This window comes from Lithobates pipiens, unplaced genomic scaffold (genome assembly GCF_037356315.1).
Source record: "Lithobates pipiens isolate NorthernLeopardFrog02 unplaced genomic scaffold, aLitPip1_a1.2 Scaffold_10, whole genome shotgun sequence".
Taxonomy (NCBI): domain Eukaryota; kingdom Metazoa; phylum Chordata; class Amphibia; order Anura; family Ranidae; genus Lithobates; species Lithobates pipiens.
In genome coordinates this window covers 3,099,279-3,171,367 of record NW_027507686.1, presented here as the reverse complement: position 1 = coordinate 3,171,367, position 72,089 = coordinate 3,099,279, and the positions used below count along the sequence as shown (strand labels likewise).

Sequence of the window (72,089 nt, the reverse complement as noted above, 5' to 3'; positions counted from 1 at the left end):
TAACTGTAGAGACCGACACTCGAATTCCTTGTTAGGATTTTTATTTTGCATAAAACGATTGAACAAACTCAGTCTCTAAGTTGGGAATAGAGGGTATCAGGGTAAAGTTTAGCCCAGGTGCTCGGAACTGCTGACTTCAATTAAAGTCTCTTTCTATGTACACAGTCCAGGGAACAGCGGCTCGCAACTGGATTCTTTAACTGTTGGATAACTCCTTACGTTTTGGGTTTAGCAGCCAACAGGTAATTCTAGCTTTTCAAAGTCTCTCACACAGACTTGGTTGGAAACTTAGTTACAACTGGAAGGATAGAAGTAGGAACCTTTCTTACTGTACCAGAATCTTTCAGCCGGTCCGGCGATACTGTAAGAAATGTGGATTCAATCAATGTCCATGGCAGCTCAGCTTCCAGGCTCTTACCAAGCAGCCAGCCTTGTGCCTGGCTCTCTTACCCAAGAGTCGTCCCCTGGTCGTGTGTGGAGTTGCTGGGCCTCTCCAAAACCGAGACGGCACAGGAACACCTTAGAACCCTCCTTCCAGTTACTGCGCCACGGACTAGCCAGTTCCAAGGCTTGGAAACGGATGGATCCGCACCCCAGGCCATGAGGGCCCCCAGGGGCTGGCCAGGAGGACCAGGACCATGGAGTCAGCAACAACTTCTGGACCGGAACCCCGAACTTCAGCACCTTAAGTACCCTTTCCCGGTTGACGCAGTGAGACAAACGCGCCCACTGATTGGTTCCAAGATAGAGATTGGTACCCAATGCGTCCAACCAGACTGCGTTCTAAAGCCTCCCACAGGTGTACAACCCCACCTATGACCAGGCAGAACTTCTATACAGCCCAGCCAAACTGATGCCAAAGTACAATTTAGCACAATTAGTCCCAAAACGCACTACAGTTTTGAGCAAAAACTAAAATTTAAACACATAGCTCATACTCATTAGGAGTACCGGCGCTACACAGGATTGACAGCGCTCGCCATAGAAGTCTATGGGATTGCTTGGCTTTAGTTCTCTCCCTGCTGGCTGGAGGAGAATGGTACAACATAACATCAGCATCTACAGTAATGTCCCATACACACGATCAGAAATTCCATCAGAAAAAAACGTGGATGTTTTTTCTAATGGAATTTCTGATCGTGTATATGGGGCATTACTGTAGATCAGTGATGGCGAACCTCGGCACCCCAGATGTTTTGGAACTACATTTCCCATGATGCTCATGCACTCTGCAGTGTAGATGAGAATCATGGGAAATGTAGTTCCAAAACATCTGGGGTGCCAAGGTTCGCCACCGCTGCTGTAGATGCTGATGTTATGTTGTACCATTCTCCTCCAGCCAGCAGGGAGAGAACTAAAGCCAAGCAGGCCCATAGAACTCCGCTCAAGCTTGCCTTGCATACACAGTCACACTAAAGTTCTCTGAACTTTCGACCGTCGAGAACGCGGTGATGTACAACACTACGATGAGCCGAGAAAATGAAGTTCAATGCTTCCAAGCATGCGTCAAATTGTTTCCGAGCATGCGTGATTTTTTTGCACATACGAATTGCATACAGACTAACGCATTTTCCGATAGGAACTTTTTCCGACCGAAAAATAGAGAACCTGCTCTCAATATTTTGCTGGCTGGAATTCTGCCAGAAAAAAGTCTGATGGACCGTAAACACGGTCGGAATTTCTGACCAAAAGCTCACATTTTGATTGTGTGTACGGGGCATAAGTAGAGGGAGAGAGGAATAAAAGGCAATGTCTCCTTCTTCATATTGTTGTAGCCCAACATACTACATACTGTACATCTAGTGACCGGGCTGGACAAACCCCTAAAATCTTACAACTGCACTCTAACTTTGTTTTTTTTAACCTTTTATATGGTCAGTACCTCTTTGTCAGCAAAATCTCACTATCCCTGACGCCATAGAATTTTATATCACTTCCCAAACCGGACTGACTGGCATCTGAATTCTGCATTGATTTGTATACCCCTGCATTGTTCAGGAAGCAGGTCTAGCAATTAATTTTTCAACACAGCAGCAATTAATATCAATAATAAATACAATTAAATAATTAATAGCAAATAAAAATAGCTAATATTTACACATTACACATACCGGTAGCATGCAGAATTACGTTTTCTTTTCTCTGCCGACACATCATCTGAAATACAGGTGAATACAATTTCAGTCATCTCCATAGTAAGTAATTAGTGAGTATTGCTACAATTAACCACTTCAGCCCCGGACCATTTTGCTGGTCAAAGACCAGACCACTTTTTGCGATTCGGCGCTGCGTCGCTTTAACTGACAATTGCGCAGTCGCGTGACGTGGCTCCCAAACAAAATTGACGTCCTTTTTTTCCCACAAATAGAGCTTTCTTTTGGTGGTATTTGATCACCCCTGCGGTTTTTATTTTTTGCGCTATAAACAAAAATAGAGCGACAATTTTGAAAAAAAGCATTATTTTTTTACTTTTTGTTATAACAAATATCCCCCAAAAATATATAAAAAAACATTTTTTTCCCTCAGTTTAGGCCGATACGTATTCTACATATTTTTGGTAAAAAAAAATCACAATAAGCGATTATTGATTGGTTTGCGCAAAAGTTATAGCGTTTACAAAATAGGGGATAGTTTTATAGCATTTTTATTAATAATTTTTTATTATTTTTTTTTACTAGTAATGGCGGCGATCAGCGATTTTTATTGTGACTGCGACATTGTGGGGGACCCATCGGACATTTTTGACACATTTTTGGGACCATTGTCATTTATACAGTAATCACTGCTATATAAAGGCAGTGATTCCTGTGTAAATGACACTGGCAGTGAAGGGGTTAACCAGTGGGTGGCAGTGTAGGGGTTAAGTGTTCCTAGGGGTGTGTTACTAACTGTGGGGGGGGGTTGGGCTTTCATTTAGTGAACACTGATCTCTGCTCCAATCACATGGAGCAGAGATCAGCGTCACTAGTTGCTAGGCAGAATGGAGAAAAGCTGTTTACACAGCATTTCCTCCATTCAGCCGTCCCGTGAGACAATCGCGGGGATGCCCGCGGCGATCGAGTCCGCGGGTCCCGCGACCAGACCCACGGGGGTCCCGACCAGCGCGGGAGTGCGCCGCCGGTGGCGTGCTCCCGATGGCAGGGCGGCATTGAAGATTGGACATACATGTACGCCAATATGCCTGCCCGTGCCATTCTGTCGACGTACATCGTCGTGCGCTGGTCGGGAAGTGGTTAAAGTTCCAGCTTGGACCAATGTCAGTATGTATGTTCCATACCTGTGGGATCCCAATGGAAGCTGGAAATCACTGTAGCAGGCACCATGGATCTCCACTAGCTTCCAAGTTCTGTGCCAAATGACTGCCCGGCTGCATTGTGAACACAGGAGGTCATTTGCTTGCCACGGGCACCATTCAGGGTACATAACACTTTGCATTTTCCCAATGAAATCAAAGGGGTTGATTAGTAAAAATGGATAGTGCGAAATCTGGTGTAGCTATGCATGGTAGCCTTTAGGCTGTGACAAAAAAAAAAAAAACCCGGAAGCTGATTGGTTTCTATGCAGAGCTGCACAGGATTTTGCACTCTCCAGTTTTAGTAAATCAACCCCAAAGTGTTCTCCGATTGGACGAGGTAGAGATTGTGACATCACCACCCCGCCTCTCCACCTTGAACGTTTTGCACCTATTGAATGTTTTGCATTCATTTTCATCTCACTGCGGTCATCAATTCCGATGTTCCCAAAATGAACATTTTTCTAAAGAAATTCCACAAGTGTATGGCCATCTTAAGCTCTGACTCTTATGCCGCGTACACACGGTAGGAATTTCGGCTAGCAAAAGACGGATGAGAGCTTTTTCGACGGAAAAGGCGTCCGTGTGTACGCTCCATCGGAATTTTGCTGTCCCCGAAATTTCCGCCAGCAAAAGACTGAGAGCAGGTTCTCAGTTTTTCCAAACGGAAAAGGTTTCTATCGGAAATTCCAATCGTGTGTATGCAATTCCGACGCGCAAAAACTCACGCATGCTCAGATTCAACTACGAAATGGAAGCTACTGGTTACTAGGTATTGAAGTTCCTTTTTCTAGTCCCGTCGTACGTATTGTACTTCACCGCGTTCTTGGCGGTCGGAATTTGGTGTGACTGCATGTAGGCAAGACAGCTTGAGGGAAATCCCGTCTGGAAAACCATCAGAGCTTTTTCCGACCAAAATTCCGATCGTGCGTACGTGGCATTAGGCCCAAGATTAATTTATTGATCTTAATGATCATATCATAATGATTTACATTTTTATCAATTATCTTAAAGTGGTTGCAAACCCTCCCCCACAACTTTGTCCCATGTAAATTTGCATAAAAAAACCCTAATGAACACGGCTTGTAGATATCTCCTTACTTGCTTAGTATTGTTGTAATCCTTGTTGTTCTTTAGAATGAAGTCACTGAGCATGCCCAGATCTCCCCTGATTTAAGGCACACTCTCTATGTCTTATCTATCTGTTATCAGGACTTCCTAAGGCACAACACTGAACTCTGCTAATCACTCAGAGCTTCCTCCTACACACCATGTGACCTCACATACAGTCTAAACTTGGCCATTACTGCAGTCTTATCAGCTGAAGCTGATAAGTCTGACAAAGGGAAACATTAGACATCGGCACAAGTAAATACTATGAAATAAACAAGTCAGCTATGAACAGGGAAGCAGGGTTGCCATAGAAACGTTGGATTGAGAAGGAGGCTTGGTTAACAGTACAGGAAGTGCTTAATGTAAGGGCGGAAATACACTCCACCGTGGACTCAAAAAACAATACTTAAGATGGAGCTGCCTAACCCCTGGAAACAAGTTTTTTTAAAGTTTCTTTAAACAGTAAGTAATATGCGATTTGGGCTGATTACAGTGGCTATAGTCTGATATTGACTTATTATAATGGTCTAAATGAAAAGAAGCATCAGAGTGGGGGAGTTTACTTCCTCTTTAACTACTTATAATATCAATACTATCGATATTTATTTGCTGCTAAGCTATTCCAACTGTTCCTATACCATACTGAAGAAGTTGTATGTTATTCATCGCTAGTGATGGCCGAACGGTTCGCCCGGCGGTCGTTTCGCGGCGAATTTCCGACTTTCGCCGTCCGCGGGTTCGAACGCCTTTTTCCGTCGTTCGCCCCGGCGGACTTACGTGTTTAATGTATACAAGAACTTTAACCTTTCGTGACACGTTTATCATGTGTTACAGGACAACCAATTGAGACATGACAGCTCATGGACACTTGGACATTCCCCCTAACCTATAAATACACCCGATCCGGTGGCCATTTTACATTCTTTCTTCTGTCACTGTAGGGAAAGGATCCTGTGTGGAGTAGGGACAGAGAAAACGCTAGCTATTTGGTACACAAAAGTTCTTTTCAGGACTGGTATAGGTGTTAGGTCAGCAGCCTGAGTTTCTTTTGTCAGTTTAGATAAAGGGACAGAGCGCTGTATGCTGCTATTTTAGGGACAGCTCAGCCAGATTAGTCTTTCTTCATCATCATCATCATCATCATCATTAGCTGTTACTATCAGGTCCACAAAAGAGCTGTTCCAGCTAATCGTTCCAGCCTACTCTTTTTTGCCAATTTGTATAGGGACAGGCAGGAAGCAGTGTGTCAGGCAGTGAGGATAATTTTAAAGACTTGCTGTTACTATTAGTTCCACAAAGGTTCTTTTCAGGACTGGTATCAGTGGTACGGTAATAGGCTTGTACACGTATAATATTCTTTCTTCCAAATATAGAAAGAATATTATACTTGACTGCTGCCCTTCTGCTGCAGTCTGCTAATCATTCACAACTCACTTGTTCCACAAAGCTCTTTATCAGGACTGGTAACTTGGTCTGTCTAGGGTGCTACGGTACATAGGCTTGGGTGCGGTACAGTCTGCTGTTCTGTAAGGACCGCTATCGGTCCACAATACATAGGGTTGCCGTGCACTACTGCTGACCGCTGCCCTATACTGCAGCAGTCCTTCAGCGGTATAGGGACTGACGCACAGTCTGCTAAACACTAATACACAACCTGCTTGGTCCACAAAAGTTCTTATAAGGACTGGTAACTTGGTATAGGGTGCTACGGTACATAGGCCTGAGTGCAGTACAGTCTGCTGTTCTGTAAGGACCGCTATCGGTCCACAATACATAGGGTTGCCGTGCACTACTGCTGACCGCTGCCCTATACTGCAGCAGTCCTTCATTGGTATAGGGACTGACGTACAGTCTGCTAATCACTAACACACAACCTGCTTGGTCCACAAAAGTTCTTATAAGGACTGGTAACTTGGTATAGGGTGCTACGGTACATAGGCCTGAGTGCAGTACAGTCTGCTGTTCTGTAAGGACCGCTATCGGTCCACAATACATAGGGTTGCCGTGCACTACTGCTGACCGCTGCCCTATACTGCAGCAGTCCTTCATTGGTATAGGGACTGACGTACAGTCTGCTAATCACTAACACACAACCTGCTTGGTCCACAAAAGTTCTTATAAGGACTGGTAACTTGGTATAGGGTGCTACGGTACATAGGCCTGAGTGCGTTACAGTCTGCTGTTCTGTAAGGACCGCTATCGGTCCACAATACATAGGGTTGCCGTGCACTACTGCTGACCGCTGCCCTATACTGCAGCAGTCCTTCAGCGGTATAGGGACTGACGCACAGTCTGCTAAACACTAACACACAACCTGCTTGGTCCACAAAAGTTTTTATAAGGACTGGTAACTTGGTATAGGGTGCTACGGTACATAGGCCTGAGTGCAGTACAGTCTGCTGTTCTGTAAGGACCGCTATCGGTCCACAATACATAGGGTTGCCGTGCACTACTGCTGACCGCTGCCCTATACTGCAGCAGTCCTTCATTGGTATAGGGACTGACGTACAGTCTGCTAATCACTAACACACAACCTGCTTGGTCCACAAAAGTTCTTATAAGGACTGGTAACTTGGTATAGGGTGCTACGGTACATAGGCCTGAGTGCGTTACAGTCTGCTGTTCTGTAAGGACCGCTATCGGTCCACAATACATAGGGTTGCCGTGCACTACTGCTGACCGCTGCCCTATACTGCAGCAGTCCTTCATTGGTATAGGGACTGACGTACAGTCTGCTAATCACTAACACACAACCTGCTTGTTCCACAAAAGTTCTTATAAGGACTGGTAACTTGGTATAGGGTGCTACGGTACATAGGCTTGAGTGCGGTACAGTCTGCTGTTCTGTAAGGACCGCTATCGGTCCACAATAGATAGGGTTGACGTGCACCACTGCTGACCGCTGCCCTATACTGCAGCAGTCCTTCAGCGGTATAGGGACTGACGTACAGTCTGCTAAACACTAATACACAACCTGCTTGGTCCACAAAAGTTCTTATAAGGACTGGTAACTTGGTATAGGGTGCTACGGTACATAGGCTTGAGTGCGGTACAGTCTGCTGTTCTGTAAGGACCGCTATCGGTCCACAATAGATAGGGTTGACGTGCACCACTGCTGACCGCTGCCCTATACTGCAGCAGTCCTTCAGCGGTATAGGGACTGACGTACAGTCTGCTAAACACTAATACACAACCTGCTTGGTCCACAAAAGTTCTTATAAGGACTGGTAACTTGGTATAGGGTGCTACGGTACATAGGCTTGAGTGCGGTACAGTCTGCTGTTCTGTAAGGACCGCTATCGGTCCACAATAGATAGGGTTGACGTGCACCACTGCTGACCGCTGCCCTATACTGCAGCAGTCCTTCAGCGGTATAGGGACTGACGTACAGTCTGCTAAACACTAATACACAACCTGCTTGGTCCACAAAAGTTCTTATAAGGACTGGTAACTTGGTATAGGGTGCTACGGTACATAGGCTTGAGTGCGGTACAGTCTGCTGTTCTGTAAGGACCGCTATCGGTCCACAATAGATAGGGTTGACGTGCACCACTGCTGACCGCTCACCTATACTGCAGCAGTCCTTCAGCGGTATAGGGACTGACGTACAGTCTGCTAATCACTAACACACAACCTGCTTGTTCCACAAAAGTTCTTATAAGGACTGGTAACTTGGTATAGGGTGCTACGGTACATAGGCTTGAGTGCGGTACAGTCTGCTGTTCTGTAAGGACCGCTATCGGTCCACAATAGATAGGGTTGACGTGCACCACTGCTGACCGCTGCCCTATACTGCAGCAGTCCTTCAGCGGTATAGGGACTGACGTACAGTCTGCTAAACACTAATACACAACCTGCTTGGTCCACAAAAGTTCTTATAAGGACTGGTAACTTGGTATAGGGTGCTACGGTACATAGGCTTGAGTGCGGTACAGTCTGCTGTTCTGTAAGGACCGCTATCGGTCCACAATAGATAGGGTTGACGTGCACCACTGCTGACCGCTGCCCTATACTGCAGCAGTCCTTCAGCGGTATAGGGACTGACGTACAGTCTGCTAAACACTAATACACAACCTGCTTGGTCCACAAAAGTTCTTATAAGGACTGGTAACTTGGTATAGGGTGCTACGGTACATAGGCTTGAGTGCGGTACAGTCTGCTGTTCTGTAAGGACCGCTATCGGTCCACAATAGATAGGGTTGACGTGCACCACTGCTGACCGCTCACCTATACTGCAGCAGTCCTTCAGCGGTATAGGGACTAAGAGTTTTGTCACAGGGTCATTTAAAAAATGACATGCAGAGGAAGAGGCAGGCCCTTCCGCAGGGGTGGTAGGGGTAGGGCAGGAGCAACAGGCTTGAGCCAAAGTGGGAAGTTGCAGAAGGTGCGTTCAATTACTTTAAAGGATGCACCAGACTTGGTTGAGTGGCTCGCTCAGCCTTACTCTTCTGCACCCTCCTCATCCTCTCGATCTGCACCCTCTTCTTCACTCTCTGCTATGTGCACCCCCAAAGACACTACCACCAACAACACGACCACCACCACCACCACCACATACCTTCCGCTTGAGTCACTGGAATTATTTTCCGATCCATATCAAGAGGACATTTCTGATGCGCAGCCACTCTTGGTATTGGATCAGGAAGAGGAGGTAGCAACAAGCGCTACTCAGCAGTCTGACGCCAGTACCCAGATCAGCCCAAGGAGGAGGTTGGTCCCCGGTGTTGCTGCCTACTCTACTTATAGCGGTGGGGAAGGTGACGTTGATGATGACGTGTCTAGTGATGTCACGTGGGTGCCCACAAGAGAGGAAGAGGAGGGGAGTTCAGAGGGAGATATGGACCAGCAGATAGGGAGGAGAAGCAGCAATGACTTACATTGCACAGCAGGGACAAAGCAGACTGCAAATGTATCAGGAGCGAGTCATCGACCATGTACGGTCACATCTGGCGCTCCCAGGACACCGGCACATGGCTCCGCAGTGTGGGCTTTTTTTAACGTGTCCGCTGCTGACAATAGCGTTGCCATCTGCAATCTTTGCAGTCAACGCGTTAGTCGCGGTAAGCCCAATACTCACCTAGGGACGACCGCCTTAAGAAGGCACATGAGCAGCCATCACCGAGCCCAGTGGGAGCAACGGAACACACAAAGCCACACTGCAGGCTCTCACCGTCCAGCCTCGTCTTCTACTTCTCCTTCTCCTCTCTCCTCACAATTGTCCTCCACTCCACCTTCCATCACGCCAAGCTCACATTTTTCTGCAAAAAGGCAGGCTTCCGTGGGCCTAATGTTTGAGCGTAAAAAAATGATGACGCCGGATAACCCTCTTGCCCAACGGTTGGCGGCTGGCTTGTCAGAACTCATAGCCCGCCAACTACTGCCATATAAACTGGTGGACTCGGAGGCCTTTCGCAAATTTGTGGCCATTGGAACACCACAATGGAAGGTCCCAGGAAGGAAGTATTTCTCAGAGAAGGGCATCCCAGAGCTATATGGCCATGTTCAGCGGCAAGTGAATGTATCTCTGGCACACAGTGTCGGTGCCAAGATACATCTGACCACAGACACGTGGTCTAGCAAACACGGGCAGGGAAGGTATATCAGTTTTACTGCCCACTGGGTGAACCTTCTGACGGCCGTCAAGCATGTAACCCGTGGCACCCGTGTAGATTTGGTTTTACCGCCACGGATTGCATGCAGGCCTGACTCTTCTTCTCCTCCTCCTACTCCATCCTCCTCCCTCTCCTCCTCAGCTGCCTCCTCCTTTTCCGCTGCTAGCGTCTCTTCCACTGCACCGCCCAAGCTCCCCAGAACCTATTCCACATGCCAGGTGAGACGTTGCCATGCCGTGCTGCGTCTGTTGTGCCTGGAAGCAAAGAGCCACACTGGCCCGGCACTCCTTTCAGCTTTGCGTTCACAGGCAGATGAGTGGCTAACACCGCTCAATTTGACAGTTGGTAAAGTGGTGTGTGACAACGGTGCCAATCTGCTTAGCGCATTGAAACAGGGCAAAATCACGCACGTGCCGTGCATGGCACACGTCTTAAACTTGGTCGTGCAGCGATTCCTTGTCAAATACCCTGGGGTCCAGGACATCTTGCGGCAGGCAAGGAAAATCTCGGCCCATTTCAGAAGATCTTACACGGCCATGGCTCGCCTTGCTGACATTCAGCGGCGACACCATCTGCCGGTCAGACGTCTTATTTGCGATTGCCCGACGCGATGGAACTCAACCTTCTATATGCTTGATAGGCTGCTCCAGCAGAAACGTGCAGTTAACGTCTACCTGTATGAACTCTGCGAAAGAAACGGTTCTGGGGAGCTGGGTTTTTTTTCACCGCGCCAGTGGCTGCTCATGCGCGACACATGCAGACTTCTGCGGCCATTTGAGGAGATCACCAAACTGGTCAGTCGCAGCCATGGCGCCATCAGTGACATGGTACCTTATGCCTTCTTTCTGGAGCGTGCATTGCGTCGTGTCATTGATCAGGCTGTGGAGGAGCAGGAGCGGGAAGATGAGGAAGTCGCAATGCTGGATGAATTCCCAGGGGGGGCTACTCTATCTGAGACAAGTCAACAACAGGAGTCTGATGAGGAGTCAGAGGAGGATGGTGCCGGGGCGGATGAGCAGGAGCAAGAAGAGCATGCTTTAAACCTTTCTGGGATCCCTGTTGTGCGAGGATGGGGAGAGGAGAATGAAGAGGACGACATTATCCTGGATGATGAGCAGGAGCCAGGCCACCACACCGCTTCCACTTTAGTGCAAATGGGGGCCTTCATGCTCCAGTGTTTTAATAGGGACCCCCGTATAAAAAGCATGAGGGTCAAGGACCAGTACTGGGTGGCAACGTACTTAGACCCCCGGTACAAACACAAAATGGCGGAAATGTTACCGCCGTCGCAGAGGGCTGTCAGAATGCAGCACTTCCAGGCCTTGCTTCGAGAAATGCTGCATTCTGCTTTTGCGTGCGCTGGCAGAGGAGCAATTCCCACTCCCAGAGAAGGATTTGCGGGTACCAATCCAACAGCGCCTGCAAGAAGAGGCCGGTTTGAAGATGTGTTGGTGACTTCGGATATGAGGTCATTCTTTCAGCCGACCCATCGACAGGTGTCATCCGGATCCAGCATCAGGGAACGCCTAGACCGTCAGGTGTCCGACTACATTGGGTTAACGGCCGATGTGGACGCTCTGAGGAGTGATGAACCCCTAGACTACTGGGTGGGCAGGCTTGACCTCTGGCCAGAGCTTGCCCAATTTGCAATCGAACTGTTGGCTTGCCCCTCATCCAGTGTCCTGTCCGAAAGGACGTTCAGCGCAGCAGGGGGGATTGTGACCGATAAGCGTACTCGCCTAGCTCACCACAGTGTTAACTACCTCACATTTCTAAAAATGAATGAGGCATGGATCTCGGAGGAATTCAACACATGTGATCAGTAGACCATGTATATGTCTATAAACAATTTTTGGAATCAAGCACACAGACCTTCTTAATTCATTTGGCTCACTTCCCTGACCCAAAAAAGCACACCGTACTATATGCCCCTACCCTCCTCTTTGAAGAGGTTGAGCGGTGTCATATTTCTACTGGGGCTGCTTATTATGAGGGGTTCCCACCATCCCTGTGCTGTGCTGACTTCCTCCTGGGTGTTCTTATTATGAGGGGCTCCCACCATCCCTGTGCTGTGCTGACTTCCTCCTGGGGGTTCTTATTATGAGGGGATCACACCATCCCTGTGCTGTGCTGACTTCCTCCTGGGGCTGCTTACGGTGCTGCTGTCAGCGCTGTATGTCACGGAGCTGCTGTCAGCGCTGTATGTCACGGAGCTGCTGTCAGCGCTGTATGTCACGGAGCTGCTGTCAGCGCTGTATGTCACGGAGCTGCTGTCAGCGCTGTATGTCACGGAGCTGCTGTCAGCGCTGTATGTCACGGAGCTGCTGTCAGCGCTGTATGTCACGGAGCTGCTGTCAGCGCTGTATGTCACGGAGCTGCTGTCAGCGCTGTATGTCACGGAGCTGCTGTCAGCGCTGTATGTCACGGAGCTGCTGTCAGCGCTGTATGTCACGGTGCTGCTGTCAGCGCTGTATGTCACGGAGCTGCTGTCAGCGCTGTATGTCACGGAGCTGCTGTCAGTGCTGTATGTCACGGAGCTGCTGTCAGCGCTGTATGTCACGGAGCTGCTGTCAGCGCTGTATGTCACGGAGCTGCTGTCAGCGCTGTATGTCACGGTGCTGCTGTCAGCGCTGTATGTCACGGAGCTGCTGTCAGCGCTGTATGTCACGGAGCTGCTGTCAGCGCTGTATGTCACGGAGCTGCTGTCAGCGCTGTATGTCACGGAGCTGCTGTCAGCGCTGTATGTCACGGAGCTGCTGTCAGCGCTGTATGTCACGGTGCTGATGTCAGTGCTCTGTATTACGGTGCTGCTGTCAGTGCTCTGTATCTCCTGCACCCTCTTGTTTGCCTACCCTGGTCCCTGACCTTCCCTCTCCTCCATTGCCTTCATTAGCTCCATAGTCCTGAATTGTCAGAACAATTTCCCAAATAAAAAAAAAATGCTTGTAGTTATCGATCCCAAATTCACCTCATACATGTATTATGCTATTGTCCAGGTGGTGGGACTACGTGCTACCCCCTAATAATTACCCCGTGGCCGCAAATTCGACCTAAAGGTTTGCGAAATTCGCCTCCCATTGAAGTCAATGGAGCCCGCGGCGAACGGTCGTTTTCGCGAACGTTTGTGTCCGTTCGCGTTTCGCGTTCGCGAAACGTCCCGTCGGAAGTTCGTCCATCACTATTCATCGCACTCTTTTTAGGCTCCCCCACAATCCATGTTGGGTGCCGTTGTGAATTACTAGGTGGTACAATCATTCAATTATGCTCAGAGCTCTGAGGAAGAGAGAATTGCCCTTGAAACGTGTAAGGTATGCTCTTGCAGAAGGCATCGTTTGAGCGCCTCTACTGGATTGATTGCATATGCCTGAAGTTGTTGAGTTTTGTGATTATATTGAAGCTCTATTTTCTACAATAAATTGGTCTTACGGTAATGCACTAGACTCGTGAGCTCTCTCTCTCTCTCTCTCTCTCTTTGTCTGTTTCAGCTACATGGTGTAAAAGTCTCCCCTATATGAAGAAGGTAGCATGGCCCATGCATTGCAGAGTTCCTCTTGGATGGTTTCTTCTTCTATCTGATGAGATTGGAAGGGGAGTAATACTGAAGATCACTTATAAAGACTCAAAAAGACTTGAGATCCCTATTCACCTTTAGCACTGGTGTGTTTTTTCTTTGTTATATCTGTGAAATCACAGGCCAGCCTGGGATGCCTATACCAGTCTTTTTCAACCATGGTGCCCTCAGGTTTCTTTAAGGGTGCCTTGGCAAAAAGCCTTAAAATTGTCAAAAAATGGTATACAAGTGAATGAAGCCTGACTTTTAGTTACACCAGCCTTTCTCAACCTTTTCAACACAGAGGAACCCTTGAAATAGTTCTCCAGTCTCGGGGGAACCCCCTGCTAAAAATTAGAAATCTACAACTCATGATACATTAGTGTGATGGTCAGTGGGAAGAATGGTCCTTATACTTGTGGTCAGTAGGAAGAATGGTCCTTACACTTGTGGTCAGTGGGAAGAATGGTCCTTACACTTGTGGTCATTGGGAAGAATGGTCCTTACACTTGTGGTCAGTGGGAAGAATGGTCCTTACACTTGTGGTCATTGGGAAGAATGGTCCTTACACTTGTGGTCATTGGGAAGAATGGTCCTTACACTTGTGGTCATTGGGAAGAATGGTCCCTTACACTTGTGGTCATTGGGAAGAATGGTCCCTTACACTTGTGGTCATTGGGAAGAATGGTCCTTACACTTGTGGTCATTGGGAAGAATGGTCCCTTACACTTGTGGTCAGTAGGAAGAATGGTCCTTACACTTGTGGTCATTGGGAAGAATGGTCCTTACACTTGTGGTCATTGGGAAGAATGGTCCTTACACTTGTGGTCAGTGGGAAGAATGGTCCTCACACTTGTGGTCATTGGGAAGAATGGTCCTTACACTTGTGGTCATTGGGAAGAACGGTCCTTACACTTGTGGTCAGTGGGAGGAATGGTCCTTACACTTGTGGTCAGTGGGAAGAACGGTCCTTACACTTGTGGTCATTGGGAAGAACGGTCCTTACACTTGTGGTCATTGGGAAGAACGGTCCTTACACTTGTGGTCATTGGGAAGAACGGTCCTTACACTTGTGGTCATTGGGAAGAATGGTCCTTACACTTGTGGTCATTGGGAAGAATGGTCCTTACACTTGTGGTCATTGGGAAGAATGGTCCTCACACTTGTGGTCATTGGGAAGAATGGTCCTTACACTTGTGGTCATTGGGAAGAATGGTCCTTACACTTGTGGTCATTGGGAAGAACGGTCCTTACACTTGTGGTCATTGGGAAGAATGGTCCTTACACTTGTGGTCATTGGGAAGAATGGTCCTTACACTTGTGGTCATTGGGAAGAATGGTCCTTACACTTGTGGTCATTGGGAAGAACGGTCCTTACACTTGTGGTCATTGGGAAGAATGGTCCTTACACTTGTGGTCATTGGGAAGAATGGTCCTTACACTTGTGGTCATTGGGAAGAATGGTCCTTACACTTGTGGTCATTGGGAAGAACGGTCCTTACACTTGTGGTCATTGGGAAGAATGGTCCTTACACTTGTGGTCATTGGGAAGAATGGTCCTCACACTTGTGGTCATTGGGAAGAATGGTCCTTACACTTGTGGTCGTTGGGAAGAATGGTCCTTACACTTGTGGTCATTGGGAAGAATGGTCCTTACACTTGTGGTCAGTGGGAAGAATGGTCCTTACACTTGTGGTCATTGGGAAGAATCACCTCCTTACAGATAGCTAAAAAGATCAATGGCGTCAGTGGGAACTTATCTGAGAGGCAGAAATTGCCCAATGCTGAAGGAACCCCTACAACCTCTGGAGGAACCCTGGTTGAGAATCACTGAGTTACACAAAACCACAGGTTTTTATTGTGCACCATTACTGACTTCCAGCCACCTATGTCCTAATAATCAATGACATCATCAGTTGATAAGGAGGACAGGGGCGCTGGCATACTTACTGTGCGCACCCGGCTGTGGCTTCACAGCTGGGCACCCACTGGACATGCCCGAGCCGCGCCGTCATCTGGGACCTGTCACGTGTCCCAGATGACTGACTGCGCTGAGGGGCACTGAAGGAGGCAGACTACGAGGGACCCCCTAGCAACAGGCATTTAGAGGCGAGTTCATTTTTTTTTTTTCCCCAAAAGATTTTCTTTTACATTTGTTTAGAAATTTTAATCATATTTTTTTTTGGGGGGGGGGGGGGGGACCACTTTAAGCACCATATAGCAATATGGTGTGACCAAATCCTCATATTTTTTGATAACGTTTTTTGAAAATGTCTAATGGTGTTTTAACCACTTCAGCCCCGGAAAGGATTTACCCACTTCCTGACCAGAACACTTTTTGCGATTCGGCGCTGCGTTGCTTTAACTGACAATTGCACGGTTGTGCGATGTGGCTCGCAAAAAAAAAAAAAAAAAAAAAAATGGACGTCCTTTTTTTCCCCCCACAAATAGAGCTTTCTTTCTTGGTGGTATTTGATCACCTCTGCGGTTTTTATTTTTTGCGCTATTAACAAAAATAGAGCGTAAATTTTGAAAAAAAAAACGCATTTTTTTTTACTTTTTGTTATAATGAATATTCCCCAAAAATATATAAAAAAACATTTTTTTCCCTTCAGTTTAGGCCGATACGTCTTCTTATACATAGTATAAAAAACAAAAAAACTCAATAAGCGTTTATTGATTGGTTTGTGCAAAAGTTACAGCGTCTACAAAATAGGGGATAGTTTTATGGCAGTTTTATTAATATATATATATTTTTTTACTAGTAATGGCGGCGATCAGCGATTTTTAATTTTTTTTTTATCTTGACTGCAACATTATTGCGCACACATCGGACAATTTTGACACATTTTTGGCACTATTGGCATTAATACAGCGATCAATGCTATAAAATTGCACTGATTACTGTAAAAATGTCATTGGCAGGGAAGAGGTTAACCACTAGAGGGGCGGGGAGGGGTTAAGTGTCTCCTAGGGGAGTGTTTCTAACTGTCTGGGGGATGAGCTGTGTGTGACGTGGACACTGATCGTTGCTCCCGATGACAGGGAGCAGACGATCGGTGTCCTGTCATTAGGTAGAATGGGGAGATTCTGTTTACATTTGCATCTCGCCGTTCTTCAGCTCCGTGACACGATCGCGGGTATCTCCACGGCAATCGATTCTGCGTGACCCGCGACTGCGGTCACGGAAATTCAAAGTGACGTACGGGGTACGTTACTTTGCCCAGCCGTGTCCTTCTGCCGACGTATATATTTGCTGACAGCGGTCGGCAAGTGGTTAAATAGCCTTGCAGGAGGTAAATGTCACCCACCCCGGCCTCGTCCTCTGTAAAATCACATCCTTCCAAAAGCGTTCTGTTTGGAAATATTCCCTCTAAATCCGCCATCCCTTCGGCAGATTGGATAAAAGTTTAATGCACTGGATGAGCAGTTAAAAATTAAACTTTGATTTTTACAAGGTCATTGTGGAAGAAGGACCTGCAGTGCACGCCAAGCGCATCGTAAATAATGCTCTTGTATGGGGTGCCATCCAAATGGCAGCAATTTAATAATAAATATTGTACCTGGAGGCAGACTGAATAGGAAGGCCTGTGCCTGGGAAACGTCGCTCTGGGAAACGCCGTTCGCACGCCGCCGGTTTATCAAACACATTTGAAATAAAGATTTCACCCAGCTTTGTCCTCTATAAAAACTTTTGAAGGACTAGTTCAGTCCAGGGCCCACATACGTCTTATAGGGCCCACATACATCTTATAGGGCCCACATACGTCTTATAGGGCCTACATACATCTTATAGGGCCCACATACGTCTTATAGGGCCCACATACGTCTTATAGGGCCCACATACGTCTTATAGGGCCCACATACGTCTTATAGGGCCCACATACGTCTTATAGGGCCTACATAAGTCTTATAGGGCCCACATACGTCTTATAGGGCCTACATACGTCTTATAGGGCCCACATACGTCTTATAGGGCCCACATACGTCTTATAGGGCCCACATACGTCTTATAGGGCCCACATACGTCTTATAGGGCCCACATACGTCTTATAGGGCCCACATACGTCTTATAGGGCCTAAATACGTCTTATAGGGCCCACATACGTCTTATAGGGCCCACATACATCTTATAGGGCCTACATACATACGTCTTATAGGGCCTACATACGTCTTATAGGGCCCACATACGTCTTATAGGGCCCACATACGTCTTATAGGGCCCACATATGTCTTATAGGGCCCACATACGTCTTATAGGGCCTACATACATCTTATAGGGCCCACATACGTCTTATAGGGCCCACATACGTCTTATAGGGCCCACATACGTCTTATAGGGCCCACATACGTCTTATAGGGCCTACATAAGTCTTATAGGGCCTACATAAGTCTTATAGGGCCCACATACGTCTTATAGGGCCCACATACGTCTTATAGGGCCCACATACGTCTTATAGGGCCCACATACGTCTTATAGGGCCCACATACGTCTTATAGGGCCCACATACGTCTTATAGGGCCTAAATACGTCTTATAGGGCCCACATACGTCTTATAGGGCCCACATACATCTTATAGGGCCTACATACATACGTCTTATAGGGCCTACATACGTCTTATAGGGCCCACATACGTCTTATAGGGCCCACATACGTCTTATAGGGCCCACATATGTCTTATAGGGCCCACATATGTCTTATAGGGCCCACGTACGTCTTAGCCCATGTACACACGGTCGGAGATTTTGCCAACCAAATCCATCGGATTTTTCCCGTCGGATTTAGTCCGACGGATTGTGTCCGAAACTGTTGCATACACACGGTCGGGCCAAGTTGGCGAAAAATTTGATCTTTCAGAACGCGGTGACGTAATTTCGTTACGATGGGACTACGTTCAGGCTAGTAGCCAATAGCTTTGATGTAGGAATTTGATCTGAGCATGCGTGGCACTTGGTCCGATGAAAATGCTCTACACATGATCGGATTAGGTCCGACCGGCCCAGTTGGTCGGGAAATATTTCCAACATGTTGGAAAATTGGGTCGGACGGAGATTCGGACGGAATCAGTCTGATGCATACCACACACAGTCAGATTATCTGACGACACGGTTCGATAGGACACATTCCGACAGATTCTCCGACCGTGTGTACAAGGGCTTAGAGGGCACCCATACGTCTTAGAGGGCACCCATACGTCTTATGGGGCCCACATACGTCTTATGGGGCCCACATATGTCTTATGGGGCACACATACGTCTTATGGGGCACACATACGTCTTATGGGGCACACATACGTCTTATGGGGCACACATACGTCTTAGCCCTTGTACTCACGGTCGGACATTCCGACAACAAAATCTGTCGGATTTTGTCCAACGAATTTTGTCCGAAACTGCTGTTGCATACACACGGTCGGACAAAGTTGTCGGAAAATCAGATCGTTTCAGAACGTGATGACGTTATTTCGTTACGACGGGGCTACGTTCAGGCTAGTAGCCAATAGCTTTGGTGTAGGAATTTGATCTGAGCATGCGTGGCACTTTGTCCGATCGGAATTCTCTACAAGCGATCTGACAAAGTCCGATCGGATCATGTTGTCGGAAAATTTTATAGCCCAGCTCTAAAACTTTGTCGGTCGGATATTCCGACGGAAACAGTCCGATGGAGCCCACACACACGGTCGGATTATCCGACAACGCGGTCCAATCGGACATTTTCCGTCGGAATGTCTGACCGTGCTTATAGGGCCCACATACGTCCTATAGGGGCCACATACGTCTTATAGGGCCCACATACGTCTTATAGGGCCCACATACATCCTATAGGGCCCACATATGTCTTATAGGGCCCACATACATCCTATAGGGCCCACATATGTCTTATAGGGCCCACATACATCCTATAGGGCCCACATATGTCTTATAGGGCCCACATACATCCTATAGGGCCCACATATGTCTTATAGGGCCCACATACATCCTATAGGGCCCACATATGTCTTATAGGGCCCACATACATCCTATAGGGCCCACATACATCCTATAGGGCCCACATATGTCTTATAGGGCCCACATACATCCTATAGGGCCTACATACGTCTTATAAGGCCTTTGTTCCTGACAGACAGGTTTGCATTCCCATACAAATCTATTGTATATGAATGGAAATCCCTAAGATGCACCTGTCAATTCATGAAACACGAGGCCCAAGGCCGTCAACACAGAACTGTAGATTCATCAACCAGAGAATGAAATGCAATACAAACAAATATATAAATGCAGTGGGCAACTGAGAATCAGAACTGGAGGAAGGAGCAATGGAAGAAGGTGGTCTGGTCTGAGGAATCATGTGGATGGCTGGGGGGTGGAAGAGATGGCATCAGGATGCAGTATGGGAAGAAGACACGTACCACCTACCTACCTAAGTGACCAAGTCCACCACTTCATGAACACTGCATTCCCTGATGGCAGTGGCGGCCCGTTGTATGGGGTATGAGGGGTGGCTTGTTGTGTGGGGTGGTTCGTTGTATGGGGTATGAGGGGCAGCTCGTTGTATGGGGCATGAGGGGCAGCTCGTTGTATGGGGCATGAGGGGCAGCTCGTTGTATGGGGCATGAGGGGCAGCTCGTTGTATGGGGTATGAGGGGCAGTTCGTTGTATGGGGCGTGAGGGGCAGTTCGCTGTATGGGGCGTGAGGGGCAGTTCGCTGTATGGGGTGTGAGGGGCAGCTTGTTGTATGGGGCATGAGGGGCAGCTCGTTGTATGGGGCGTGAGGGGTAGTTAGCTGTATGGGGCGTGAGGGGCAGTTTGTTGTATGGGGCGTGAGGGGCAGTTCGTTGTATGGGGCATGAGGGGCAGCTTGTTGTATGGGGCATGAGGGGCAGCTCGTTGTATGGGGCGTGAGGGGTAGTTAGCTGTATGGGGCGTGAGGGGCAGTTCGTTGTATGGGGCGTGAGGGGCAGTTCGTTGTATGGGGCGTGAGGGGCAGTTCGTTGTATGGGGCGTGAGGGGCAGTTCGTTGTATGGGGCGTGAGGGGCAGTTCGTTGTATGGGGCGTGAGGGGCAGTCCGTTGTATGGGGCGTGAGGGGCAATTAGTTGTATGGGGTATGAGGGGCATTTCGTTGTATGAGGTGTGAGGGGGCAGTTCGCTGTATGGGGTATGAGGGGCAGTTCGTTGTATGAGGTATGAGGGGCAGTTCGTTGTGTGGGGTATGAGGGGCAGTTTGCTGTATGGGGTGTGAGGGGCAGTTCGTTGTATGGGGTGTCAGGGGCAGTTCGTTGTATGGGGTATGAGGGGCATTTCATTGTGTGAGGGGGCAGTTCGCTGTATGGGGTATGAGGGGCAGTTCGTTGTATGAGGTATGAGGGGCAGTTCACTGTATGGGGTATGAGGGGCAGTTCGTTGTATGGGGTGTGAGGGGCAGTTCGTTGTATGGGGTGTGAGGGGTAGTTCGTTGTATGGGGTATGAGGGGCAGTTCACTGTATGGGGTATGAGGGGCAGTTCGTTGTATGGGGTGTGAGGGGCAGTTCGTTGTATGGGGTGTGAGGGGTAGTTCGCTGTATGGGGTATGAGGGGCAGTTCGCTGTATGGGGTATGAGGGGCAGTTCGTTGTATGAGGTATGAGGGGCAGTTCACTGTATGGGGTGTGAGGGGCAGTTCACTGTATGGGGTGTGAGGGGCAGTTCGTTGTATGGGGTGTGAGGGGCAGTTCGTTGTATGGGGTGTGAGGGGCATCTGGCCGGATGACAGATATAAGAAGCTCATTATCACGGACTCTTTATAAGGAACATTGCTGTCATGGTGTGCTGTACGCTGATTGGCCAGCGTTGTCCGGGCGGAACGTTGAGCCGCCTCTCTTGTTTCCGAGGGACGGGTGCATTAGGCGGACCGTCCCCCAGTCACAGGTAGAAGGTGAGCTCTGCTGGGAGAATACACAGACAGTGGGGCTGTTGAAGCTGCGCTCGGTGATGGGGTGGGGGAGGATGTGTAAGGGGCTGCACAGGCGGGTGGAGGAGGGCTTGTAATGTCAGCACAGATTGTGGGGGGTCAGTACTGGGGGGGCCCCAGGCTGGTCAGTGGGGGAGGGGTATAAATAGAGCTGGGGTCTGAGGCTGAGGAGGAAGAAGATCTTCCATGTTGGTCTCCAGACTCCTCTGTACATCACACCCTGACCTCCCATAGGAGGGAAATATACCCTGACCTTCTACAAGGTGCAAAGGTCATACCAGGGGTCACCCATGTCAGAGCCCCTCCCCCCACAATGTGCCGGAAAGTGTCATCGTGAGCCCTGCGTCCCACACACCATATCACCAGAAGTATTGGGACGCCTGCCTTTACACAAACATGACCTTTAATGACACCCCAGACTTAGCCCGGAGGGTTCAATATTGAGTTGGCCCACTCTTTGCAGCTATAACAGCTTCACCTCTTCTGGGAAGGCCGTCCACAAGGTTTAGGAGGGTGTCTATGGGAATGTTTGACCATTCTTCCAGAAGAGCATTGTGAGGCCAGGCACTGATGTTGGATGAGAAGGCCTGGCTCGCAGTCTCCGGTCGAATTTATCCAAAACGTGTTCTATGTGGTTGAGGTCAGGACTCTGTGCAGGCCAGTCAAGTCCCCCGACACCAGCGATGTGGCACGAATGCCCCCCCCCCCGACACCAGCGATGTGGCATGAATGCCCCCCCCCCCCGACACCAGCGATATGGCATGAATGCCCCCCCGACACCAGCGATGTGGCACGAATGCCCCCCGACACCAGCGATGTGGCAAGAATGCCCCCCCCCGACACCAGCGATGTGGCAAGAATGCCCCCCCCGACACCAGCGATGTGGCAAGAATGCCCCCCCCGACACCAGCGATGTGGCAAGAATGCCCCCCCCGACACCAGCGATGTGGCAAGAATGCCCCCCCCGACACCAGCGATGTGGCAAGAATGCCCCCCCCGACACCAGCGATGTGGCAAGAATGCCCCCCCGACACCAGCGATGTGGCAAGAATGCCCCCCCCCGACACCAGCGATGTGGCAAGAATGCCCCCCCCGACACCAGCGATGTGGAAAGAATGCCCCCCCGAAACCAGCGATGGGGCACGAATGCCCCCCCCGACACCAGCGATGGGGCACGAATGCCCCCCCCCGACACCAGCGATGGGGCACGAATGCCCCCCCCGACACCAGCGATGGGGCACGAATGCCCCCCCCCGACACCAGCGATGGGGCACGAATGCCCCCCCCCGACACCAGCGATGGGGCACGAATGCCCCCCCCCCGACACCAGCGATGTGGAAAGAATGCCCCCCCGAAACCAGCGATGGGGCACGAATGCCCCCCCCGACACCAGCGATGGGGCACGAATGCCCCCCCCGACACCAGCGATGGGGCACGAATGCCCCCCCCCGACACCAGCGATGGGGCACGAATGCCCCCCCCCGACACCAGCGATGGGGCACGAATGCCCCCCCCGACACCAGCGATGGGGCACGAATGCCCCCCTGACACCAGCGATGGGGCACAAATGCCCCCCGACACCAACGAAGGGGGCACGATTCCCCCCCCCGACACCAGCGAAGGGGGCACGATTCCCCCCCCCCCCCCCCGACACCAGCGATGGGGCATTGTTTATTCCCACTGAAGTAAGGACCTCTTCTATTCCCACAGTCTGCCCCCCCCCCCTTTAAATTTAAATTTTAAACAGTAAACTGGCCCTTTGATTACAAAGTTTGGAGCGCCGTGGTGTAGAAGATTGGGATGAGACCTCATGGGGTCAGTGATGGTAGATCTGGGCGTTCCAAACATTAAAGGAGAAGTAGGGCCAAAGCGCTTTTGTCCAGTGGGTGACCGGAGTGCACTTCTGTGACCCTGATTCAGCCGGCAGCGGGCTAAAGTCCACTGTTTGATGTCACCAAGCCGGTCAGAACTCTGGAGGGATCCACCCAGTTGCCTGAGTGGCAGTTGGCTTAGTCTCTCTCTCTCTCTCTCTCTCTCTCTCTCTCTCAGCACATCGCTTCAGTGAGTGACGGAGGGGGCAAAGCAGAGAGGCGGTGACTGACAACCATCGGCTCTCTGCTCAGTAATGACCGAGAACTGAGATATCGGCTGTCTTTGATCGCTCGTTTCTCAGTCTTAGAAGCGGCGGGGGACCAATGCTTCTTCCACCTAGGTGAGGAGGAGTAGCAGTATTTTAAAATCCCGCTTCACTTCTCTTTAAAACGCCCTCCCACTCTATGCCCCATCCAATGGGATGCTCAGATTGATAAATGGGGCGGAGACCAGTGCTACTTTGAGGCTACACCCAGTCAAGTCCTCAAAGCCGTTGTGAAATGTCATGTGGGCACCGATGGGCACACTTTACCACTGTCTGTGGAAGAGGTTAGAAAGTGGCGCTTTGTAATCGAGGTCATTGTACCAATTTATACACATCAGATTCCTAAAGAATGAGGGAAGAAGCAATCAAAATGTTTTTTTTTTTTTTTTCTTTCCTGAGGTTCATCTTCAATCACCATATAATCTGTGCAATCATAGGTTACAAAAATGGTTCTAAAGCCTAAACATTTTTATCTTAACACAATCCTTGCATTAAAAGAGAAGTATGTGTTTTTGTTGAATTTATTTTTTTATTAAATCACACCTAGGTGGATGCAGCATTGTACTGCCCCCCCCCACCCCCCCCCCCCCCCACCGTTTCTAAGGGTAAAGAAATGAGCGATTAAACACTGCTGATCGCTCAGTTCTCTCCTCGGCTCTGAGCAGAGAGCCGTGACTGTCTGTCTCTGGCTCTCTGCTCCTCCCACGCTCACTGGAGCACTGGTCTGTGGAAGGGGGGGGGGGGGGGGGGGTGGCTGGTTCTGACTCAGCAGCTCCATGCCAGTCCAGGTTCCTGGGTGGATCCTGACCATATAGTCACAATCTTTCCACATCCTGGAGCAGCTCTGTGACATCAGTTTTAGCCCACTGTCTACTGAAAACCGGTCTCAGGAGTACAGGAAGAACTGCACTCCTGTGATTCACAGGAGGAGTACAGCCAAATGAGCTTTCCCCGTACTCCTTTGATGCCTAAAAATGTTTCGGCATTAAATGATCTTTCCCTGTACTTCTTCTTTGATGCCTAAAAATGTTTCGGCATCAAATGAGCTTTCCCCGTACTTTTTCTTTGATGCCTAAAAATGTTTCGGCATCAAATGAGCTTTCCCCTACTTCTTCTTTGATGCCTAAAAATGTTTCGGCATCAAATGAGCTTTCCCCGTACTTTTTCTTTCATGCCTAAAAATGTTTCGGCATCAAATGAGCTTTCCCCGTACTTCTTTGATGCCTAAAAATGTTTCGGCATCAAATGAGCTTTCCCGTACTTCTTCTTTGATGCCTAAAAATGTTTCGGCATCAAATGAGCTTTCCCCGTACTTTTTCTTTGATGCCTAAAAATGTTTCGGCATCAAATGAGCTTTCCCCTACTTCTTCTTTGATGCCTAAAAATGTTTCGGCATCAAATGAGCTTTCCCCGTACTTTTTCTTTCATGCCTAAAAATGTTTCGGCATCAAATGAGCTTTCCCCTACTTCTTTGATGCCTAAAAATGTTTCGGCATCAAATGAGCTTTCCCGTACTTCTTCTTTGATGCCTAAAAATGTTTCGGCATCAAATGAGCTTTCCCCGTACTTCTTCTTTGATGCCGAAAAATGTTTCGGCATCAAATGAGCTTTCTCCGTACTTCTCCTTTGATGCCTAAAAATGTTTCGGCATCAAATGAGCAGAAGAAGTACGGGAAGTACTTCTTCTTTGATGCCTAAAAATGTTTCGGCATCAAATGAGCTTTCCCCGTACTTTTTCTTTGATGCCTAAAAATGTTTCGGCATCAAATGAGCTTTCCCGTACTTCTCCTTTAGATTCCTAAAAATGTTTCGTCATCAACATCCCTCCCTTTTTTACTTATCTGAGCCCTCATTTGATCCAGCACTGTGCCCGCCTGCAGTCACTCTCTCCTCTCACTTCCTGGTCTCCTTGGCTTCGCTGAGGCATTTAAATCTGAGTACAATTCTTTTGAATAAAATGTTGAAAGATAAGTAAATGTCCGTAAGTGAAGATATGGGGACCAACGTAGGTCCTAATAGTGATAAACCAAAAAGTAGTCTAGTGAAATGGGGGGGGGGAAAAAAACAATCCAAGTGTATCGAAACAATAATGTGTCACATAATTAGTGAAAATTGATAGAAGATCCACCACCAAAGTCACCAATCGCTTACTGGAACGATTGAACTCAAATAGGTGTACACCTAATGAGTCAATCAGTCTGGGAAGTCTAGCCGATTCCGCTGTTACCCCCCCCCCCCCCCATTCACACCTATGTGAATTAGATGTGCGTTTCCCCACATCTAATTCGCATAGTAGGAGAATGTGACTGTCTCCCTATGGAGCCGCTTCACATATCTCCGGGGCGGCTGCGAAGCGCACTGCAGAAAAACTCTGCGCGTCTTTGGCACCGTTTCAGGGCCGAATTCAGGCATAGAATCGGTCCTGATTCGTCCCTGAAACGGGGAACAGGGACGCACATCACTTGCAGCACGTTATAGCGCGAACCCGGGCTTGCCGTCTTACAATCGCTGTTTATATCTTTGGAAATATGAGTATAACTTTTATATTTTCTGATTTAAATTTCATCCATTCCATATGAAAATTACACTATGTGTCCTCCTTTTTCTTTCCATATCTAATGGTTGGGCGGTCTGCCCTATATATTGCCCTATCTGCTGATATACATTGGTCTGAACATCCCCTGGAGATTGAGCCTTTGCTGTGAGCCTGAACCATCCTTGGTATCTCACAAAAGCCTGATTGACTCATTAGGTGTACACCTATTTAAGTTCAATCGTTCCGGTAAGCGATTTGTTTCATTTTGGTGGATCTTGTATCAATTTTCACTAATTATGTGATGCCTATAGTTTTGACACATTATTGTTTCGATACACTTGGATTGCTTTTTCCATTTCACTGGACTACTTTTTGGTTTATCACTATTAGGACCTACATCGGTCCCCATATTTTCACTTATGGACATTTATTTATCTGTGTACATTTTATTCAAAAGAATTGTACTCATATTTTAGTGCTGCACTTTACTTTAACATATTTATCTCTGCATTTTGAATCACTGCTGTGCTGGCTGCTTATCCTTGCACTTTTGGACAGCGCGGTATACGTTTGTCTATTTCATTTTGCTGAGACATTGGCTTCTGCTTTCAGTCAATCAAAGCCAGAAGTGAGGGGGCTGTAGGTGGAGCAACAGGGCATTTTTCCCTTTAAGGGGATAATCCTCTGGAGTCTTTGCAGTCTTCTTCTCTCCTCATCAGCAAATTCCATGCAAGAGACAGAGAGCAGGTAGTGTACCCCATAAAACCTTTTAATATTAAAAAATTGCACCTACAAAATGAGGCACTTTTCCCATAAAGTGCCAAAGAAAAGCACGTGTAGACAAACTGGCTGTCAGCCGATCAGAGTTTCGTCCTGAGGCGGTGACTTCTTCAGTACATATAAGTGAAAACTGATCAATCCTGATGATGTCTGCACTGGTGTGACAGGTACACTTGATGTAACCTGGGCTCTGTGTGTGTTTACAGTATAAGAACAGTAAGATCTGACAACTCGCAGCTCCCGGTCTCTCCTTTCTTCTGACACGGCGTCTGTGTGAGGAAGGAGAACCGCTAACGGCGAGTACCAGCATTTGTTTACATTCTGTGATTGGACAACAGTGATCAGGTGGTAAAGAGTTGCTGTCATTGGCTCTTTACCCCATCACAGATCGTGCTGCTGGGGGCGCTCATGAGTAGCAAGACTGGGAGGCCGTCATATGACAGCCACCCAGGATAAGGAAGCTCCCGCCCGGCTGTTGTTTTACAATTGATCAGATGGGAAGTGATTAACAATGCTGTTTCTTTAACCACTTCCCGCCCGCATTCCGTTATATGAAGTCCTGGACTTGAAGTGCCTGTATCTGGGTGATGGTTGCAGCTACAGGCATCATCAGAATATCTTTATTTTTTTCAGCTGGTGATTCTCTGTAATGTAAAAGCCATCCTAGTGGCTGATTAGCTGCTGGATTGCTTTTACAGACAGTGGGCGGGGACGTGTACATTTTGAAAGCGTCACCTATGGTGATTTTTAAGTACTATAGTTTGTCACCATTCCATGAGTGTGGCATGTTGGGTATCCATTTACTCTGCATAAAATCATCTTTCATATTTGACGAAAAAAAAAATTGGGTTATCTATTGTGTGTGAAAGGAACTGCTGCTCACAGATGAGTGGAACAGACCATAATCCTCATAGCATGGTGCAGCCGGTGAGGTGCACGCCCTGCCACTGCCAGCAGAAAACTCCTAGAACAAAGAAAAACGATCGGCTGCACTCTCGCACCATGCAATGTCGGCTTTATTGTATCAAAAGTGTTTAAAAAAAAAAAAGGTGCAGAGGAGAAAAAAAGGTTAACGCGTTTCACGCGGAGATTGTGCTTAGTCAAAACCACCACAAAGCATGATATCCATGTGAAATGCGTTAACCCTTTTGTCTCTTCTGCCCATGTTTGTGTTTTGTTTTTGTTTTTTAGTTTTTTTTTTTTTTTTACTGCTTTTAACACAATAAAGCCAACATTGCATTGAGTGCAGCCAATCGTCTTTCTTTGCTCTATATATTGTGTGGTGTTTTTTTATTTTTTTATTTCTGAAAAATCATTGTCTCGTTTTATTGTGTAGAAGATTTCGGTGGAAATTACTGCACTAAACTGACAGTGCAAAAGCATCTAACACTCAAAGTCCAAACAGAATATAGAAATACAATGCAGCGCTAAAAAAAAGATGATTATTGTGTACTAAAACCTTAACAGATGTTTAATATATGCAACAATATTCACTGTGATGACCTGGTGAAAAAAAAAAAAAAATATGTGAGATACAACTTAAATGTCCATAAAAATACAGTGACGATTCTTCACAAAAAAGTGACGGTGGACAACATGCGATTAGCAGGGAAGCTATGTGGATGAAGGAAAAGACCCTCTGTCATAAGGCAATGGATGGGTACTCTTACCAGATGTGGTGGACCCACTTACCAGCAGCAGTGGGTCAATCGAGCTTGTGCGGGCCGCATGCCTCACAGTGTAGATCCGAATGGTCACATGATCACTCTTTTTATATGTGCTCATTGAACTTTGATGTACCGTCATTTTAAATAAACCTTTTTGGTTCGACCTGCACCATATGGAGCCTTTCCCTTTTTTTTTCTTCTCCATTTTTGCCCTGGTTGGTTGAGCCTCTTTTACACATTTTGGCACTCTGAGGGTCAGTACATTGAGTGAAGATTTGGTTACAAGGATCCAGGTATCGTGTCGGGGTTGTCATCACTGAAGTCTGGGTGTATCCTGCTGGGAGTGACCACCTTTCCATTCGGATCTATAGTGTGAGGCATTGGGCCCACATAAGCTCGACTGACCCACTACCGCTGGTAAGTGGGTCCACCACATCTGGTAAGAGTACCCATCCATTGCCTTATGACAGAGGAACTTTTCCTTCACCCACATAGCTTCACTGCTAATCGCATGTTTGTCCATCATCACTTTTGAACGATCATCAGTATTTTTATGGACATTTAAGTTGTAGCTCACATTTTTATTTTTATATATATATATATATATATATATATATATATATATATATATATATATATATATATATAATTATAAAAAAAATTATTTTTCTTTTTTTCACCAGTTCATCACAGTGAATATTGTTGCGTAGATTACACATTTGTTATGGTTTTAGTACACTATAATCTTCTTTTTATTGTGTGTGTGTGTGTTTTTTTATTTTTTATTATTTAATTTTTTTTGTGTTTGTTATTAAAAAAAAAAAAAAAAAAACGAAAAAAAAACATGTTATGCTTACCTGCTCTGTGCAGTGGATTTGCTCAGAGCAACCCCCAAACCTCCTCTTCTTGGGTCCATGGCTGGAGCTTCTGTCCCCTTCCTCCTGTTGATTGCCCCCACAGCAAGCAGCTTGCTATGGGGGGCACCTGAGCCGTTTGGCCCTGTCCCCCACCCACCCCCCCTCCCACTCAGTTTGGCTGAGACAATCAATCGAGAGAGAGTCCCGGATGGTTGAGGCATTCAAGGACATTGCTGGGTAGAGAGGGGGCTCAGGTAAGTATGGGGGGGGAGGGGGGCTGCTGCACACAGAAGTCTTTTTATCTTAATGCATAAAATGCACCTTCTGCCTTTACAATCACTTTTAAAGTGCATTCTTTTCTCACAAAAAACTGCGTTTGAAAAAACGCTGCGCAAATACTGTGTGACATAACAAATTTCAGTGACCACCACTTTATTCTCCAGGGCCTCTGCTAAAAAAAACCTAATAAAAACAAAAAAACACATATATAAGGTTTGGAGGGTTCTGAGTAATTTTCTAGCAAAAAATAAAATAAAAAATTGACGAAGGTAATAATGTTACTAACAGGAGAAATGGAACAACTAATGCCGCGTACACACGATCAGAATTCCGGCCAGAAAAAGACAGATGAGAGCTTTTCATCGGAAAATGCGACCGTGTGTACGCTCCATCGGTATTTAGCTGTCCGAATTTCCGCCAGCCAAAAATTGATAGCATGTTCTCAATTTTCCCGACGGAAAAACTTTCTATCGGTAATTCCGATCGTGTGTATGAAATTCCGACACGCCAAAAATCACGCATGCTCAGATTCAACTTCGAGACAGAAGCTATTGGCTACTGGCTATTGAACTTCCTTTTTCTAGTCACGTCGTACGTGTCGTACGTGTTGTACGTCACCGCGTTTATAAATGATTGGAATTTGATGTGACCGTGATTAGGCAAGACAGCTTGAGCCGAATTCCGTTGGGAAAACCATCAGAGCTTTTTCCGACGAGAATTCCGATCGTGTGTACACGGCATTAGACATCAAGTAACTCTTGGCTGTGGCCAGTTATAATATAAAGTAACTCTTGGCTTTGGTTGGTATAATATAAAGTAACTCTTGGCTTTGGCCTTTTATAATATAAAGTAATTCTTGGCTTTGTTATTTGCAGTTTTGATGGATCCTCCAGCTGGAATTGCGCAGCGTCTTCGCTAATAGAGGAAATGACCGTGCTTTTAAGAACTGGCACTACAAGCCTTTGGATCTGCTGTGCGTTCCGCTGATAAGTAGGGCAATGGCTGCTGGGTGTCGCCTCTTATTACGCCCGCTCGGACTCTGCTACCACCGCACGCTTTTCTGCTCCCTTTACACTCAGGTTTCAAGCCATTCCCAGTCCTGGGCACCGGTCTTTTATAAGGCACCGAAATACGGCAATAGAACTGCTTTGATTGACCAACATGGGCAGCACAGTTACCAGGATCTATATCGCCGGAGCTGTGCCCTGTCCAGACAGATAACTTCTTTGTTGGGCGATCCAAGCAATGACGCCCGCCCCGAACGAGTTTCCTTCCTTTGCCCCAATGACTCCTCCTATGTGGTGAGCCAGTGGGCAGCTTGGATGAGTGGCGCCATTGCTGTTCCTCTGTATAAGAATCACCCACCCTCTGAGCTAGAGTACATCTTGCAGGATTCCCAGAGTGCTCTGGTGCTGGCAGAGACCACGTATACAGACGTTGTGGCACCGCTGGCTGAGAAGCTGGGCATCGCAAAACTTACCGTGCCGGATAGACAGTCAGGTGGGGTCATGGAGGACGCACCTGAGTTTGGCCTGGACTGGAAAGAGAGGGGAGCCATGATTGTATACACCAGCGGGACGACAGGAAGACCAAAGGGGGTGCTCAGCACTCACCACAATCTAAGCGCTATGGTAAGAACAACAAAACGTAGGAAGATGATGTTACATTGGGGGGGGGGGGGTACAGGAAAGGACTTGCTGCTCCAACTAATGGCAACTTTGCATAACTTACTCTGATATGGATATGCTCTTAAATTGCTTCATGTTTTTAGTAGGCCATCATTAACACCCTGAGCTCCGGAAGGTTTTACCCCCTTTATGGCCAGAACCTTTTTTGTTATTCAACACTGCGCTATTTAATTGGAAATTGCACGGTCATGCAGCGCTGTAAACAAATTAAATTTTATATCATTTTTTTTCACACAGTTTTCTTTTGATGGTATTTGATCACCACTTTTTTTTTTTTTTTTTTTTTTTTTTTTTTTTTAAATATATAATTTTGATTAAAAAAAACAAAAACATTTTCTACTTTCTGTTATAAAACATATCCAATAAAATCAAATGCCTCCATAAATTTTGGGCCACAGCATATTCTGCTACATGTCGCAAGTGCTGGCAGTGATATAGCTCTGATCGTGATCAAAATGCTGATCCGTACAAACACCATACTAGTAATGGCGGTGGTCAGCGACTTATAGTGAGGCTGTAATAGTGTGGTGGGAAATATGGCGCTAACTGACCCTGGTTGGGAGGGACACTCATGGACACTGACGTCACTAGTGACACTAATATTCTACGTGGACCCTGTACTAGTGGCATTGGCTGGGTGACGGGGTGATTAGGAGGGCAATCAAGGGGTTAAAGTGGTTCTAGAGGCTGAAGGTTTTTAGCCTTCGTGAATTCTATGCATGAAGGTTAAAAACTTTCTGTGTGCAGCGCCCCCCCTCCCCCCCCCCCATCCTTACCCGAGCTTTCTCCAATCCAGCGTTGTTCACGATAGCCTTGGCTGCCCCGGGACTCTCCCTCCTCATTAGCTGAGACAGAAGTGGGAGCCCATTGGCTCCCACTGCTGTCAGTCACAGCCAGTGAACCAATGAGGAGCGAGCGGGGCTGAGCGGTGGCTCTATGTCTTATGGACGCAGTACTATTGGATGTAGCAGTGACATAACAAAGGCTGGGTGCAAAGGTCAGACAATAATTGTATTTCTTTACACCCTCCATACAGGTAACGGCTCTGATAAAGGAGTGGGCGTGGAATAGAACCGATTGCATCCTCCATGTGCTGCCCCTTCACCATGTTCACGGCGTGGTCAACAAGCTGCTTTGTCCTCTGTGGGTCGGCGCCACTTGTGTCATGCTCCCTGAGTTCTCCCCGCAAAAGGTAGAAAATCTTCTGACTTTTTTATGTTTCACAAATTGAAGAGAATTTGACAATCTTCTTGTATTGATTGACTTCACTGCTCCACCTTCTTCTTCATCGTGATCAACATCGATTGTCCAAATGTCACTTTGGGGGTCCAGTTGTTGTAAATCTGACCATTTCATACAAGGACTGGTAAGATTGGGCCACACATTGAATAGTTATTAAAGCGGACCTCCCCCCCCCCCCCCCCCCCCCATAAACATTGACTCTTTTTAATCCTTAGGCTAATGCTTGTAGTAAATTTGGAAGGTACCGTACATTATATTTACTTATTTTAACCTCTTCCCGACCGCTCTGCGCAGATATACTGCGGCAAGGAGGCTGCTCTGTACCAGATCACGTACTAGGTACGTGACGTGACCTGGCACTTCCGAGTGCGCGCGCGTACCGCCGGTGTCCTGCTGAAAAAGGTCCCCCAGTGGATAATGCCACGCCTCCTCTGTACTGCGCAGGTGCAGTGATTGCACCATACGAACCACAACGGAGCTGCCGAAAATAGCCGAAGATTAACAGCTATGGGTCGGCTGTACACGGCCCCTGCGCAATGACCACGACATTGTGCCAGACGCTGCCGCGCGCTCCCGATGCTCATGCTACTCTGCAAGGGGCGGGTGTATTACTCTTATCTGGTGTAAGGGGCGGACGGCTACAGAAGATGGTGACTTCTTGGATCCCCGGCAAGGGATCCAAAAAGAGGAGGGTCGGGGCTGCTCCATTGCACAGAGTAGGCAAGTATAGACATATATTTGTAATTTTACAAAAAAAAAAATGTGAGTTTACAACCTTTGCTATAAAAGTCTGTAAGACTAAGCGGTCAGCAGCAGGAGAGATCCGACTCCCTCTGACATTCCCAGTAGAGTTTTTCATCAGGTGAACGTTTAGAGGGCACTTGACCTGCACAGCGATGATGTTTTGTAGAGATGGCCGCCTGCTGTAAATACAGCCCATAGATTTCCCTCTCTCTGTCCGCCCCGGCTGCTTTGAATGAAGAGGCTGTCGGGCGGTTTTTGACGTCTTTCTTAGCAGCAGTAAAGCGCGGTTCTATCTGCAATAATTTGGGGAGAAGTTTTCTGGAGTGGCGGTAGGAGAAGGTTTGGGGGTGGGGGGGGGGCTCTCTATAAACAGCTCTTGGGGAATATAAAGCCCGGAGTACGAGATCACAGAGGGCGTCCGTGTGCTGAGGCTGCGGGAGATTCACCTTTAATCAGTCCGCTCTCCTTTTTGCCTGTGAAGGCTTCTGCTCGTGGCGTAGTGCTGGAATGAGGGGGCCTGTCAGGCCCTGTTAGGAATCACATACATCAGCTGAGTGGGGAAGGGGGGGAGTGGGGGGAGATGGTAGTAGAAAGTCCTCTGAATGCAGAAAGCAGACTCAGTAAGTGTTCACATTTGTCCACTTCCCCTACAGGTGACACCACCGGAGCTGCTGCTAGTTGTCTTTTTCCAGCCTTGGCTCCCTAAAGTGGTAATAAACCCACAGATGTCATATAGCGCAGCTTACCATCATTAGATGTGGATGTGGTTGCATTTGTGGGGTTTTTATTTATTTTTTTCATATATTCCTCTGTTTTCACCTGGTGATCTGGCCAGTAACACACCGCCTGTATTAAGCCCCCATACACACTATTAGATTTTCTGCAGATTTTTGTCTGTTTGTAAGGGTTGTTTTTTTTTTTTTTTTTTATCTTTTTACTTTTTTTATTTATAAGATGCAGCTCGTTTTGCACAGATTGGCCCCCCGAACCTCGTTTTCTGGGGTCCCCCGGCAGCTCTCAGATAACCCCGTAGAAGAAGCTCTGTCCGAGGGGGGGGGGGAGTTACCTTGCGGGTGCGCTTCCGAGTCCAGCATTTAGCGTCCATAGCCACCGAATGTATGACTCTGCCCCGCCCCCCCCCTACGCTCGCGTCATTGGTTTTGATTGACAGCAGCAGGAGCCAATGGCTGTGTCGCTGCTATCAGTCTATCCAATCAACAACCGAGAACCGCAGACAGAGAGACAGCACGTCCCATGGGACAAGTTTGAGGGGTCAGGTAAGTAAAACGGGGGGGGGGGGGGGGCGGTCACTGACAGGTGTTTTTAGCTTAGGATGCATTAAGGTGAAAAAACACGAACCTTTACAACCCCTTTAAGCCCCGTACACAATATTAGATTTTCTGCAGATTTTTGTCTTCAGATTTACCAAAACCATGTATTGCAAGGGCCTGCGGCCTGCCTGATGCAGACAGATTGAAACTGTAATGCCGCGTGCACACGATCGGCATTTTGGCCAGCAAAAGACCGATGAGAGATCGGAAAATGCGACCGTGTGTAGGCTCAGAATCAGAATTTAGCTGGCCGAATTCCCGCCAGCAAAAATTTGAGAGCATGTTCTCAATTTTTCCATCAGAAAAACTTTCTATTGGAAATTCCGATCGCGTGTATGCAATTCCGATGAGCAAAAACTCACGCATGCTCAGATTCAACTACGAGATGGAAGCTATTGGCTACTGGCTATTGAACTTCCTTTTTCTAGTCCCGTCGTACGTGTCGTACATCACCGCGTTCTTGACGGTGGAAATTTGGTGTGACCGTGTGTAGGCAAGACAGCTTGAGCCGAATTCCGTCAGGAAAACCATCAGAGCTTTTTCCGACCATAATTCCGATCGTGCGTACGCGGCATTAAGGTTTGACCTCATATTTATATGGTTTTGGTAAATCTAAAGACAAAACTCTGCAGAACAATCTAATAGTGCGTATGGGGGGTGGGGGGTCTTAGAGCGTGCCCTCTCTCTGGATGAAGTAGCACAGGTAGGCACCTGCGATGAATACTAGCACATTATGACTTTACCTTGCAGGGGGAAAAAAAAAAGAGGCCCACACTCCAAAGACATGCAGGTAGGTTAATTGACTTCTGTCCAAAATTGGCCCCTAGTATATGAATGGGGACCTTGGATTGTGGGCTTCCTTGAGGGTAGGGACCGATGTGAGTGTGCAATGTACAGGGATAGGGACAATTGTAGACACTCACCCAGGTTGAACTGGATGGACTGGTGTCTTTATTCAACCTTACTAACTATGTAACTATGGTATATAACCACTTTAAAGGGATGATTGCAAAGTGTAAGAAAAGGTATTTTAGTGGCTGTATAGTCACCTACAGACAGCGATTCCACCCAAAGCATTTGTTTTTAATGAAGGGTGGCAGTACATGTTTGCAGTGGGGATGTGAAAGCTCGTCATTAAGGAAAGGGGGGAGGGGGAGCATATAGGAGACATCTCTGGCAATGGCCACCAGCGATAACAGTGTTGCGTTCAGCCAACTAGGTGATTGACTCTCCAAGGCTGGGGCAAGGGGATGTCTCATGCAGCTGGGCACAGCCTACAGTCACGCCAGCATTCATGGGGGCCCGAACGGCAAACAGCCGCCCGGAATATCTCTAATGTCAGGAGATGCCTTAAGGCCGAACTCCAGGCAGATCTATAAAAAACAGCCAATGAATGTAGATACATATTAGTTCAAAATCATTCTAGCTGAACCCCAGACAGATATAAAAAAAAAAAAAAAAAAAAAAAAAAAAAATGATGCAACTTTCTATTCGCTGATACATCAATAAAGTGATACTAAGCACACGCTGTGTAATTTCCATTCTCCCTATTTCTGTATGTGGATGACGGCGCTGTAATTATTTTTATTTAAAAAAAACAAAAAAAAAACGATGTTCCCTTTTTTCCTAATGAATTTCCAGCTGTCACATGACCCGGCTCTCTCCCAGCCTGTCTGCAGGGAAACATAAGCAGGTGGAGAGTCTAGTCCAAAGAAAAAAAAAACAGCCTTTTGGAATACAGAGTAAAAAATAAATAATATCAATAAACAGTTTTAAATTGTTGCACAAATATATATTTTTGAAATCAAATCTTTTATTATTTTTTGGCAACAACATGGGGTGGGCGGATTTCTGCCAGTCGCAGGCTGTGTCACGCCCCCTCCAGCCTGTGTCTTAGGATCAATCTACATGCATTATTCCCCCCCACCCCTATTGTTTTTAGCTGGTTAGTGGGCATAGTGGAGGAGGGAGTGGCCTGTCATTGTGTATACGCCCACATGTGTGACTCTATAGTCACATGGGCTGCTCGGCTGTGATGGGGAGGAAATGCTCAGTGTAGAAACTCGCTGAGACTGAGCATGTGCAGAGCTGACACCACAGCTGGCGAAATCCCTAGCGGAATTGGAGCTATGGACAGAAGGGGGAGATAGAGAGCAGCAGGATCAACCAGGATTGGTGCAGAAAAGGAGTATGAACAGCATGTAATACATCATTTTTATTGAGCGTTTCTGATGGGGGTTTAGTGACACTTTTAAATGTATTTGCGGTGCTTGAATGGGCTGCTGCGTCTGTGCAAACGTGAGCCGCAGCAAACGCATAGGTGCGAACCTAGCTTTACAGTGTATGCAAAAAGGAGTAGCTGACTGATTTGCGTTCACTTTCCTAAAGTTGCTTTTTAATTAACTTTTCAGAGAGGTGTGTGTGTGTGTGTGTGTGTGTGTGTGTGTGTGTGTGTGTGTGTGTGTGTGTGTGTATGTGTATATATATATATTATATATATATATATAAATAAAAATAATATAATATTATTGGTTTTAATAATATCAGCATGTTCAGTAGCTTGGAATGATTGACCCTTCTTGTCTTCTATTTAGGTATGGGAACACTTTCTCAGCAGAGAAGTTCCTTCTATCAACGTCTTCATGGCTGTTCCCACCATCTACAGTAAACTGATTGAATACTACGATTGCCATTTCACTCAGCCACATGTTAAAGACTTTATACAAGCCGTCTGCCGGGAGAAGATCAGGTACGATGGCTCTGCTTCACCCCAGAATGCCCTGAGCAGCACTGGGCCTGATGTATGAAGGAGGAGCTGCTCTCGTTACATATAGCAAGAAGTAATATTCCCCAAGTATAGTACAGAAGATTGAAGCCAGGAGAGCATTGTTGCCTGTGTAGGGCTGTAGGTTATAGCTGAATTCCAGGCATACCATGAGTTAAACCTTAACGAGGTGCGTACTGCCTCATCGACGTATCTCTATTATTCACATCTGACAGGGTTATTGTGCTCCAGGACTCTTAACTTCCAGAGCTGCTAACGCCGCTCACTGTAGTCTCAGTTTCTTCAAGAGCAGAGAGTTGCTGGAACTGCTATACTTGCCTTTCCCCTCCTTCTGCCCATTCACAGAAGCCTTTGTATTATGTGAAGTCATTCACAAAGGCTTCTGTGAATAGGCAGGGGAGTGAGGGCATAGCTGCTGTGTATGCTTATCTCCTTTTTCACAGCCGGAGTGTATCCTCCAAAAGTCCAATAAACATAGAAGTAATAATAAGTCCCAGAGGGGACATGCACTTCATTAAACTTGAATCATGGTGTGCTTGCACTTTTTGCAAAGTTGCTAAATTTGTGAAATTCAGCTTTGTCTGCAACCCAAAGTCAATAACGGACCATCCAATATTCATGGATTGTCTGGAGAGCAAGTGTCCACACCGTTGTCCTGTGATCAGATTAGTCCTGCATAACAAAAAAACATTGTAAATTCAGGCTTTAAAGAGACCCTGTCACCATCCCATGCCTACCGGCATAAACCTAGCTAATTGTCCCCACGTACCCAAAAGTCTTGCCTAGGATTGTTTTTTTTTTTTTTTTTGAAGAAGCAATAGATTTTATTCAAGTTGAACTGGCTGCCAGCTTACGGATTGGCTGCATGCTTTGACAAGATACGCTAACTTTCAATAAAACTTTGTGAAAAACGCTGATTTCCTCCCATCAGGTTAATGGTGTCTGGTTCCTCGGCTCTGCCTGTGCCAGTTCTGGAACGATGGCGGGAGATCACCGGTCACACACTTCTGGAGAGATATGGCATGACAGAAATTGGCATGGCTTTAACCAACCCACTAAATGGACCGAGAGTGCCAGGTAAGTTGCATACCTGGTAGTTGCCTAGGTGTTTTCTGACCTAAAATACAGTTCGAGCTGCAGTATTCTCCTCCTTTCCAGTTCTGTCCCCTGTAGACTTAGCCCTGTGTGAGGTCCAGCACTGTTCCTCTCCTAGATTGAATGACACCTAGGGGATTTATTTACTAAATCTGGAGAACTCAAAATCTGCTGCAGCTGTGCATGGTAGCCAATTGGCTTCTAACTTCAACTTGTTCAATTAAAGTGGAAATCCGCTCAAACATCCTATGGCAGCTGCCATAACCCTGGTATCCTCCTCTTTGGCGGGTGGTCCGGTTTCTGATAATAGTGGTCTCTGCGGTGGATTCACCGCAAGATCGCTTTTATCTGCGGTGGGAGAGGGGACACCCCCCCCCCCCCCCCCCGCACTCCGGTGCTCTCCGCCGTTGGCAGCACTTGCAAGACCGCTGCGCAAAACCGGTATGACAGAAAGTATTGCAATGACTGCCATTTTATTGGAGGTAGGGGAGGAGCCTGTTCACCGAACACCGAACATTATGCGGTGTTTGCGGCAAATTCGAAAGCCGGAAAACACCGTTAAAGTCTATGGGACATTAACGTGAAAAACCAAAAGTGCTAATTTTAAAGGCTTATATACAAGTTATTGTCATAAAAAGTGTTTGGGGACCCGGGTCCTGCCCCAGGGGACGTGTATCAATGCAAAAAAAAAAGTTTTGAAAGCGGCTGTTTTTTTCGGGAGCAGTGATTTTAATAATGCTTAAAGTGAAACAATAGTCTGCCTGTAAAGTAGCGCATGTTTCCCATGTTTAGAACAATATCACAGCAAAATTACATTTCTAAAGGAAAAAGTCATTTAAAACTGCTCACTGCTGTAATGTATTGTCAGATCCAGGCAATACAGATAAAAATCATTGAAAAATCGGCATGGGCCACACCCCCCAGTCTATTACCAGGCCCTTTGGGGATGAAACCTGGAAGGCCGCAGGAAAAGGGGGGGCGAGAGAGCGCCCCCCACTCCTGAACCATACCAGGCCACATGCCATCAACATGTTGATGGGGACAAGGGCCTCATCCCCACAACCCTTGCCTGGTGGATGTGGGGATCTGCGGGCGGGGGGCTTTAACAAGATGACCCCCAGATCCTTCCCCCCCCCCCATGTGAATGGGTATGGGGTACATTGTACCCCTACTCATTCGCCAACAAAAGTGTCAAAATGTTATAAATGACCGTAGCCAGTCCTTTATTAAAAAAACAAAAACTGTCTATCCATCCTCAATCACAGTGCAGACGGACCGGAAAAAACAAAACAAAATAAACCGCAACAACTCCACCTCCGACTGAATCTTCTTCGCAATGACAGATATTATATAGCTGAGGGTGAGGTTTGATGGGTGGATGGCCGGGGGGCAACTGGGATTGATGGGTGGATGGCCGGGGGGCAACTGGGATTGATGGGTGGATGGCCGGGGGGCAACTGGGATTGATGGGTGGATGGCCGGGGGGCAACTGGGATTGATGGGTGGATGGCCGGGGGGCAACTGGGATTGATGGGTGGATGGCCGGGGGGCAACTGGGATTGATTGGTGGATGGCCGGGGGGCAACTGGGATTGATGGGTGGATGGCCGGGGGGCAACTGGGATTGATGGCTGGATGGCCGGGGTTTGCTGGGATTGATGGCTGGATGGCCGGGGTTTGCTGGGATTGATGGCTGGATGGCCGGGGTTTGCTGGGATTGATGGCTGGATGGCCGGGGTTTGCTGGGATTGATGGCTGGATGGCCGGGGTTTGCTGGGATTGATGGCTGGATGGCCGGGGTTTGCTGGGATTGATGGCTGGATGGCCGGGGTTTGCTGGGATTGATGCATGGATGGCCGGGGTTTGCTGGGATTGATGCATGGATGGCCGGGGTCTGCTGGGATTGATAGGTGGATGGCCGGGGTTTTGCGCGGATTGAGGGGTGGATGATCGGGGTTTGCACGGATTGAGGGATGGATGGCCAGGGTTTGCGCCGATTGAGTGGTGATTTGGCTGGGATTGATGGGTGGATGGCCGGGGTTTGCTGGGATTGATGAGTGGATGGCCGGGGTTTTTGCGGATTGATGGGTGGATGGCCGGGGTTTTTGCGGATTGATGGGTGGATGGCCGGGGTTTTTGCGGATTGATGGGTGGATGGCCGGGGCTTGCGCGGATTGATGGGTGATTTGGCCGGGGTTTGCGCGGATTGATGGGTGGATGGCCGGGGTTTGCGCGGATTGATGGGTGGATGGCTGGGGTTTGCGTGGATTGATGGGTGATTTGGCCGGGGTTTTTGTGGATTGATGGGTGGATGGCCGGGGTTTTTGTGGATTGATGGGTGGATGGCCGGGGCTTGCGCGGATTGATGGGTGATTTGGCTGGGGTTTGCGCGGATTGATGGGTGGATGGCCGGGGTTTGCGCGGATTGATGGGTGGATGGCCGGGGTTTGCGCGGATTGATGGGTGGATGGCCGGGGTTTGCGCGGATTGATGGGTGGATGGCCGGGGTTTGCGCGGATTGATGGGTGGATGGCCGGGGTTTGCGCGGATTGATGGGTGGATGGCCGGGGTTTGCGCGGATTGATGGGTGGATGGCTGGGGTTTGCGCGGATTGATGGGTGATTTGGCCGGGGTTTGCGCGGATTGATGGGTGGATGGCCGGGGTTTGCGCGGATTGATGGGTGGATGGCCGGGGTTTGCGCGGATTGAGGGGTGGGTGGCCGGGGTTTGCGCGGATTGAGGGGTGGATGGCCGGGGTTTGCGCGGATTGATGGGTGGATGGCCAGGGTTTGCGCGGATTGATGGGTGGATGGCCAGGGTTTGCGCGGATTGATGGGTGGATGGCCGGGGTTTGCGCGGATTGATGGGTGGATGGCCGGGGTTTGCGCGGATTGATGGGTGGGTGGCTGGGGTTTGCGCTGATTGAGGGGTGGGTGGCCGGGGTTTGCGCGGATTGATGGGTGGATGGCCGGGGTTTGCGCGGATTGATGGGTGGATGGCCGGGGTTTGCGCGGATTGAGGGGTGGGTGGCCGAGGTTTGCGCGGATTGAGGGGTGGATGGCTGGGGTTTGCGCTGATTGAGGGGTGGGTGGCCGGGGTTTGCGCGGATTGATGGGTGGATGGCCGGGGTTTGCGCGGATTGATGGGTGGATGGCCGGGGTTTGCGCGGATTGAGGGGTGGGTGGCCGAGGTTTGCGCGGATTGAGGGGTGGATGGCTGGGGTTTGCGCGGATTGATGGGTGGATGGCCGGGGTTTGCGCGGATTGATGGGTGGATGGCCGGGGTTTGCGCGGATTGATGGGTGGATGGCCGGGGTTTGCGCGGATTGAGGGGTGGATGGCCGGGGCTTGCGCGGATTGATGGGTGGATGGCCGGGGCTTGCGCGGATTGATGGGTGGATGGCCGGGGCTTGCGCGGATTGATGGGTGGATGGCCGGGGCTTGCGCGGATTGATGGGTGGATGGCCGGGGCTTGCGCGGATTGATGGGTGGATGGCCGGGATTTGCAAGCTCTTTGGAAGGTGGAGGTTGAAATAACATCTCCGGCTGTTTATAGCCTAGCCTCGGAGCGCGGAAGGAGTTAACTCTGCTGCCTTCTCCTGAGTTTCTCTCTGTTCACGCACAGAATTATGAATTATTCATGGGCAGCTCACGCCTCTCCGGGTCTAATCAGGGCTTTAATTGGAGGTTTAGATCACAGTTGGCTAATGGCTGCTCCAGCAGGGACCTGGTGCATTATGACAGGCGGATCACAGTGTGTCTTATCACCGGCCTGTCTCAATTCTCCCAGGGCCCCTCCACACACAGCAGCATGTGGACCCCCCTGAGCCCAGCACATGCAGCATCCTCAATTACACAGCTCTGCTCTCACTGCCAGCCTCAGCGAGGAGGGGGGGGGGGGGGGGGGTTGAGGCGTTTAGCAAGGGCGTCCGCCTGTTCTGTGTACCGAAGTAATAGGTGTTGGGTTTTAGCTCCTAGTTTTAGGCGCAGAATATTTTATATGCAAAATGCAGGGAAAAAAACAAATCCATGGCGTCATTCCATAAAAAGAATTATCGACTGTAAGTTCACATAAACATCCATTTCCTTAGTCACATCTGTCTGTATAAATGCCCCTATAAAAGGGTAACTTTCCTGCCCCCACCTGAACTTCAAAAGCTACCAAAAGTCATGCTTTGTGTGTTGTATTCTTATCTTATGTCAAAACATTCCTTAAAGTGATTGATATATATAATATATATATTTTTTTTAACTAGCGTGTCATACTTGCCGGCTCTGTATAAAAATTTTGCACAGAGCAGTCCTGATCCTCCTCTTCTCGGGTCCCCCACCAGTGCTCCTGGCTCCTCCCCTGCCGAGTGCCCCCACAGCAAGCAATAAAAAAATTTAAATATTGAAAATAATAAAACGCAAGCGTGTGTGTGTGTGTGCGCGTGTGTGCGCGTGTGTGCGTGTGTGTATGTGTGCGTGTGCGTGTGTGTGTATATGGTTGGTGAGTCCAAATGTCGATTTGCTTGACACTAACAAAAGTCCCAAAAACAGTGAAACGGATGAGATGAGTTTTGATTTCCAAAATCCCAAAGACCACCTTTGTGAATTCACCGACCGCCACGTATAGATGTGCTCTTAGACCCCTTTCACACTGAGGTGGTGCGGACGTTAGCGGTAAAATGCTCTACTTTTAGCGCCGCTTTACCGATGTTATGGCGGCGCTTTTCGATCGCTAGCAGGGCACTTTTAACCCTTGCTAGTGGCCAAAGAAAGGGTTAATAGCGCCTATGTTACGGCACTGCCAAATCGCTTTTTAGCCGATTCGGCGGCACTGCTCATGCATTTCAATGGGCAGGGCGTTTTGGGAGTGGTGTATACAGCGCTCCCGCACCGCCCCAAACATGCTGCTTGCAGGGCTTTTTTTCCTGTCCTGCGAGCGCACTGTCCCATTGGGGTGGCTTGAGAGGCGCTATTTTTAGTGCTTAAACGCCTGAAAAGCACCCCAGTGTGAAAGGGGGATCTTACCAGTTAGCATAAAACTCCTATTACAGGGGCGGGGGTCAAGAAAAGCTTGTGGGTATTTTTAAATGTCATCCTCTGTTGACGTCCAGCCAGGAGGAGACGATTGAGGTCTCTATAGCAGCCCACACACGTACCGACAAAATTCTTGTCTCGGACCATCGGAGCCGATGGCGTATACCAATCGAGAGACCAGCGCCAATACTGTAAAGCCATTTACACTTCAGCTTTATTAAAAAGTAATGCACTTACATTTGTCAGGCTAAAAACAGTATTGAGTCCAACTGGTAAGTAGATAACGATCGTTATTGGATCTGGATAGATGCGATGACACGGATAGGACCATCACCTGAACAGTTTCGTCACAATGGGGACTTCATAGAGCCATTCACGGCCATGCTCTGCAATGACTGTATTTTAAAGAGATCTAAATGTATGATACCAAATGACGAATAAGTGTGTGTCTTTTTGGAATACCGGTTGTCTTCACCCAATAATAATCGATTATGTGGGACTCTACATACTGTACGTTCCTACGGAGAAGCCTGTAGGCGACAGATAATCATAAAGAGCATAAAGGATTACCGGCGTGCAAGGTGGAGGTTGTAGCACGGGATTGCAGATAACATTTTTATGTGGAGTCCATGGTGCAGGTCACAGGTGACAGTCACACCTGCCTTAGGCTGGATTCGCACCTATGGCATTTTTAGTGCATTTTGCAGATTTGCACTACAGTCCATTCAACATGGTTTCCTATGGAACACGTTCTGTAGTGCAAAATGCACTAACAATGCCATAGGTGTGAATCCAGCCTTAAAGAGAACACAGGAAATATTAAAATGTAACTTTTTAATGGAGAGGTTTTATATTCCAGGAGCAAAATATCCTTAAAGTGAAAGGTTTGTTTAAAAAATAAAAAAAATAAAAATAACAAACCTGTTATACTTGCCTCCTCTGTGTAAAAGTTTTGTACAGAGCGCCCCGATACTCCTTTTCTGGGGTCCCCCGGCAGCGCTCCTGGCTCCTCCTCTGCATGGAGTGCCCCCACAGTGAGCTTCATTCCATGGGGGGGGGGGGCGCTTGTGCAGGCGCACTCCTGAGTCCTGCTGCTGTGTCCATTGACACAGACAGCAGGGCTCGGCCCCGATTCCATGTGACAGGCACAGGGCAGCCCATTCACAGTGGTCTGTCCTATGCACATTTTGTGGCAAAAAGAAAAGCTCCTGCTCCTTTTTTTGAACAACAAGCTTCACGCCGTTTTTAAAAATGCATTTTGCCATGATTGCGGCACGATTCTGTTGCTTGATGGTTGTGGCAAAATTGCACTGCATTTGGGGTGCCAGTTTTAGAATGAATGGCACCTAAACACGCATTGCGAGTTTTACAGCGATTTGCGAATTGTGACAATTTCCAAATGTGAATGGGGCCTTAAAAAGTGCTGCTCAATGCATTGGAATCTGCTAAAAAAAAAAAAACTCTCTGGATTCTCTTTAATCCATAAATACACAATTTTGGTGGTAAATGGTAACTGATATATATATTAAAAAAAAAAAAAAAATATATATATATATATATATATATATATATATATATATTATATTTTTAAATTATTATCAAAAGGAAACTTGCCCAAAATAGTAAAAAAATAAATAAATATCTCATGCGATATCCTTTTATGAATTGACCCCATAGAGCAGGGGTAGGCAACCTCGGCCCTCCAGCTAGCTGGTGAAACTACAAGAGACATTGCAAGACCCTGACAATCGCAGGTATGACTCCTAGAGGCAGAGGCATGATGGGATTTGTAGTTTCCCCACAGCTGGAGTGCCGAGGTGGCCTACCCCTGCCATAAAGTATAGTAAAAGAGGGAAAAAAAGGTACATCCTTATTTATTTATTTTATTTTTTATGTAGCAGCCATTTATACCAGGCTAAATGACACGTGTATCTTCTCATCTGCCTTTCAGGATCAGTGGGCAACCCCTTACCTGGCGTAGCAGTCCGTATCGCTACTGAGGTACCTCAAAACCATGGCATGTCCTACACCGTCCTTGCTGAAGGGACTGCCAGTGGAACGAAGGTATGTGTGAGAGAGAGAGGAGACCCTCTGCCTGACACGTGACTGCATCTTCCAGCAAGGTCATTCAAATGCCCCCGACCATTACAGAGCCGATCAATAAATGATCTGGTGAATACAGACAGATTAAGTTTTTTTGTGATAGGGGATGAACTTCGGGAACTGCGCACCCCGATATGCAAACCGCGAGGGTTCAGCTGAGGTTATCATAAAAGTTTCCTTGGCAATCTTTTTTTATTTTATTTTTTTTTATTTTTTTTATTTTTTACCATAGACGTTTCCCATACTTCCGAAAGGCATGTTAGACTCAGCAGGGAACAAGATTGGCTTCTGATTTTATTTATTCTTTCAACAGATGGCTGTAAGTGAAATGACACCATCACAACTTGAGCTTTTTTTTTTTCTCTCTCCCGGCAGAAATATTGCAACATCAATATTAATTTGGAAATAAAATTTCACTGAGAATTAATATTCATGGGTGTAAAGAAAAAGCAACTTATCCAGATAGCTCATTTTGGCTATAAAACAAGCAGCTAAGGTTATGTGGAAAGTGCAGAAACCCAGAGAAAACGGTATGCAGTGTACTGAAGACTGATCAGTGATATGAATGATTTCTGATTGGTTTGCGGTGGTTGCAGTTTGTTGTTGCATACTTCCCATTGCCTTAAGTCCAGTTTCACGCTGCTGTGCTTTAAAACATGCTATGCACTTTAAAAAACACACACACAGCATGTTTTAAATGCATTGTGTTAAAATTTAGCGTAATGCATATGCACTGAATAGCTGGATGTTAGAGACACTGGTGGGTGCTGGCTCTGCTATTCACTGGTTGATAAGTAGCTGGCACCCACCAACGTCCTTTAACAACCAGTGAATAGTGTAAGCAGAACGTGTCAGTGTCCTTTAACAACCATTGGCTTAAAAGATAACTATTCACTGGTCGCTAAGGACGCCAGCGGGGGCTGGTTCCATTTTTCAGCGGTTGCTAAGGAGGGACGCTAACTTTGTTTTTGGTGCGTCTTTATTGACTTAAAGGATATATATATTTTTATGCAGTTGGCTTTGCAAGAGTGGTCCCAATCCTCCTCTTCTGGGGTCCCTCAGCGGTGCTCCTGGCTCCTCCTCTTCTTGAGTGCCCCGTTGGAGAGCCACTCTCCCTCGGGGCACTGGTCCGTGTAAAATGGACTCGGCCCCCGCCACCTGCATTTGGTTGACAGTAGCGGGAGCCAGTGGCACTGCAGCTATCAATCTATAGGCGGACCTGAACGGATGCTCCCATAGAGGTCTATGGAGCGTCGGATGTCAGCGGTGACAAGTCCGCTGACATCCAACCCGCTCCGATCCAAAAAAGTGTGACGGAGGAAAAATCTATTTTTCCATCCGTCATCGGATCGGGTGACGACGGACACTGCGGTCCGTCATCGCCCGATCTCCCATAGGGGAGAGCGGCGCTGTGACAGGTCCGTCCCTGCGCAGTGTGCAGAGACGGACCTGTCATCTCCCTGCTCAGCGCTGAGCAAGCGGATATCCACGGGGTGGATCAGCACTGATCCGCCCCGTGTGAAAGGACCCTAAGTGTTTTTATTTTTTATTTTTAGCCTTTGCTTCCATTTTAATTGGAAATAAAGGTTCCAGCAGCTCCTCATTGTAAGATGTACAGCTCAGGAATAACTCACTTTTCTAAAAGACGAGTTCTGCTGTAAGATCGGTTGGGTTCACCATTAAAAGAAAAAAAACGAATAACCCTCCCCTTTTCCCATAGGCCTGTCGCAGAAGGGGTTAAACACACCAGTTGGGGAGGAGGGGGGCGCCATTGTGCACAGAGATACAGGATGTAAGTTTTGAGTTATTGTTTTCACGCCTTTTATTTCCAAAATACCCCCCCCCACCGCAACCCTCTCCCTTCTATTTCTGCCAACTGGTGCCAGCCTGTGCCAAGACTCCCAACTGGCAGATGCTGCATGCAGCAGATGTTTTCCTAAAGATGTGTGGGAGCGTTACCAAAACTTTAGAAAGCACACAAAGTCACCACCAGCTGTACCCAGGGAGAGTGTGTATCTGTTTGCATTGGGAGGGCACCCAGGTGTGGGGGGCGTTTTTATGTAATCTCATCTGAGGCTCGTTTTTTTTGTTTTTTAGGTCTCTCCGGGATTTCAGGGCAGAGAAGGGGAACTGCAGGTCCGCGGGCCAGCTGTGTTCAAAGAATACTGGAATAAGGTGCAGGAGACGAGAGAGGCGTTTACTGCTGACGGTTGGTTCAAAACAGGTAACAGAGCTACGTATTCATTAGGGCTGGTTCACACTTGCTTCAAAATGTGACATTAGAGACGCTTTTTTAAAGCACTCTGAATGCCAATCAAAGCCCCTATCATTAAATAAAATGGTTCGCTTCTTGGTGCTTCAAAGCATCTCCAAACCCTCCATAGAAGTCTATGACAACGCTCGCTAACAGCACCTGAAGCTTTTCAGGGGCTTTTATTCAGTTTTAGCTTTGCTGGGTTTTGGAGGTATTGCAGGTATGAGATATCCCAGGATGCACCGGGAAACCAACAAGCAAACGGGAAAGACGTCATCAGCTGTCACTTCCAGTTCATGTGTATACAGCATATTCTGGGAGTGTCTGATACAGACGTCACATCTGGTGTGCAACGTGGAGCAGCAGACTGACCGTAGCGGAGCAACTAGCAGATGGCACGCGTTGTGTGCAACATGGGAATGCTATAGTGGAAGGTGAACCGGACTGAAGAGAGAGGACTGAGCGGCAGAGGATCAGCAGAGCTGTGGAACCGAAGCAGGAGAAACTAGCAATGTCACACATGGTGTACAGTATGGGAGTAATATAGCGGGAGGTGAGCGGGGACCAGAGAGGAGGATCAGCAGAGATGGGGGTCACTGCTGTGCAGGGGATCATCAGGGCTGGGGGATCACTACTGTGCAGGGGATCAGCAGGGCTGGGGGGTCACTACTGTGCAGGGGATCAGCAGGGCTGGGGGGTCACTACTGTGCAGGGGATCAGCAGGGCTGGGGGGTCACTACTGTGCAGGGGATCAGCAGGGCTGGGGGGTCACTACTGTGCAGGGGATCAGCAGGGATGGTGGGGGTCACTACTGTGCAGGGGATCAGCAGGACTGGTGGGTCACTACTGGGGCTGGGGAAGAGGCAGCACTAGGAGCCAATCGCGAATGCTGCTGTGCACATGTGCTGATAGTAAACATGCTGATGGAGGGAAAGAAGTGAGAAATCACTGTCCAATCAGATGTTGGGGGATGGGTGACCAGCTGTCTTGCTTTGGAACAATGCTGATGGACGGAGAGAGCAGAGAGCTCACTGTCCAATGCTTTTTGCATGCTTGCAATCGGGAGCTTTCCGATCATGTGACCCCTGTGACAGCCAATCACAGCAGTTACATGACCGGAATGCCTGCCTCCCATCTTTTTAGAGCAGGGGGTAGGCAACCTCGGCCCTCCAGCTGTGGTAAAACTACAAATCCCATCATGCCTCTGCCTCAAGGAGTCATGCCTGTGGTTGTCAGGGTCTTGCAATGTCTCATGGGACTTGTAGTTTCACCACAGCTGGAGGCCCGAGGTTGCCTACCCCTGACTAAAGGGTCGGGATGCAGTGGCGGGCAGGGGGTAAGAGACTTTCTCTGTGTAGACGTCTGTCGATTGTGCTTGAACATGCGCTCATTATGGTTGTGCAGAGATGTATACTTTTATATATATTTAGCCGTCCCACTCTCGCTGTATACAGGATCGGAGAGGGTGAATTCTGGAGCTTAGTTGGTCGTGTCTTGGAGACGGTGAGCACCGTCTTCCATTTATAATAATAAAAGAACTAACTGACAGCTGCAGTTTGTTGGGTTCATTGATCACCGGGACCCCGGCCCCGGGGTACAGAGGAATTGTAACAGACAACCAGACCGGCATTGAGCTTCCATCAGATGCGTCCTGTTGGAACATTCACTGATTTCCAATTCTCTTTGTTGTTTTAGCACAGACAGACAATCGCACTACAGAGAAATCCGTACCAGATCATTTTCCAGAAGTCGATTGCCCGGTGTGTGCGCTGAACTCTGAATGCGCATGCGTGGTGGACAGGGGACCCCCTTGGGTCTGGTTACATCAGAACAGACAGCCCAGTTCCCTCATATATAGAAAGCTTAAACTGTCAGTTACATTGACCTGCCTCGTGCTCTTCACTGGGGAACTGCTGTTGTTTTTTCACACTGTCAGCCTGAAGAAAAGCATAAAGCTGGTAACCGGCTTCTGTTAGAGGGACATCAGTCCCACACAGTGCCAACCAGTGCTGCAAATCTGTGCCCATCACTACTGCTTATCAGTGGCCTCCAGTGCCGCCGCATTATCAGTGCCCTACAGTGCCACCGCACCATCAGTACTGCTTAATCAGTGCCCTCCAGTGCCGCCTATCAGTGCCCATCAGTACTGCTTATCCGTGCCCTCCAGTGCTGCCGCATCATCAGTGCTGCCTATCAGTACCCATCAGTACTGCTTATCCGTGCCCTCCAGTGCTGCCGCATCATCAGTGCCACCTATCGGTGCCCATCAGTACTGCTTATCCGTGCCCTCCAGTGCTACGGCATCATCAGTGCCGCCTATCAGTGCCCATCAGTACTGCTTATCAGTGTCCTCCAGTGCTGCCGCATCATCAGTGCCGCCTATCACTGCCCATCAGTACTGCTTATCCGTGCCCTCCAGTGCTGCGGCATCATCAGTGCCGCCTATCAGTGCCCATCAGTACTGCTTATCAGTGTCCTCCAGTGCTGCCGCATCATCAGTGCCGCCTATCACTGCCCATCAGTACTGCTTATCCGTGCCCTCCAGTGCCGCCGCATCATTAGTGCCACCTATCGGTGCCCATCAGTACTGCTTATCAGTGCCCTCCAGTGCTGCCGCATCATCAGTGCCGCCTATCGGTGCCCATCAGTACTGCTTATCAGTGCCCTCCAGTGCTGCCACATCATCAGTGCCACCTATCGGTGCCCATCAGTACTGCTTATCTGTGCCCTCCAGTGCCGCCACATCATCAGTGCCGCCTATCGGTGCCAATCAGTACTGCTTATCAGTGCCCTCCAGTGCTGCCACATCATCAGTGCCGCCTATCAGTGCCCATCAGTACTGCTTATCAGTGCCCTCCAGTGCTGCCACATCATCAGTGCCGCCTATCAGTGCCCATCAGTACTGCTTATCTGTGCCCTTTAGTGCTGCCACATCATCAGTGCCGCCTATCAGTGCCCATCAGTACTGCTTATCTGTGCCCTTTAGTGCTGCCACATCATCAATGCCGCCTATCAGTGCCCATCAGTGAAGGAGAATAATTACCTGTTCGCAAAATTTTATAACAAAATATAAAAAAAACTTTGTTTTTTGTTTTTTCTAAATTTTCTGTCTTTTTGTTTAGCAAAGAAAAAAAAAAACCCCCAGAGGTGATTAAATACCACCAAAAGAAAGATCTATTTGTGTGGGAAAAAAAAATGATAAAAATGTCATATGGGTACAATGTAGCATGACCGCGCAATTGTCATTCAAAGTGTGAGAGCGCTGAAAGATGTAAATTGGCCTGGGCAGGAAGGGGGTGAAAGTGCCCGATAAGCAAGTGGTTAAAGATTGATTGAGATTTCGTTTTATTTTATTTTTTCCTTTAGCAAGCCCCAGTGATATCCAGAGAAAACTTCTTTTGAGGGAAGATTTACAGTGAAGTACATTATTGATCAGACAGTATTTTTACAAAGCTTTATTTTATTTTTTCCCTGTGTGCGGCATCGTTGTATTTGCCTCCACCTGCGCTCCGCCGCGTTCACTTACTTTAACTAACCAACGGGAAAAGCTTGCTGCGTGCGTCTGTAACTCTGCATTGTGCCGGGTGGATTCCTGTGCAGCTCCGGCCTGCCCGGGGTCCCCTGAGCCTCTTCACCACCCCCCCCCCACCCTTTTAGTCCCCGTGTGAACAGATTCCACTACTGTATCAATCTTGTTTAATAGAGTGGAAGGGTTATTGGCGGGTGGCAGGACGGGAGCAGGCGTGAGATGGATGACTCGGCTCCCCCCGCTGGCCGTGCTGATGTACAATGAAATATTTATGATTTATTCCGGCTAATAAACTGAAATGAAGAGCGTGATGTATGTGAGCAGATGGAGGACTATTGATGCGGCTCCTTATGTTTTGGAGGGAGGGAGGGAGAGGGGGGGGGATTTTGGGGGATGCCACACGCACATACAAGAGGCACTGTCGGGGAGGATTCAGCTCCCCGCTGAGAAGCGAGGGAGGTCGTGGGCCCGAGTCGAATATATTTCCACATACAGTGCAGGAGAAAAGGAATCTTTTTGCATCTGGTCATTCATTGTGATGACTATAAAAAAAACAAAAAAACAAAAAAAAAGAGAAAACGATTGCCGCCTGCGACGAATAACCATTTTTAGTCCTGCCTGGTTATCATTGACTGTATGGAAAGCAGATTTCTGTTTAACATCCAAGACGATGTCGGCTGTTCAGTTTGCGTCAAATCCCTTGGACTGCCCTTTAGTCATTTCATTCTTTAATATTAGAGAGATGGATTGATACAATTGTCCAATTGCAGCTACACCCCATTCATGCCGAAGGGTAGAACAAAGCCAAAATACCTAATTTTGCAACTTTGACACGTGTTAAAACTTGGGAAATGGAACAGGGGACTTTAAAGGTGCCTAAAAAGATGGAAAAAAACAAAAAACGATTTCATGTGTAATATAAATGGCAAATATTAATAAATACATTTGTTAAAAAAAGATATGACAATATTCTCGGTAAAATAATGGGATCAGACCAAAGCAATAGTAAATGTAGTCTATCTACTGTACAAAAACGTATTAATTTCAGGTACTTATAAAGCGCCGTCAATTTACGCAGCGCTTTACATGTACATTGTACATTCACATCAGTCCCTACCCTCAAGGAGCTTACAATCTAAGATCCTTAAAGCCTTGTACACACGGTCGGAGAATCCGTCGGAATGCGTCTTATCGGACCAAATCCGACTGTGTGTGGTATGCATCGGACTGATTCCGTCCGAATCTCCGTCAGACCCAATTTTCCAACATGTTGGAAATATTTTCCGACCAACTGGGCCGATCGGACATACTCCGATCATGTGTAGAGAATTTTGATCGGACCAAGAGCCACGCATTAAAAATAGATAAGATTGCGCTATGGACAAATTCCACCCGTCCGCCACACAGGCAAGGGAAAAAATAAAATGAAATAAAGATAAATTGAAATGAATTAAAATGAACTCAAGGGGTTAAAGCTGCCTGTGCTTGAAACCTGTCCCTAAAAATAGGAATAGGTTAGAAATCTGAGATATAAATTAAGCTTTGGCGCTAAAACCTTTTTGTGCACTGTGGATACCAAAATCATATATGAGTGTGAAATGATCTATTATCTCTGCTAGTGCTCTGGAGAATTTAATACAAATTAAGGTGGAAATCTCCCAAAAACCACTATATACGTGATATTAAAATGCGTGAAAAAAGAGAAAAGGATGTGTGTCTGTTGACTTTCACCTCAAAAATGCACATATATATTAAAAAATGGTGAATCAATCACATAGAAATAAACAATTAAAAATATTATTAATGTGCTCAATAGAAAAAATATACGCAAACCAATATCTGAAAAATCATATGCAAACCAATATCCATAAATTGTGCTCTATGTTCAAAGTGACAATCAATAAACGTTTTGTGAAAGTACCAAGAAAAAATAATAATAACAACAAAAAATCTTATAATGTCCAACAAAATTTTTTTCAAAGTCGCATCATCTGGTTGCTGGAAAAACGCATGGAACTTTCATCAAATGAGGAAGGTAAAGTAAAGTGACTAGTGCAGAAGGGTTAAATGCATTCCTCTCCGGTGCGCCACTCTGTGTTAGGAAAAAGGTATATATATGTGCTCACCAGACCAAAAACCCTCAATGGGTTAACCGAGCAGCCACAGTATGAGCCACTGTGCAGCTTTCTTTGGGCTCTGCTTCTGCTATGCTGGGGGGATGTTTTACACTTTTCCTTCCGCAGATAGTCCGTTTAGCAATTATACATGAAGGGAAACAGAAGTACAAACATAGTGCAATACTGTTGTTTGAACGTTTTTGTTTATTAAGAAGTCAGGTTACTCACAATATCCAAAGAGACAAATCGCTTTAAAATTAACTGCGCCGGCGTTGCTGCTGTGTATACCAGTGTAAGGTGCACGTCCTAGGCCACGCCCTACGCGTTTCGTCAGAGCGACGTCATCTGGAGATCCAGATGACGTCGCTCTGACGAAACGCTCGGTTAACCCATTGAGGGTTTTTGGTCTGGTGAGCACATATATATACCTTTTTCCTAACACAGAGTGGCACACCGGAGAGGAATGCATTTAACCCTTCTGCACTAGTCACTTTACTTTACCTTCCTCATTTGATGAAAGTTCCATGCGTTTTTCCAGCAACCAGATGATGCGACTTTGAAAAAAATTTTGTTGGACATTATAAGATTTTTTGTTGTTATTATTATTTTTTCTTGGTACTTTCACAAAACGTTTATTGATTGTCACTTTGAACATAGAGCACAATTTATGGATATTGGTTTGCATATGATTTTTCAGATATTGGTTTGCGTATATTTTTTCTATTGAGCACATTAATAATATTTTTAATTGTTTATTTCTATGTGATTGATTCACCATTTTTTAATATATATGTGCATTTTTGAGGTGAAAGTCAACAGACACACATCCTTTTCTCTTTTTTCACGCATTTTAATATCACGTATATAGTGGTTTTTGGGAGATTTCCACCTTAATTTGTATTAAATTCTCCAGAGCACTAGCAGAGATAATAGATCATTTCACACTCATATATGATTTTGGTATCCACAGTGCACAAAAAGGTTTTAGCGCCAAAGCTTAATTTATATCCCAAGTGCCACGCATGCTCAGATCAAATTCCTACATAAAAGCTATTGGCTACTAGCCTGAACGTAGTCCCATCATAACGAAATTACGTCATCACGTTCTGAATGATCGGATTTTTCGACAACTTTGTCCGACCGTGTGTATGCAACAGTTTCGGACAAGATCCGACAGGCAAAGTCCGACGGACAAAACCGTGTGTACAGGGGTTAACACACATTCATACATACTAGGGATAATTTTAGACAGGATCCAATTAGCCTACCAGCATGTCTTTGGAGAGTGGGAGGAAACCAGAGTACCCGGAGGAAACCCACGCAGGCACAGGGAGAACATATTACTTCTTGACATGTTTCGCTAAAATATATAGCTTCTTCAGGAATTTTTCGTAATTGTCTGTGTACAGCGTATTCGCTGCAATACATAAAGAGATAAATAAGATAGAATACAATAATGCAAAATAATGACACAACGTGTCCTTATTCAATCATCTTAAAACAAGAAGAGAATGGTGCAGGAACAACTGGAACTGCTCTTACCCCAAAATTATTAATTTCAGGTCAGTATGCGAACACACTGGACCGCCAAATATTAAGGATATCCGTGTGTCATAGGAGAACCAAAGTGATCCTGCACAGATCTGTTCTCGTTTTAAGATGATTGAATTATGACATTTTGTTTCCTTGTTATTTTGCATTATTGTATTCTGTCTTATCTATCTCTTTATGTATTGCAGTAAATACCCTGTACACAAACCATTAGGAATCTCCTGAAGAAGCTATATATTTTAGCGAAACGTGTCGAGAAATACGTTTTTAAACAGTAGATATAGAACATTTACTATTACTTTGGGCCGATCACATTATTTTACCAGGAAGATTGTCCTATCTTTTTTTAACAAATGCGTTTATTAAAATGTGTCATTTATATTGCAGGTGAAATAGTTTTTCATCTTTTGAGGCACTTTTTAAAGTTCCCTGCTCCATTTTCCAAGTTTTTTCCAATTATTTGGAATGCGGTGCATTGCTCCACTTATCCTTGGCTAATTTCTATTTGTAATGCGTTAGTTAACTGTACATATTGTCACAACTACTTAGTGTATCCAGGTGGATTATGCCAAATTTTTTTAAAGACAAAGTGGGCTCTAATTTTGTGGTAAATGGTAACTGATATAAATATAAATATAAATATATATATATATATATATATATATATATATATATATATATATATAATATATATTTATTTAATATATATATTATAAATTTATAAAATTTAATTATCAAAAGAAAACGCCCAAAAAAAAAAAAAAAAAGTCTATCTAAATATATATATTAGATTTTTTTTTTTTTTTTTTTTTACTATTTTGGGCCAGTTTTCTTTTGATAATAATAATAAAAAAAAAATAAAAAAAATGTATGTGTGTGTATGTGTATATATATATATATATATATATATATATATATATATATATATATATATATATATATATATATATATATATATATATATATATATAATTTTTTTTTTTTTTTTTTTTTTTTATTATTATTATCAAAAGAAAACTGGCCCAAAATAGTATAAAAAATAAAGTCTATCTAATATATATATATTTAGATTTATATATTATATTAATAATATAATATATATATATAATATAATATAATATATTATATATTAATAATATATATATTTAGATAGACTTTTTTTTTTTTTTTTTTTTTACTATTTTGGGCGTTTTCTTTTGATAATTTTATATATATATATATATATATATATATATATATAAAATATATATATTTTTTTATATGGCTGTAGTATATTTCTTACTATTATCCTAATTTGTCACCAAAGAGCAACCCAAAGTAAATTCTCCTGCTCTTGTCGATCGCAGTAATTCCACGTGTGTTTGTTGATGTTTGTATCCGTAGTACAGCCCAGAAACAATGGTGCACGTTTTTTGCATTTTTTATTTATTTTTTTCATCCTGCCTAAAACACACACATATGAAATAATAAAAATAATAGTCTACCCAAAATATGCTGACCGTGACCTTTGTCCCTGACCTTGACCCTAACACTAACCCTAGCAAAACTTGATCTCATTTTTTCTTCTTCTTTTTTTTTTTTTTTGATTTGCACACTTTGAGTTCTTTTACATTTTAAGGCCTCATTCACATGGCCAATTAGAGCCAGGGTTACATGGTTACATAGTTAGTCAGGTTGAAAAAAGACACAAGTCCATCCAGTTCAACCTTTAAAAGGGGTGTGACAAGTATCAGTGTAATTGCAGCCAGGAAGCCAGCACAAATCAATGACGGGTGCCATGGCTGTTCCCATGTACCTTCACATCCGGTGGCTTCATGCGATTAGGGACACCGTGTGCGTCTGGGTGGCTCTCATCTGTCCCTAACCTTTTGGACGTGCGATTACATGCGGACTGCTGCAGCCTGTCGCTTTTATTTGTACAGGATTCCTGGCCGCATCTGATCGCACACACTTGTGATCCATGCCACAGGTTTACGCTGATAAGTGCTGCCCAGGGGGATTTAAACACTGGTGTGAAATGAGACCTAAGAGTGGAGGTTCAGATTCTTACAAATTCCCTTTTTTTTATTTTATATCTGCCTATATGGTAACTCAATCGATTAGATCGTTTCTTTCACTTCCTATCGTGCCCCAGAAAAGAACATCTGGAATCTGGTTGCTGTAGTCAATAATAGCGCTTCTGTTCTCAAAATCGCCACTGAATGCTCGTCTCCGCTTTTGTCGCATTTCGTCAATGCCATAAAAGTGAGAGACGCGCATGAAAGCTGCTTTTTTATTTTATCTTTTTATTTTTTTATTTTTTTACCCAACCCATTCCAGTCGTTCTATGCCTAGGCAGACTACTCCGGGAAGAAGATGATGTGTGCAGCTCTTAATTCATCCCAAGCCCCCTCCCTTCCACCCATGGGAGCACTGTTGTGTTTACTACCTCTGAGATATTGGTGGGGATAGATTATCTTCATGCCTTTTACAGGTTAGGACAGGTCGCTGTGTTTATTGCAAGGCAGACCGGAATGATAACTGTAAACAGCCGGAGAAGATGGATATGTCTGGGAGAACCTGAAGGTGATGGATGGGACAGCCAGAGTCGGGTTAAACAAATAGGATAGTCTGGGATGGGGCGTAAATGGAACCAGGGCATGGGCATGGGACAAGCATAGGTGGGACAGCCATAGTCTGGTCATACAAGTAGGACAGCCTGGAATGGACAGAAATGGAACCTGGGCATGGGATGGGACAAGCGTAGGTGGGACAATCAGGGTCAGGTCAAACAAATAGTACAGCCTGGGATGGACGGCAATGGAACCAGGGCATAGGACAAGCGTAGGTGAGACAGCCAGAACCGGTCATACAAATAGAACAGCCTGGGATGGATGGCAATGGAACAGGGCATGGGATAAGCATAGGTGGGACAACCAGAGTCTGGTCATACAAATAGGACAGCCTGGAATGGACAGAAATGGAACCTGGACATGGGACAACCGTAGGTGGGACAGCCAGAGTCAAGTCAAACAAATAGGACAGTCTGGGATGGGCATAAATGAAACCTGGGCATGGGACAAGTGTAGGTGGGACAGCCAGAGCCAGTCATACAAATGGGACAGTCTGGGATGGGTGGAAATGGAACCTGTGCATGGTATTGGGACAAGCGTAGGTGGGACAATCAGGGTCAGGTCAAACAAATAGTACAGTCTGGGATGGAAGGCAATGGAACCAGGGCATGGGCATGGGACAAGCGTAGGTGGGACAGCCAGAACCGGTCATACAAATAGAACAGCTTGCGATGGACGGCAATGGAACAGGGCATGGGCATGGGATAAGCATAGGTGGGACAGCCAGAGTCTGGTCATACAAATAGGACAGCCTGGAATGGACAGAAATGGAACCTGGACATGGGACAATCGGGGTCAGGTCAAACAAATAGTACAGTCTGGGATGGACGGCAATGGAACCAGGGCATGAGCCTGGGACAAGCGTAGGTGAGACGACCAGAACCGGTCATACAAATAGAACAGCTTACGATGTACGGCAATGGAACAGGGCATGGGCATGGGATAAGCATAGGTGGGACAGCCAGAGTCTGGTCAAACAAATATGACAGTCTGCGATGGGTGTAAATAGAACCGGTGCATGGGCATGGGACCAGTGTAGGGGGGACAGCCAGAGTCGGGTGGCTGTAAGACAACCAGTCTGAGATGGGTATAAATGGTTCAGCAGTAAAACAGGTGACTGTGACCTGTACAACCTACTGGGTTAAATAGAACAGGAAGGGTCATTTGTAACGGGAACCATTGGATGGTTATGGCATGGGCAGCCTGAGCCTACATTCAGATGGTTGTGAATAGTGAAGATGTTGGAGTATGGAATAGTGGGACAGCCAGGTTTGTAAGACCGTCCATGAGACCGCTTAATATTCGTATACATGGAACTGCCAGGGTCACTTGGAGTAAAATTTAGAATGGCCAAGGTCAAACAATGGTGAATGAGACAGCAAGATAGATGATCGATAAAATAGTGCAGCTGGAGAATGGGTACGAATAAGGGTGGCTGTGTGCAAGACGACCAAGATCGCTCCAAACACAGCTGAAGGTGTGTACGTTGGACAGGCTAGGGCGCCTTTAGATGGAAATGTCTGAGCCAGAACCGAATGGGACATCTAGTATAAGACAACTTTTTATCAAGATGAATGTGCCTCGGGAGACATCTGCTCAATAACTCCAAACAGGACAAACGAAGGGCGACCACTATGAACGGGAAAACCATAAGCTGCCCATAGATGGATCAAAATGTGTCCGGTTCAGCAAGGACTGGTCGAATTTTGATTAATCTATGGCCATTCCCACTCAACAGAAGCCAATCAAATGGTCGACTTCTATCCAACGGGACCGTTGCAACATTTTTCTCGGTCAGATGGCTGCAGCCACTGATCAGTTTATTCTGACAGCGCTGGAGTCCTGACTTGGGTCGTACTTAAGCCATTCCTTTTTTTGATTTTATATTCAGTATTTGTGTATATTGTGTGTGATATTTTGAGATATTATTTAATAAATCTTATAAAAAATGTTGTTATAATTTGTGTCTTTTAAAGCCCCGCTTTCTGTGAATGATGGGGTTCCTTTTTCGAACGTAAAAATACAATGGCACGGCGGCAAGGATGCCGCTATCCACCTCGCGTGCGTGGGTGGGGAATTTTCCGTTACCCTTTTTTTTTTCCGATCAGCCTCCCACTGCTGTGTAGGGAATGAACAGTAATAACAACCTCCTGCGCTCAAATGTGGTGCTTCGTTTGGTAGGCTTTCCGCTTTTCCTGGTATGATGTGGCGCTGTGATGCCGTGCCGCCCTCTCAGGACTGTGGGTGTCCCTTCACATACAGCACTACAAAACAGACGGTGCACCAGCCTAGCACAATACCTTTGTACACACTTTATTGATAGATAAAATCGAATAATATACTCACATAGTGTCAGCAGGCATATCATATAATCAAGATGTGACTGTCACCAGATCCACAACACTTAGCTTGTAGCACAGGAAGGCACTTCATCCACCAATATGGCTAACATTTTTCAAGGGGCAGCCCCTCTTCCTCACAGCCAAAAGATCTTCTTTTTTTTGGGGCTTTGAGAAAGAGGGGCTGCCCCTTGAAACGTGTTAGCCATATTGGACCCTGAAGGGTTTTCCCGTGCTACAAGCCAAGCGTTATGGATCTGGTGACCGTCACATCTTGATTACCCGATATGCTTGCTGACACTATGCGTTTTGTGAGTATATTTTTTGTCTTTTGTTTATCAATAAAGTGTGCACAAAGGTAAAGCTCTAGGTTGGTGTTCCCTCTGTCTGTTGTTTTGTAGTACTGCTGTATAGGGTTCAGACATTTTTGGGCCCCGGTGGGGCTGAATGAGAGGAATTTACACATGTATGGCTAGCCTTTCACAGCTCTATCCCACAACAGAGCCAGGTGGGTTATGTTGCTTTTCTCTGCTGCAGTTAAGCAATGAGGCTTTGGTTACCTCCCCAACCGCAGCCCTTAATTCGGGAGCCTCATCAGATTGATAAAGTCATCTCTGTCAGTTCTCCTGTCAACACATGTGTATGCAGTGTACCTGATTGGCTCAGAATACCGACCCTCCCTCTTCCACTCTGAATTCTACTGCGTAGACGAAGTTGTTATGAGGATATTTAGGCACTTGTACTAGCGGCATCTAAAAATTGGATTTCAGCTTTAATGTTCAGTACTTTTTTAGCAACTGGCCAGTGAAATTTTTCTTTCCTTCTAAAACCAGATGGTTGAATGCTTTATATATGGGAGAAGGGGTTTGTGATTCAGTTTCTTTTCCCGATTGAACCTGATGATTGTTCTGTATCATTTTGTGTTGCATTGTGTTTTTATTTTTTGGTTTTGTTTTGTTTTTTGTAACTCTCCAGGGGACACCGCAGTGTATAAAAATGGATCATACTGGATCCTCGGCCGAACTTCTGTAGACATCATAAAGAGCGGAGGGTACAAAATAAGCGCTTTGGAAGTGGAGCGCCACCTCTTGGCCCATCCAAGCATTACAGGTATGTAAGTATTCCCCCCCCCCCAAAAAAAAAATTTTTTCCCACCTTCAGAGCTTTTGAATTTGTATTTTATTTATTTATTTTTATACTATCTTCTTGTATAGATGTGGCTGTCATTGGAGCACCTGATGTCATGTGGGGACAGCGCGTGTCAGCCATTGTGAAAATTCGGGACGGACATACTCTTTCCTTGAATGAACTGAAGCAGTGGGCAAGGTGAGAGGCTAAAAAAAAAAAAATTGGTAATCTCTCTGTAGCTGAAGCTAAGCCTAAAGTGGTTCTAAAGCCTAAACATTGTTTACCTTAATGCATTCCTTGCATTAAGGTAAAAAAAAAAAAAAAATGTTTTTAGGTTGTAATATCCCCCCTCAGTCACTGAGGTTCAGGCATTAGGCTACTGAATTATGAAGGATGGCGGGTCGGTACTGGGAAAGGGGGGTACTTAAAGTAATTGTAAAAGGGATTTACTTTTTATTTCTATTTTTATTTCTATACACACACACACACTAACTATATATATGTATATATATATATATATATATATATATATATATATATATATATATATATATATATATATATATATATATACACACACAGTACTGTAATCTTACAGATTACAGTACTGTATAAAAAAAAATTACACAACCCCTTTGTCCCTAGTGGTCTGTGCAGTGCCCTGCATGCACTTTTATATTATAAATACTGTGTTTTTTTCTGCCTGGAATTTGGAGATTGTCCATAGCAACCAGAAATTGTCCCTTTTTCAATATAAAACGCCAAATTTCCATGCAAAATAATTGTACCGCTTTCAGCACCTAAAACCAGAACTAATCATACCGCCAGGGAGGTTAAACTAGAAAACCCATATATGAGAGAAGATGGGGCTGCACCCCCCCAGGAAATTGCAATATGGGACGATTCTGCCAGGGTTTTTTTTTTTTTTTTTTTTTTTTTTTGCAGCAAAGTAATTTGGTAAAAAAATGAATGATTTGATTACGATTTTTTTATTATACCAAAGTAGAATTCAAATTCATGAATTAGTTTAAAATATGAGCTCTGGTTACAAGCTTAAAGGACATTCCATCATACATGGCAAAAATCATACAGAGGAACAAATCGTTACGTTACAAAATGACCATCCATATTTATACCCCAACGCGTTTTGACCCATACAGTCGTGGTCTTCTTCAGGGGTATTTTTTTTTTTTTTAATAGATATATAAAAAAGAAACCTCATAATTCAAACATCTATATACATATTGGTGGTATATTTACCGATCAAAGAGTGGAATTGAGAAAATATGTCCTATAACCAGAATTTGTAAAAGAAATGTTGCGATCCAAGGAGCCACACATTTCGACCTCCAGAGAGGAAAAGGATAGGCCGCACCTGTGATGCCTTTTCCAAATAATCTCAATGAATAAATCAATAAAGAATATGTAAAGGATAATCATATTTTTACGGTACTAGCAGAGAATACCAGACTAGTTAATCTTTGTTCATGCTGATTGATTTTATTTATGAAATTATAGATGTATAAATGTATTGGTTGACTATATATCTTATGTGTGTCTTCTTTTTTACAATAAAAAAACATTAATAATGTGTGTGTGGGGAAAAATAAAATAAAAATAGAAGCTTGTTTTCCATAATACAGGGGGGGGGGGCTTTCCACTTCCTTCTCCTGCATAAACTGTGCTATATACATGATGTAATACAGGGATGTCCAAACTGTTTTTCAAAGAGGGCCAGATTTGATGAAGTGAACATGTGTGAGGGTCGACCCTTTTGCCTGACATACTTTGAACCATTAAAATTCGGTCTAAGTGTGTTTGTCCGAGATATACCGTATTTATCTGCGTATAACACGCACCTTCACTTTTAAGAGGGAAGTTTCAGGAAAAAAAATTACATTTTAAATAAAGAACTGTGAAGCAAAATAAGGGTCAGTGCCCATCAATGCAGCCTAATCAGTGCCCATCTGCAGCCCCACCACTGCCATGAATGCAGCCCCACCACTGCCATGAATGCAGCCTCACCACTGCCATGAATGCAGCCTCCCCACTGCCATGAATGCAGCCTCCCCACTGCCATGAATGCAGCCTCCCCACTGCCATGAATGCAGCCTCCCCACTGCCATGAATGCAGCCTCCCCACTGCCATGAATGCAGCCTCACCACTGCCATGAATGCAGCCTCACCACTGCCATGAATGCAGCCTTCCCACTGCCATGAATGCAGCCTCACCACTGCCATGAATGCAGCCTCACCACTGCCATGAATGCAGCCTCACCCCTGCCATGAATGCAGCCCCACCCCTGCCATGAATGCAGCCCCACCCCTGCCATGAATGCAGCCTCCCCACTGCCATGAATGCTGCCTCCCCACTGCCTGAATGCAGCCTCCCCACCGCCATGAATGCAGCCTCCCCACCGCCATGCATGCAGCCCCACCACCGCCATGCATGCAGCCCCACCACCGCCATGCATGCAGCCCCACCACCGCCATGCATGCAGCCCCACCACCGCCATGCATGCAGCCCCACCACCGCCATGCATGCAGCCCCACCACCGCCATGAATGCAGCCCCACCACCGCCATGAATGCAGCCCCACCACCGCCATGAATGCAGCCCCACCACCGCCATGAATGCAGCCTCCCCACTGCCATGAATGCAGCCTCCCCACTGCCTGAATGCAGCCTCCCCACCGCCATGAATGCAGCCTCCCCACCGCCATGCATGCAGCCCCACCACCGCCATGCATGCAGCCCCACCACCGCCATGCATGCAGCCCCACCACCGCCATGCATGCAGCCCCACCACCGCCATGCATGCAGCCCCACCACCGCCATGAATGCAGCCCCACCACCGCCATGAATGCAGCCCCACCACCGCCATGAATGCACTACTGTCCGGCAGTGGAGTGTTGAAATTTTGCACATTAGTTGCTTCCTTAACGATAATATCCCGTGGAACTTCACTCTTTCTCAATCAACAGTAAGTATTTTCAATCCTTTGTGCTGCAAGCATTACATTAGTAAATACAGTAGTAGGGATGGGCTCAGATGTGCTCGGATTGTACCCAACAGGAAGCCGATGCTGCACACCACCAATCATAGGCAGTGTGCATGCGCAGCTGCGGTCCAGGAAATGCCTCCCCACCTATGATGGGCGGTGTGCAGTGATGGCTTCCTGGCAGGTACGATCTGAACACGCCTGAGCCGATCCCTAGTAAATAGATAGGAAAGTATATCCTATTTTACTTGTTTTAAACTATTTTATTTAGTTTTTTTACATTTCTTCAGTTGCTTCCTGGTTTCTTGCCCAGGCAAATGATGTCCTACATCCCAGGAGTCATCAGGAAGGATAGAGGGGTATTCTCAGCTAGGCACGCCCTCCTGCTTGTATGGCTGAACTAAGGGCAGATGGATTCCAGGAAGTCAGTGCTACATGAATATTGGTGTGTGCAGCCTATTGCATTAGGGTGTGCACTCCAAGGCTCAAACACACAGTATCGATCACTCGCTGTGTTCGTTCACAAAGGGAAGGGGCCGGTAAATCACATATTTGCAGGCCCCTTCCCCCACTCATCCTAAAACATTCCCCTGTGTGTGTGCCCGCAGCATCAGCTGGTGGGAGAGAAGTCGATGGACGCCATTAGCGCTGCGGGGGTAGGCCAGGGCAGTAGGAGGAATCGGGTGTGCCGTGGCACTCTGTGCATGAATCGTCTGCCCTTACTCAAAATTAAGGCGTGTTCGCAAGTCCACATGCCCGCCAGGAAGTTGACACTCCGCAGCGCCAATCACAAGCAGTGAGACATCTCCTGGTTCACGGCCGCACACAGAAAGGGGAATGTCTCACTGCCTGTGATTAGCGATGCGCAGTGTCAGCTTCTTGGCGGGCGCGTGGACTTGCGTGCACAACTGAGCTCATCCTTACTCAAAATGGCAACAGCTAGAAATGCTGGGGGGGGGGGGGGGGGTTCAAAGTGATTTATCAGAAAAATAAAGGTATGGATGGGGGAGTTTACTTTTATTATTAAAAATGAATTAAACAGCGTTTTTTTTTTTTTTCGGCGCTCAGATGAAGCGTATTTTTGCTTTAAATGAACTGATTGCACTTAGTGAACAGCGCCTTGTTGAAAACCAAAAAAAACAAAACAGCACTGTAATTTTTTATTAAATACAAAGCTATGGTGGCCATACACCAGTTGTACAGGCACCAGCATGTATGTGATGATGCGTGTAACTAAGCCAGGCTCCCTTCTCTCATTTAGGGCATTCATGGCCCCGTACTGCATTCCTGCTGAGCTCATCCGGGTGGAAGAAATTCCCCGAAACCAGATGGGAAAAATCAATAAAAAGCAACTGCTGTCTCTGTTCTATTTCAAGCCAGAAGGGGGGAATCAGACTATACCTGCCTGAACACGCGCTCCTGCACACCCCGGGACACCCCAGTTCATCGCAAAGCCCTGCGTTCAGGGGCCCCAATCACTATGCAGATACAGCGGTGGATGCCTGCACGGCGTTGTGCGGACAGTTTTTCTGTAGGTGGTATAACTGATTTAACACCACCAGAATGGAGAAGAAAATACCTCTGCTACTTCCTGGTAAATTGGCAAAATAAAGGTGTGGGTCATCCTTACACATGTGAAAGATTTAAAGAGACCCTGTCACATAATTTAATGGTTTGAACGAAAAAAACGTAGCTGTAAACGAGAGACTGAACACCTACAGGACACCGTATTGATGTGGAGAACAGCAAGAGGAACCAGTGAGAGCTGGGGGGGTCAAGACAAGGGGTGGGCAGGAGGGGCGGCTGCCCTGGGCGCATTGGTTTATTGTAGGGATGGGAGAGCCTTCCTTCTGTTACAAGGCTTACGGAAGTAGTGACCGCAGCATCACTACTCCTATTAGTGCAGCACTGGGAGCGGCAGGGAGGGGGGGGGGGGGATCAGGGAAGTGGTGCGGGCTGTGTTTTCTCTCCCCCACCTCCTTCCTGCCAGTGCATCACTCCTCTGTTTAGAAGCCGGCAGCAGTAATCGGACACTGGAGCTTTGCACTGGTAGGAGGCAGGAAGGGAGAGAGAGTATAACCCACAGCTGAGCGCAGGACAGAGCTGGGAGTGGAAACATGAGCCAGGAGGAGGCAGCGGCTGTGCACTCTCGCTTGCTCTCTCTCTCTCCCCAGCTCCTCCCTCTTGTCAGTGCAGTGCTCCTGTACCTGGGCTGACGCGTTTCGTCCAAATGGAACTTCTACATTGTTTTCATTTTTATGATGGACATTTTTTTATGTGTTTTATGTGGGGATTCTTAGTTTAACCCCCACTGTTTCCTTTACAGGTCATATATAAACACGTATTGTTAGTGATTTTGTCTACACTAATTCGCTTGTTTGTTTTAGCGCCACACTTTTTACCCTCACCAGTGCTCCTGTAGCCTGTAAACACAACTGCATACAGCTGCACTAACAGCTCAGGACTGTTTCTTATGTTATCTTCCACCCTCGGCCACCTCCTCGTTATCTTCCACCCCCAGTTTGGCATCGTTGCCCTGGGCACTGGGTGACCGTGTCCCGACACTGTGTGGGGGACCCAGGAGATGGACGCTCCCGGAAGTGTCAGATTCCCAGCCAAATTCCGGAGACCATTACTTGGCAATGGAGCAGCGTATAGGACACAGGTCTCTTGCTACATGTATGTGCTTTGCTCAAATGGTTTCATTATGTTACAGGGTCTCTTTAAGGTCTGCAAAGTCTTTGTAGACACAACTCATACTGTTATGTCCTTCGTTTCCCCTCCCCCATTGATCAGACTGCCACAGGGTTGCCAACCCCGCGCAAATTTTATGGACAGTTTGTAAAAGAAAATGCAGATTTACACTAGAAAACCATCAGTAAATGTCCGTTTATAGACCGCAGCTCTCCATAGAAAATATGGCCATGGTGCCGGCTTGACGTCGTGGCGCCATTGGATAAGACTGGAGGGTGAGACTGCCCCCGTGAGTGGGAGCACCGCCAGCCGCTGGGAGTGTCACTGGAGAACAGGCGGTCTGGAGGAGAAGAGGTGGGGATGAGCAAACCAGAGGAGCCCCCGGAGGACCATGTCTGACTGCCATGCACCAGAGGGATCAATATAGGAGGAGGTCAGGGACTGCTCCAGTCAGGTCACACAGTCTGTGGGGTGGGGTGGGGGTCTCTCTCTCCCCCCCGCTACAATCAGAGTTCCCAGCATTCCCCCCCATAAATCAATGCCCTCAGATTTCTCCTTTACATAACAGTCCCCCTTAAAGTGCTGTAAAGAGGAACTCTGATGTAAAGGGCAATTCTGCGGGCTCTGATGTAAAGGGCAATGCTGTGGACTCTGGTCACCAGTGCCCCCCCCTTTTATCAGAGTTCCCCTTTACACTAGAGTCCGCAGCATTCCCCCTTACATCAGAATCCTCTCCTTTACATCAGTGTTCCCTTTTACATCAGGGTCTGCAGAGTTCCTCCTTACCCTGTTAAGGGGAGCCCTGCCGACTCTGATGTAAAGGAGTACTCCATGTTAGGTTATATTCACCTGACCTTCCTGTTCAAGGAGAAATGTTTTTTTGTTCTACCTTAAAGTGGAGTTCCACCCAAAAGTGGAACTTCCGCTCATTCTACTCCTCCACCCTTTCGGAGGGCGGGGGGGGGGGGGGGGGGACCAACAGGATACTTGTATTTAATGGGTAGCCTTTTCCCACTTCCGGGAGCCTCAGCTGCAGGTATTTACGTCGCTGCCTGGGCTCCCTCCTCCTACCCCAGCTGCCAGGCCAGTAGGAGCGGCTTCACTACTGGGTTCCCTTACTCGCAATGGAGGTGGCATACACCCGGCAGCTGATGGAAATGTCAGCTGCGGGGCCGACATCGCTGGACTCCAGGACAGGTAAGTGTCCGATTTTTTTATTTATTTTTTTTAAAGTCAGCAGCTCCAGTATGTGCAGCTGCTGCCTTTTAATTTTTGCAGCGGTGGGTGGACCTCCGCTTTAAGCACATTGCTAATCACACTAACTATTAAATATTCATATTGGCTAACTTTTTGAACTTTCTGTAAAATATTGGGCTCCTGTCAGTACCCTTTTTGTGTTATATCAGTGAAAATATTGTCTGTCAGTAAATGTTTTTGTAATGTGTCAGTAGTAAATTTCACTTTGGGAGATTGGCAACCCTGGACTGCAACATTGTAACTTATGTAACACAACAAAAGGCAAAGTATTCCCAATGGCATTTATGTTTGCATAATGACTTTCAAAGAATCTTTGTGCTGTGTTGGCAATGTAATGCCCATTCTACAGGGGCAACGGTACCTAAAGTAAGATGACCAGATTTTTTTAATTAAATCCGAGGGACATATTATTGGCAAATGGTAAGCAAATTTTCCTCCAATTATATATGCAATGTATGTGATATGTGTTTATAGAACGATAGTATGCCATATATATACATTATTTCCCACATTTCGTCAATGAGATAAAAAATGTACTTCTTAGAATTTTTGAGATATGGCTACCAAATGTTATGAAGATAAGCTAGAGAAAAAGCAGTGCAGAGTTCAGGAGCGCGCTACATAAAGAATGCAGGGCTCAGCTGTGCCCATCTATTCAGCCTGACCAGTGCCCAGAAATGCAGCCTCACCAGTGCCCATCTATTCAGCCTGACCAGTGCCCAGCAATGCAGCCTCACCAGTGTCCAGCAATGCAGCCTCACCAGTGCCCATCTATACAGCCTGACCAGTGCCCAGCAATGCAGCCTCACCAGTGCCCATCTATGCAGCCTGACCAGTGCCCATCTATGCTGCCTCATTAGTGCCCAGCAATGCAGCCTGACCAGCCCTCTGAAATTCCAGTGGTTTAGGCACGCCCCCCGCGCCTCAGCACCCACCCAGGATCGATCCTGCACCTTGCCCCACCCCTGCAATCCGGGGACTGTCCCTGGAAACATAGGGGCCGTTTGGTCACCCCACCCTAACCTAAAGGCAGTTTGAATTTGCCTGTATGCTGCGGTCAAGAGGTAGTAGACACCTCTAGGCAACTGATTGTCCCATTAGGTTTTCTACTGAATCTCCAAATACAAAGAATGCTAAAAGCAGAGCCAACCTGTTCCCCGGGCTGACTCCACCCCCTCCTACCTCAGCCTAACTATTGACCGATCCCCATGATGGGCATCATCACTGGCTAACAGTGAGGCATAGGAGGCTCTAGAACAGTGTCTCTCAACTGGGGTTCCACAGCGAAATCCTGGTCTGTCGCAGGCAGCTGACCAGTAGATGGCATCACCTCTGCTGGCTCCGCTTGTGTAGCTATGCAGCGACTGTTCCTCAGGGGTCCTTCCTCCCCTCCTGTTGATCCTGGTTATTGTATGTGACATCACCCGGGATGGACAGGAAGAGAGAATTGGAGGAGGGGCCGGTGGGGAACAGTGCGGCAGAAGAGGACTCGTCACTGCTGCCCCACCAATTGCTTTGAGCTCATATAAGGTACCCTGATCCCATGTAAGGTGCTATGATCCCATGTAAACGTGTTCTGAACCCAGGTGCCCCATAATGTTCCCTGCCCCTATGTAATGTGCCCTGTTGTGTGCCCCATAATGTGTCCTGCTCTCATGTAAACAAACAAGATATTTGGGGGGGCACACCCTAAAATAAATGCATAAAGATGGTGCAGCCATAAGACCATACAACAGAACAAAAATATTACAGCGCACACATGCAAAACTAACATTTACTTCCAGCAAGGCTTTTTAAAAACACCATTAGACATTTTCAAAAAACATTATCAAAAAAATATGGGGATTTGGTCACACCATATTGCTATATGGTGCTTAAGCCCACTTACTGCGACAAAGTACCCCATGATTAGTGGGTCCTGCACTATCCATAGACTGGGAGATCCTGCTTCTCTGAACCATGGGAGCCATACACTCCTCTATATGGGAGAACTAAAGGTCTCCACCTATGACACAGGTTGTCACTAATGAGTGGTACTTACTGAGGTAGTGGGGTGCTCCACCCAAAAGGATATTTTTGTTCTGTTGTATGGTCTTATGGCAGCACCATCTTTATGCATTTTTTTTAATATCTTGTTTGTCTATTGTATGGATTCTGACCAAATCTTTTTGGGTGAGGAGCACCCCACTCCCTCAGTAAGTACCTCTCATTATTGTCCACCTTTGTCATAGGTGGAGACCTCATGTTCTCCCATATAGAGGAGTGTATGGCTCCCATGGTTCAGAGAAGCAGGATCTCCCAATCTATGGATAGTGCAGGACCCACTAACCATGGGGTACTTTGTCGCAGTAAGTGGGCTTAAGCACCGTATAGCAATATGGTGTGACCAAATCCCCATATTTTTTGATGATGTTTTTTGAAAATGTCTAGGTTTTTTTTTTAAAAGCCTTTCTGGAGGTAAATGTTTTGCATGTGTGCGCTGTAATATTTTTGTTCTGCTCCCATGTAATGTGCCCTGCTCCCATGTAATGTGCCCTATAATGTGCCCTGCTCCTATGTAATGTGCCCTATAATGTGCCCTGCTCCTATGTAATGTGCCCTATAATGTGCCCTGCTCCTATGTAATGTGCCCTATAATGTGCCCTGCTCCTATGTAATGTGCCCTGCTGTGTGCTCTTTAATGGTGTGCTGTGTGCGCCATAATGTTCCCTGCCCCCATGTAATGTGCCTTGTTGTGTGCCCTGCTCCCATGTAATGTGCCCTGCTGTGTGCCCTATAATGTGCTCTGCTCCCATGTAATGTGCCCTGCTGTGTGCCCTATAATGTGCCCTGCTCCCATGTAATGTACCATGCTGTGTGCCCTATAATGTGCCCTGCTCCCATGTAATAGGCCCTGCTGTGTGCTCTATAATTGTCCTGCTGTGTGCCCCATAATGTTCTCTGCCTCCATGTAATGTGCCCTGCACCCGTGTAGGGTGTCCTATAATGTTCCCTGCTGTGTGCCCTATAATGTGCCCTGCTCCCATGTAATGTGCTCTGCTGTGTGCCCCATAATGTTCCCTGCCCCCATGTATTGTGCCCTGTTGTGTACCCCATAGTGTGCCCTGCTTCCATGTAATGTGCTCTGCTGTGTGCTCCATAATGTGCCCTGCTTCCATGTAATGTGCTCTGCTGTGTGCCCCATAATGTTCCCTGCCCCCATGTATTGTGCCCTGTTGTGTACCCCATAGTGTGCCCTGCTTCCATGTAATGTGCTCTGCTGTGTGCTCCATAATGTGCCCTGCTTCCATGTAATGTGCTCTGCTGTGTGCTCCATAATGTGCCCTGCTTCCATGTAATGTGCCCTGCTGCCCCCCCCCCCCCCCCCCCCCCTTGTACACTGTTTATCTGAAGTTTGGCCCAGAATTGAGAATCTGTGCAGAAGAAAGGCAAGCACACGTTTTACAATAAACAGGTACGTTTTTAATATTCATTCTATTTATTTAATGCTATTTCTAAAAATAATTGTTATATCAACAGCGCGCTGATCACACCAACATTCATGTGAAGATTATTTTAGGGGTTCCCCGAGATGTCAAACTTTTTGCCAAGGGGTTCCTCCACAGTAAAAAGGTTGAGAGGAACTGCTCTAGAAGATGTATGAGTGTGGGAGGACATTAGATTGTAAGCTCCATGGGGACAAGGACTACCGTGCATCACTGTTTTACTCTGAAAAGCGCCACACAATGTGTATCACTATAAATATGGGTTCAGATGTTAAACTAGCTTTGTTTGTTTTTTTGTGATCGATAATTTACCCATTTTGTGTTTATCCCTCAAGTGCG

The 72,089-nt window shown here is 46.7% G+C and overlaps 1 protein-coding gene across 1 annotated transcript; it reads left to right on the top strand.

Moving 5' to 3' along the window:
- Nucleotides 1–21,436: 21,436 nt before the first annotated feature.
- On the top strand, nt 21,437–66,668 carry ACSF3 (acyl-CoA synthetase family member 3). The gene is made up of 10 exons (XM_077451064.1): nt 21,437–21,481; nt 30,649–31,404; nt 32,498–32,653; nt 37,373–37,527; nt 38,495–38,640; nt 45,633–45,745; nt 47,882–48,008; nt 61,162–61,296; nt 61,401–61,512; nt 65,576–66,668. The coding sequence occupies exons 2-10, from the start codon at nt 30,772–30,774 to the stop codon at nt 65,721–65,723; spliced, it is 1,725 nt and encodes a 574-aa protein (XP_077307190.1). The 5' UTR covers nt 21,437–21,481; nt 30,649–30,771; the 3' UTR covers nt 65,724–66,668.
- The last annotated feature ends 5,421 nt before the right edge of the window (nt 66,669–72,089 follow it).

Coding starts and splice junctions, on each gene's coding strand:
- ACSF3 (XM_077451064.1), top strand. CDS start 30,772: ATGGCTGCTGGGTGTCGCCTCTTATTACGCCCGCTCGGACTCTGCTAC. Junction 45,746..47,881: donor GGACTGCCAGTGGAACGAAG/GTATGTGTGAGA, acceptor TTTGTTTTTTAG/GTCTCTCCGGGATTTCAGGG. Junction 61,297..61,400: donor GGCCCATCCAAGCATTACAG/GTATGTAAGTAT, acceptor CTTCTTGTATAG/ATGTGGCTGTCATTGGAGCA.